Source organism: Vigna unguiculata, chromosome 4, assembly GCF_037176805.1.
Source record: "Vigna unguiculata cultivar grain cowpea cultivar isolate G323 ecotype 2 chromosome 4, ASM3717680v1, whole genome shotgun sequence".
NCBI classification, from domain to species: Eukaryota; Viridiplantae; Streptophyta; class Magnoliopsida; order Fabales; family Fabaceae; genus Vigna; species Vigna unguiculata.
In genome coordinates this window covers 5,059,307-5,131,170 of record NC_140795.1, presented here as the reverse complement: position 1 = coordinate 5,131,170, position 71,864 = coordinate 5,059,307, and the positions used below count along the sequence as shown (strand labels likewise).

Sequence of the window (71,864 nt, the reverse complement as noted above, 5' to 3'; positions counted from 1 at the left end):
ATTTTAGACCTTTCCTACACATTATGAAACTAAATAACCATGAAAGTGAAAAAGTAATTGCCGCCATGATATTCAAGGATCAACCCTTTCCGGAGAACTAGACTAAGCCCATGAAAACATTAACCCAAAAAGTGGTTTATTATATGACTTTTTCTCCATGCACCTCCTCCAATTTTTTTCACACTCCCAACTTCCTAAATGATGATTTTACCTGGATTACCTGTTCTAGAAATTTTTTAGAGCAAGGTTTCTAGAAAATGATTTCAAAACGGAATTTCCGGAATAAAACTTCTAGAATGTGATACACAGATTACAAAAATAGATTTTGGAACAAAGTTTTTAGAACACACTTTTTGGAACAAATATAATGCTTTTAGGAACAAGTTTTTGGGAATGAACTTTCTAAAACACATTTCAGAAAGAACTTTCAAAATAAGCTTTCTTCCACGCTTTCTCTCTTTTGTTCTTCCTCTGCAGTGATGGCAATAGCACACTAGTGATATGATATAGGGAAGATATCTTAATTTTCTTTTTGTTAATAGGAGGGTACATTTAGTAGTGATGGGGTGCATCAAACGAAAACTTTATTATATTGCATAATATTAACATAGTACACGTTTAAAGTTTCGAATCAAAATATCAAATAAACTAAACCAAGTGTGTATTAGTTAAGGTGTCATTACATTAAAAAAGATACAAAAATTGTTAAAGATTGTGTATTGCTCAATATATGTTATGCTATGTAGTCACGAAAGTAAAATTTGTTATACTTTATACTTAATTCATCTGAATAATACTATGGTTTCCATGTGAATAATGAATATTTTGTGGTGTTTGGCCTTCAACAATGGTGGGAAATCAGATTAACTTTTTTTAATCCGTATTGAAAGGCCAAAGTAGCGGGATTATTCGGTTGTTTGTTTGTAATTCACTACTAAAAAACTTATATTTTCATATGTCAATTTTGTTTTAATTTTTTTTTTTAAAAATACTTATAAATTTTATTGTGAAAAAAAAATTGCAAGAAATTTTTACCAATTTTCTTACAAAATATTTTGTATAAAACAATTTTTTCAACAAATTTTGTAGAAAATACTTGTAAATTTTATAATTTTGTAGAAAATGATTATTCACGAAAGAATTACCTGCCAATTAAAATTCTTAGAAAAAATGGCAGAAAAAAAAAATCTTTTCTTGCAAATTCTTTTAACAAATTTGTAAGAAAAATCACATGTAATATAAGAATTTTTAGTAGTGATTTTTGTTACTAATAAATGTTTGTATATAGATTTTTGTTTTTTTTAATGTGTTTTTGTCTATTATTTTTATTTTAAAAATAAGAAAATTTATGTTTATTTTAATAAAAAAATCTTATATGCTTCTAGAAAATAAGTAATTATTTCAAAAATACTTATTTAAATTTAAACAAACCAAACCATTGACATACACAAATACAAATGTGCATAAACCACTAAAGGGAACATATAGATGATGTTAGGGTTTAAACTCAACTATTGCTATATTGCTAGTACAGAACTATTAATTAAAAAGTTATAATTTAAAATTATGACTGATTCATATTTATTTTATTAATAAATATATTTAATTCTATCGTCATTTTCAATAATTATTTTTTAATCAATGCTTCCTTTATTATTTTTTAATTGTAGATTTTTTTTTCAAAAATTTATTTTTATTTACGTATTTTTGTATAGTTTAGGACTACATTAATTGTATTTTGTCAATTATGTAAAGTAAAAGAATGACATTTTTTTTGCAGAAAGAAAATATACGGTATTCTAAGTAATTTTTTGTATAAAAAGTTCTTAAAATAATAAGGTATTATTGAAAAAAAATATTAAAAATTACGAAAAAGTAGTGTTTTTATCTGATTTTGTAGTAAAGTCATATAATCACATATTAATAAATATTTGTAAGTATATTTTACATTTTAAATTGTATAAATGAGCCTAATTGTTTATCATGATAGTATTTGAAAGCTCGCACTTTGTCAAATTGTTTATATATTGAATAGTTATTGAAGTGACCCATGATGTTTGTTTTTTGTTTTTTTCATTGGAACATTACTAAGCAAAGTTTCAAGTGGTGCAAGCTTCTTCAATATTTTGTTATTATCTTTGGCAAGAGAAGATGTTGATTTGATTTTCTATATATAACATAATAATTTGATTAAATTGGAACTTGAATGAGACATATTGTGTAATTGAGGTGATGACAAATATACAAATTTCAATATATACCTTGTAAATATCGACACCCATAAACAATTTCAAGTTATAAGTTAAATATGAAATATGGTAACTTAATTAATCTTGGTATATAATTAAGTTAGCAAGTACTTTGTCTATATTTACAAGATCCTTTTTAATAAAATAATGTTTTTTACAATGGACAAAACTTATATAGCATTGTGGATATTGTTTTTCAATCATATTCATAGTTTTACTTTAATAGTATGAATTTAATAAGATACAAATTATCAATATGAAATTTCAAATTAAATTAGACAACACCAACATATGTTTTATTATAGGTCTTTTTTTGTCATTAAAGGCCCATTTAACTTTTTAATACAAATTATTTTTTCATAAATCATCCTAAATTAATTTATATGTTTTTACTAAAAAATTGATAAATATTATAAATTAATGATATAAAGTTTATTTCTCTTAGAAGATATAAGCAAGACTTAATTATTCATAGTTCCACTATAAAAATAATTGATTTTAGCGAAGGTTATATTTGGCATTTTTGGGGTTTTAACCCCATTAATAGTTTTACCAAGGGTTTGAAATTCTCCCAGAAGAGAAGTGTGACTAACAGATTATCGGGGGTTTTAACAACCCCTAGGAGTAGCACAACTTATCGAGGGTTCCGAAAATCCCTGTTAATGCCCAGGGTTCTGAAAACTCCTGTTAATGCTTGGGGTTCCGAAAACCACCAGTAAGTAATGCATTGGGTTCCGAAAACCCCCAGTAATGCACGGGGTTCCGAAAACCCCCAGTAATGTTTGGGGTTCCAAAAACTCCGTTAATTCCTCGAAAACCCCTACTAATACCAAAAAGTTAGTGCTCATATTATTATGACATTGCTATAATGCGAAAGTTATGCTTTCCTGATAATTGATTTTTTTAGTTAATTATTTGAGTACGAAAAGAACCTTATTCTATAGAATTTCCTATTTATTGCTTAACATTTTGGTACCAATCAATACAAATAAGCAAAAACTTCAAGGCCACTTCAAAATAAGCAATCAATACAAATATTCATTCAAATGGTATCAATACAAATATTCATTCAAATGGTACCAATAATGGACTAGCATTCATAATGCTCTTAATATAATAAATGTTGGAGAGGTAGCATTTGAATGATAGTGACATAATAAGCAGTGCACTATCTACCTACAATAAACCAAAATGTAAAAGGATATTAGAGTTGTTCCCCATTAGCATAATTAACCAAAAGTTTCCTAGAAGCATATTTGTTGACAAATTCCAAAGTCAACGAAAAAATATCATCTAATGCGGTGTTGGATGTTGATCATTTGTTTCTTCGTTAGGAACACTTCCTTGATCAGATACCTAACATATAAAAAATAATGATAATTAATAACTTTCCAAATAATAATATCAAGCATATATTAATTTAATCAAAATTTAAATATTACCTTTGATGCATGATGCATAGTAAAATCACGAGACAACTCTCCTTGATAATTTTGTACCAAAAAATTAACCATTGCCTTCATTTCATTGAGTTGAGATGTCAATGTAGAAACCTATTTTAAAACACAAAAATTAATCAAATAATCAAAATAGAGAAAATAACTCTTATTTTCTACTTTTGAAGAAAAACAATGAAGCTTTTTTGATAATCTTGGTTTACATAACATATTACTTTAAACATATTCAAACGTCAAATTTGATAAAAGTAATGCATCATCACCAGTGCAGAAAGGGGCTTTGGCAGCGGTTGTTTTTAATATTCTTCATTGGTTCCCGAACCGAAGCATATTGGGGCGAGGCCAACTCGGTTGAGAACCGAAGCCATAGAGCCCTCTTCTGCCTTGGTTCAAAGGCACCCAAGGCCATAGAGCCCGACTTTTTGCTTCGGTTTTGGTTCACCCGAGGCCATATGTGCTATTTATTTTCAATTTTTTTTTTTTAAATTTGATCCCCTTTTGGCCTCGGTTTTGGTTCACTCGAGGCCATATGTGTACTTTTTGCTTCGGTTCTGGTATGAACCGAGACCTAATATGGTGCTTTTTTAATGCAGTTTCTGTTTTGGTGTTATTCCCACATTTAAACCTGCAAATTTTGTTCAGCACCCAGCACAGACCAAAATAGACCAGAACATAATATTTTATAACACATCCACAATTCAAATTCATTTAAAAGACAATTACAAATCATTTACAATCAAGATACATGTCCTAATCAATAGTATTGTACATTTCAATTATATATTTGGCACATGCTATCCTACCAAACTTTATGGACTTTGCGGGGATTGCGGCAGAACTCTTGAATGTCTACAGATTAAGTTAACTTAGTATATAAAAAGGAAATATTGCAAAGTATTCGTTTTAATTCAAATATATATTACCGTTTCCCAATTTGTTGTAATACGAGCACACACAATGGTTGTCATCCATTGCATTATATAGTAACCGCACTCATATGAGCTAGTTTGTCTATTACACTACATTATATCAACAACGTTACAATTAATTAAGGAAGAAAATCAAGCAAATAAATATAAAAATATGGATAGAAATATCAAACCTGGAGAGAACACCATACAAGACATTTTGCCTTAGTCGTTGATCTCCCTAGCAACATGTTATGTGCATCAATTGAACTATGATATAGAGAATAAGTTAGGATATTTTTATATAACATGTCATATTCATAAGATTGATATTGAGGTTCTTACCAATCTATCACTTGTCTAAGATGGTTGAGGGGAGGGCGATGCAAAGAGCAAAACCACATAGCAAGGTTCTCCCTTAGGGAAACCACAAGTAACTGCCAATGACGCCTGATAAGAAAATAAATTCATTGTTATGCATTAAAATGTGATTATATTCATAAGTTAACAAAAATGACTTACCCAACAACATAAGGGACAAAATAAATTTCTTTTCCGCATTGAAAGTATTTGGTCACATATGCTTGGATGCCATCAAACTTGTTGTCTTCATGAGTGAGTTGGGGGTCTATAAACCTATATAGATCATTCAGCCCCATAGTTTCAGTGACACCAGAAAGATACCTAAACCAAAAATTGATTTGATATAAGTAAATAGATAAATATATCAAATAACTATATATAATGACTAAAAGACTTACATCATCCATAACTGAATAATGGTAATATTGAGTTCCTCTTGTCCCCGTGCAAGCTCCAAGACATCTTGGGAATGCAAGTAAAGTGGGATGTCAAGATCTCTCCCAAAAATGTTAGCATCCCAAGGAACCTGCATCGGCTTATCAGCTATGATTTCTGCAAGTTGGAGCAATGCACCAAGAGGATCGTCCAAAGAGAGAAGAATCTTCTTTGATTGAGGTTTTTCCTATATTGGTGCAATTTCAGTTAAAATGGAATATAATTTAAGTTTGAATATAAGAAACATGTAAACTTAAAAATGTAGTCTATTTGTGGGTTTAAGAGTCTGTACCGGGGGGTCAGTAACAACCAAATCTCTAGGCCAGGCGAGGAAACACTGGAATACATGTGCCACAGTATACACCTCATCTGTTGGCACAAGAACTAAAGCAAACGGCATGAGAACCTCCTCTACCGTGACCTTAACCTCATCCTCTGATAACTCCATGCCATGAAGAACTGTGGCTGCCTCAAATACTTTTCCATGAGCCACTAGTGTCTTCTCTGTACCATCCCAAATATATAGTTGACATGGATGAGTGTCATCCATGTCATCCCCAGGTGGAGCTGAACAACTCCCCTTTCCGCTTCTACTTGTTAGAGTTAACGATTTATTAATGTTATTCAATTACTTTATTAAATATCATTTATTCAATTCATAACTTATAGAAAACAAATTTACCCGTGGGAGGCACAAATGGGTCTAGTTCTGGCGGATGATCCACTGGCGAACAAATGCCATAATGTTCAAATTGGCGCATAAGTTCTTCTCTCACCTGCGCCGTGATCATTTCCTTCATTCTTTGTTCATAATCAGCACCATGACTGCATAAAGACTGACGAGAGGAGGAACCAAAAAATTGGCGTATGCCGACTCCTGATTCAGCACCACGCACACATCCAGGGTGCTCAGGTCGTCCAATTACAGCAGCAAGTATGTCATGACGACCTTCTGGAATGAATCCTCCTTGGGAGGTCTGCTCATCCAACGAATCCTACAATGTAACAAAAAAATTTATATAAGAAAAAATACAATATAAAACATGAACGAGCTATTTAGATAAGAATTGTATCTTACAATTTTCTCATAGATTTCTCGTGCAGATTCAGAAGTGTAGTTGCCCGATGAGCGTAAACGGGTTAACTTCCACTTTTGATGACGTTATGGTGGTGAAGGAGGCTCAGTATCTTCACCCTCAGAAGGTGGGGGCCTAGATTTTTTCTTTTCTGTCATTATCTTCTCTTCAAGTTTTCTATACCCACCACAAGATAATATGTGCGGGTTTTTATTTTGAGCACTTATGCTTTGAGCCTTTTTTCTCTTTATCTGTAACATATAAAACCCACTTTATGAATTAGTTAAAATTTTGCATAATTATCAATTGTGCTATTGATGATTTCAAATAAACATACCTGCCATCCCTCATATGTCTGAAGCTCAAGAAACTGACGCCATGTGTCTTCATCAATCCAAGTGTATTTCAACAATGGATTTTCATTCTTTTTATGTCCAAAGACATACCTAGACGTCAACTTGGTCTTAAAACCACGAAATTTCTCAGCCACCGATGACAAACATTTTTGTTTTAGCGTCGACACATTTGGAATATCAAATGTTAGCTGGAATATAGAAAATGTCATCAATAATATTGATCATATCATCAACAAAATCAAAGTATAACGTTAATAACATTAATATTAGTTACCAATAAATCCTGCCATATCATTTCCCGATCAACTTCAGTGACATGATCAAAAGATGGCATAAGAATTGATATTCTCTCTCGTGCCAACATTCCTAAATAGCTTTTGAAGACGTCTGCATAACGACCACTAGGCATTCCAGTGTCGACGTTAATATCAACATGTGTTTTCTGACCTTTAGCTCTTCTAATTAAGAGTTGTCTCAACCTAGTGGCTCCTCTGGTGAGTCTCTTAGTAGGTGCTTCATCCTCTGATGAAGTATGATGTTCAGCCATGTATCTATGAAATGAAACATAAAAAAACATTAATAAGCAACATATAAAATAACATATAAAATATTACTTAACAAAACACCTAAATTTTTACAAGAACATGAAATTCATACATAAAGCTATTGATTGGTCATATGTATATTCCTTCATTGTGATCTTCTCGAATTGCATGTACATCATCAACTAGATGGATTTCATCAACATTGATCGTTCTTCTGAATGGGTGGGTGACAACAATATTAAGATCACTCAGATTCTCTTCATTAGGATCAATCTGATTTTTTTTCATGAAGAGCGACAAACCAATGTTCAGACGCATGATCTTTAACATAGAAAACCTGAGATACTTGTTGTGCCATGATAAATGGCTCGTCTCGATAACCCACCTTTCAAAAATCAACTAGAGTCAATCTTGATTCATCTATTTTGACACCACTCTTATTGTCAACCCACTTACATTTGAACAGTGGAATAGTAAACATGGTTTAATCAACCTCCCATATCTCTTGTATTATACCATAGTATGTCATTAATCCTACTACGAGATTTTGATCTTTAGATGTAGAAAATTGTAGCGACTCAGCTTCAAGACTGACTCCACTATTTTGTTCTGTGCTTTTATCATCTAGAGACTTCGTATAGAATGTGCAATTATTGATTTCATAACCTGTAGATGACATCAAATTTCAACCCATTCACTAACCACATCAAAGTCTCAAAACATTGTGAATCTTTCAAAACCTCAGATTTAAACCAAGGCATGAATGTTCTATTATGCTCCATCAAATGTTATTTCTCTGATTGTCTTGGATTGTTCTCTTTCATAATGACTTTGTGTGCAAATAAGTAAGGCATTACCTCATCTGTGTTGTTCAATATGTATAGGTGTGCTTGCATCAATTCTTCACGATCTTTGCTAACCACACTCACACTTTGGACATTTTTTCAAATCTTCAAATTCTTTTCTGTATAATATGCAATCATTAGAACATGCATGTATCCTTTTATACTCCATACCCATCGAACAAAGAATTTTCTTGGCGTCATGGTTTCAAGTGGGTAGAGTATTTCCCTTGGGAAGCATTTCACTCAAGAGCACGAGCAATTCTGTGAAGATTTTATCTGTCCAACCATGGGTGGCTTTCAAATTCATAAGTCTTGAAACCGCTGATAATCGCGTGAACTTTGTTGAACCGACATACAACAGAGTTTCCACATTAGCAGACATCGTCTCATACACATGCGCTTGTGCAAAAGCTTCTACACCAACATCTCGTATCATGTCCTCCATATTGTCTTCTTCTACTCGCTCTTCACATCGCTCTTGTAGTCGCTCTTTCATGGTAGAATGGACAACATGTTCAGTTCGAGAAACAGTTGGAATGTTTATTAATTCGTCGTGCCATGTCCATATTGTATAACTTCTAAGGAAATCATCACAAATAAGATGTTCCCTAACCTGAGTTGCATTCAATTTTCTCTCATTCAAACAGTTGATACAAGGACATCTGAACTTCACCTCATCATCACTTCTCCTCTCATAACGTTGCACAAATTTTATAAATTCTTCTACTCCATTCTCATACTCAGCGTTGATATGTGGTAAATTAATCCAATCTCAATCCACACTGAAATTGCGTGAACAATTTCAATAATTTTTGAATCAATGCTCACGTTGTAATCAAAGTGTGACTGTATCCCATTTAAGAAGATTCACTTTCTTTATTTTATTAATACACATTACTTTTAAAATACATATCTTAAATTTCACGAAATTTTGCCAGCATTTCGCATTGGCCTTCAGGATACACGAAATGAAAGTGATTATAAACCACAATCAAATATGCTCCCGAAGATCAATACAAAACACAATTGACAAATATTCATGAATTTTAAGATATGTATTTTAATATATATATATATATATATATATATATATATATATATATATATATATATATATATATATATATATATATATATATGCACTAATAAACTACTAGAAAGTGATTAATCTTCTTAAACTGTCTAATCGAACAATTCAAGATTCAATACATTTAAATTATTAGTATTGTATCCCCTTATATCTAATTAAAAAAAAAGTAGTTTCTTCAAAATGAAAACTTGGGGACAATACATAATTTTCGTATTGAATCTTAAACGGGAAACTAAGGCTAACTCATAGTATATATAAACAATCCAAACAATTTCAATTCCAATGAAAATTAATACTTGCAATAATCGAAATTGAAAATTAATATATACAAAATGGAAAACGAAACAAAAACGAGTTAGAAACTTACATTGGAGGAATGGCGGTACGACAATTGCCGAAAAAACCGATAAGGAGGTGCACCAGTGGAGGCGACGCCGCGACAATGGCCAAAGGAGGAAGCTGGTGGCAGCGACGAGAGAGAGACGAGAGAGATACGAGAGAGAGAGAGACGCGAAATGGAGGTGCAGCACAAAGGGGGCTCGTTCACGTACGTGGTTGCAGTGGTCGGAGGTGGCCGGTGGGTGTGGTGGCAGTGGGTGCAGCGGAGAGAGAATGGGGTAGTTGTAGAGAGGGGTGTGGGGAATAAGAAGAGAAATGGAGCTCACAAATTTTGTGCCCTAATTAAACCATATGGCCTCGGTTATTAATTGAACTGAGGCATATAACCCTATTTGGCACCAGTTTAGAGCCACCCGAGGCCAAAGAGGTAACGACTAGTGGGTTTTTGGCTTCCGGTCTGGGCAACCGAAGCATATGAGCCACCTTTGGCACCGATTTTTGGCAAACCGAAGCATATACCACTCTTTTGCTTCGGGTTAAGCTGAATCGAGACATAAAAGTTGTTTGAAATTGCAAAAATGCCACCGCACCATTATATGCTGCAGTTCCTAGGCAACCGAGGCATATAAGGCGAGGTAAAAATTAATGTCTGCACTAGTGTGGTATTGTTGGTTCAGATACATGAAATGATTGATATAATGGCTTAGAATTAGATTGAGGCGCAATTGAAGGCTGACTAATTGAAGATATCCTCACTTTCAAGGTTCTTGAAAATAAATTGGCTAGATATTCCTAAAACTGAATATAAAATGAAATTGATATATACAAAATCAAATGTAAAACATATTATATACATAATACTTATTCATGAAATATGATAAAACAAATTATTTGGCTGAGGTGCAGATGGAGGTGGAAGGCAAGCATATTTAGGACCTTGTTGAATAGTTGCTTGAGATGCAGATGGAAATGGAGGGGAAAATGAAAATGCAGAAAGAGGTGGAGGGCAAACATATTTATGACCTTATCATTGTTTATACGAAGCAGAAGCTAACAGAAAAACACATGCATAGATTAGCAATGAAATTACAGTCATAATTGTGATAATGGCAGCCTAATGAAATTAAAAAAGACAAAATTAGCAATTTATAATCATAATTGTGACATAACCATCATCAGTACATGACAAGAAACTACAGTCATAACCATCATCAGAATTCTAACCTTTGTCCTCCACTTCAAGTTACCATAGTTCACCCTCACATAAGGATCACTTGTCCCTCGAAGATCAGCAGCAATAAGGTCTCTTGCTTCAATCACAACAAGTTCTATCCAACCATTGGCTGAACCTTGTGTATATCAAAGGATTAGTACATGCTATAGCTTGAAAAGACCTACTATTAGCTCTGTACATCATTTTGCTATATAACTTGTTCAAAAGAATTGCTAATTTCCTTTTGAAAAAACTTACCCTTGATCCTTCTTGGTCCTCCACCCTAACTACTTCAATTTTAAGTCTTAATCTCAAAAAATTTCTTCACTGAAGCATTTTACATTTAGGTATTCATCACCATCATTCTCATCAAAATCAAATGATTCATTCCAGGAAGTACTGAAAGAGCAAAAAGCCTGATATGAAAAGTGGAGCACGAAAAGAAAGTAGCAATGGCACGATTACTTAGCAGTGGCAAAATAGAACACACTATGATTCAATGGCTATGGCACAGTTACTTGGCGGTGGCAAAATCGCACGCAGTGACAAAATCAAAAAGAGAAACGAAATTAGGGAAAAACCGAAAGCAAAAACCGAACGCAGTAGCAAATGAAATGAAAATGAAACCGAGATTGAAATGTTGTGGAAGACGAAATCGGGAGATCGAAAGAGAAAAATCAAAAGACAAAATAGGGAGATGAAAAATGAAAACGAAATTGGAAGCAAGAGAGAGCAATCTTCGTTACCTCAAGCTTCATTACGTAGAAGTTTCCCTGAGACCGTGAGGAAGAATGGTGGAGAAGGATGTGTAGCGGTGGTGGAGAACGGTGGAGAGTGGAGAATGATCTTCTCCTATGAGACACGACCACACGACAAAGAAAGCATCACTTCATGAGACAGTAGTGTTTCTAAAATATTAAAAATTACAAAAGAAAAAGAAAATGAAAAAATTAATTAAAATTTAAATTTTACGGGGGTTCTTTAAAAAACCATTGGTACTTAACTGGGATTTTTAAAACCTCCGGTACATCATATTTTACTGGAGGTTATTATAACCCAAACTAATTAACTCCTTCTAAAATTAAATATTTTTGTAGTGTTCCCACTTCGATAAGGTGTGTCAATTTAGTCTTTGTTTTTAAAAAAGTTTCAATTGAAGTAAATAACTGAAGTGATAATAGACCTACTATTAGCTTTGTACATCATTTTGCTACATAACTTGTTCAAAAGAATTGCTAATTTCCTTTTGAAAAAACTTACCTTTGATCATTCTTGGCCCTCCACCCTAACTACTTCAATTTTAAATCTTAATCTCGAAAAGTTTCTTCACTGAAGCATTTTACATTTAGGTATTCATCACCATCATTCTCATTAAAATACAATGATTCATTCCAGGAAGTACCGAAAGAGCAAAAAGCATGATATGAAAAGTGGAGCACGAAAAGACAGTAGAAATGGCATGATTACTTGGAAGTGGCAAAATCGAACGCACTCTGATTGCAATTGATATGGCATGGTTACTTTGCGGTGGCAAAATCGCATGCAGTGACAAAATCAAAAAGAGAAACGAAATTAGGGAAAAATTGAATGCAGTAGCAAATGAAATGAAAACGAAACCGAGATTGAAATGTTGTGGAAGACGAAATCGGGAGATCAAAAGAGAAAAATCGAAAGACGAAATAGGGAGATGAAGTATGAAAACGAAATTGGAAGCAAGAGAGAGCAATCTTCGTTACCTCAAGCTTCATTACGTAGAAGTTTCCATGAGACAGTGAGGAAGAACGGTGGAGAAGGATGTGCAGCGGTGCTGGAGGACGGTGGAGAGTGGAGAACGATCTTCTCCTCTGAGACACGACCACGCGACAAAGGAAAGCATCACTGCACGAGACACTAGTGTTTCTAAAACATTAAAAATTACAAAAGAAAAAGAAAATGAAAAAATTAATTAAAATTTAAATTTTACGGGAGTTCTTTAAAAACCCTTGGTACCTAACTGGGGTTTTTAAAACCTCCGGTATATCGTATTTTACTGAGGTTATTATAACCCCAACTAATTAACCCCTTCTAAAATTAAATATTTTTGTAGTGTTCCCACTTCCATAAGGTGTGTCAATTTAGTCTTTGTTTTTAAAAAAGTTTCAATTGTGTTCCAACTTTTGAAAGAGTATCCTAATTAGGTGCCTTTCAGAAAGAAAAAATAAATTACTAACGTCGTTAACGACATGTCACGTGTCAATTTGTGATTTTTTTTATTTTTTTATTTTTGCAAAACTATTATGTTGTCACCTGTCAAGTCTCTTGTGTACTACGTAGCAGGGGGCAATGTCACGTGTTACTCCCAAGTATTTTTGTCTTAATTTAAATTTAGTCCTTATACATGTCTCTTTGATCCAAGTTAGTTGTTATTTATGTCTCTTTTGATTCAATTTTGTCCCAATTTTTTTTTTTTTTGAAAATATAGCAATCTTATCTCTCTTCAATTTGAGACCACATTTATTATTTGTATAAATGTTATACTAATATTTTTTGTTAAAAATTACTTTTTAACATATTACATTATTCTATATTATTAACCTATGTTTTATTGATCATTAATTTTTTTTTTCAAAATAGAACATCATTGTATATCTTTTAAATTAGAGCATTTTTTTTATAGCAAACATCTATAAGGAATAAAGAACGATTGCTCTCTCCATTTCCTTTTAATTGTTGATTTTTTTCAAGTGTTCCTTTTTAATATTTTATTTTTTTAAAATTTTAAAATAACATGTTTTTTTTTTCATTTATGTCTTAATACGTAATTATAATCCTGTCGATTTCATTTTGCAAGAACCCAACCCAACCAATTAATCTTTGTTCGTCATTATATATGCAATTCTTACCAAATTATCATGTTACTCCTTTTGTAATTTATTTTTATTTTGACTTGATTTAAGATAAAGACATTATCCATCGGTATTATTTTTGTGGCACATAGCTTCATCATTCATGGAGGCATCGTTTGAAAAAGTAAAAAACATGAAATTGAGAAAAAAATATTACTTTTCAGAACATCTCCAATTATGATAAAAAAAGATATAGTAACATCTATTTTTGACAACTTATCTCACAACATGAAGTGACATTTGTTGTTTAATTTCCTTCAATTTTCACGTTGACTTTCTTTGGAAGAGAGTGAGAGGCGAAAAAGCAAAAAATTGAGAAAGAGAGAGAGAGAGCAAATTGAAGGAGAGAGAGCAAGGCACAAGTGCAAATTGTTGAACTGAAGAGTATCTCGTTCGTCGTCTTCAACCGGTGATCTTCATCTTCAACTGTTGTTCTTCATCTTGAACCCCTATTTTTTTTAAATCCCATCTTCTTTTTCATCCCAACATTGTGGGTTTTCCCATTGGAGAAAAGTTCTAATGATTCAGTGTCTGCATCTAAGTTGTCTTCTTCTTCCTCACCTCACACTTACCTCTCTGTGTTGCTTACTTCCTCAACTCTTGTCTTCTTCAACCTCTCGACAAAGTGTTGAAATCATTTTCTTTGAGAACCCATTTGGTTCTTCATTTCCCCTTTGTCATTGTTGGTGAAGTTTTTCGTTTGTTTACCCAGTGTACGAAAGGTGTGGAGGTCTGTCGTTGGTATCGATTTTAACGTGGTGACAACAATAGCGTTAGGTCAGACACACATGTACAAAGTAGTGTTGTAATAAGTGCAAACTCACTTCATGTTAATTGCGCCACTACAAACTACCACAGTAAAAATGGGTCCTTTTCGCCAAAATCGATATCAGCAACGAACCACCACACCTTTCGTACACTGGGTAAATGAACAAAAAACTCCACCAACAATGACAAAGGGGAAACGAAGAACCAAATGGATTTTCAAGTAAAGAGGGGTTCAACATTTTGTCGAGAGGTTGAAGAAGACGTAAGTTGGGGAAGTAAACGACGTGGAGAAGTAAGCGCGAGGTGAGGAAGAAGAAGACAACTTGGATACGGACGCCGAATTGTCGGAACTTTTCTCTAATGAAAAAACCCACAACGTTCGACGAAGAAGAATAGGAGTTTTTAGAAAAATAAGGGTTCAAGATGAAGAACAATGGTTGAAGATGAAGATCACCGGTTAAAGACGACGAACAAGATGCTCTTAGTTCAACAATTTGCATTTATGCTCTGCTTTTTCTCCTCCAATTTGCTCTCTCGCTTTTTTGTTTTTTTCTCCTCCAGCTTTCTTCCAACGTGAAGATTAAAGAAAATTAAAAAACAAATGTCACGGTGTGTGATAAGTTGTCAAAAAATAGATATTACCATATCATTTTCCATTATGATATTACTAATTATCTCACTAAATTTACCTAAAGATATATATAACTAATAAATGTTAGTTTGAAATTAATCTTTCATTTCAATTATGTATATAAATATATATTTCATCCTTAACACACTAAAAATATCCTTAGAAATCAATTTAGAGACCAAATTATTTAATAATAAAAACTTAAATAATTAATATTCGTGATCAATTTAGGAACTATTTTAGTTATCAATTTAAAGATAAATTATAACTTTTTAAAATTATTTTAATTATTAATAATTTTTAATTTATAAATTGATATTTAAATTGATTATTATAAAAATTATTATTTTTATTATTAAAATTAATTATTATTCAAAGATTTTCTTATATCGTAAAACTTAAATATTATACCTTTCTAAAAAAAATTAAATTCATATACTTCCGTGTATGTATCGACTTATATTATAGTGAAAACTAATAATTATGCTAGGTAATATCACATAATGAGAGAAAAAGAAAATAAATAACGTTAATTAAGAATTAATTTGCACTTTCTAAAAGTATGCATGTATCATTATTACTTTACAGAAAATATGTTAATAAGACTTCCTTTTACTCTAATTTTAAATTGTTTAGTGACCCTCTTTTCGCTACAAAAATAATCAATTTGTCAAGTTTATGCACTCTAATATATAATATATCTTTGGAAAATATTGTTGTTTTAAGGGAAAAAGGAGAGAAAAGAAAAAAGAAAAAACAAAACCATCATTAAAGTTATTATGAGTGGTTGGAATGATTTTATTAATCATAACTGAATCTTTCTCCTATGATGTTTATCCGAATATGCTTCAACAAATTTATAGAAAGTTAAAAAAAAAAATGTTAATATAATTTGAGAGGGAACTTTATCCAGAAGGACAAACAAAGGCTAATAATGAACATGTTTGAAGTTTTTGTAGAGCTAACAAAGTAATCATGTACAATATCCTAACTCATCATGCATATATTATAATTATATAAAAAATACTTATCCTCTTTGTTAAGTCTTAAAGGATGAAATATTACCAATACTTTTGATATACTTAACTTTTTTTCTCTCTAATGGTATTTATTTTCTTTTTTTAAATTTCCCATCAAAATAAATTAATTAAATCGATGGTACCTACATTATGGAAACTGTCATACAATATATCACATTTAAATATGAGAGAATACAAAGTTGACACGACTAATTTGATTTTTGTTAAAAAATAAACATTAATTACTCCAATTAACTTATTATATTAATTGGGTGCGTTGTGACATCACACATAAATAATATCAAACCATACAAAAATTGTAAGAAAATTTTCTATTAACAACAAATTTTAGTGATAAAATGTTGTTAATCACTATAATGACTAATGTAGATATTAATTTATAAAATAAAAAATTATTTATTGTTAAAATAATCACTATTATAAATAAAAAGAAAAAAGTTGTTTGACACCACTTAACAACCATTTGACAACTTGTATAAGGTTAAATAGTCTTAACAAAAGTTCACTTTTATATTTTTAAAAGAAAGAGAAAGTAAATAGTAGTGAAGGATAGTGTCAAATGGTGTCCTAAATAAAAAATTATAATATTGGTCTCTAGAATTTAATTATCAAGATCTTACCAAAAAAAAATTAATTTATAAATTTGTCACTAAATATTAACTACCAAAAGAATTAGTTTATAAATTAGTTTCTAATTAATTAGTGATTAATTTAGTAATCAATTATAATTTTTTATTTATAATAATAATTATTTTAATAACTAATAATTTTTTATTTTATACATTATTATAATGATTAATAATTTTTTGTCACTAAAATTAGTTATTATTTAATAGTTTTTTTTTGCAGTAAAATAACTTTAATATTTGTTCTTTCATAATCTTTTATAAAAATAATCTCCCGTAGAAAGATGGAAGAAACCTTACGTATTTAGGTAAGGGGACATATTTAATTTAAGGGTTAAATATGTTTTTATTTTTTAACTTTAAGTGAATTTTAGAATGTGTCTATTTTGAAATTTTAGACCAATTTAGTCCTTCATTTTTTGAAATACGTGGATTTAGTCTTTTTAATCAAATTTTGATAGGTTTATTTGATGTTTCGTACACATTTCAGGATTGTATTTGAGTTGTTTATGTTGTTTGACACATTTTTGCTTTAATGTTAAGTCAAATACTATTATGAAATGCGCTTGAAATGTCAAATAAACTTAACAAAATTTGATTAAAATGACTAAATCCACGCATTTTGAAAGATGAAAGACTAAATTGGTCCAAAATTTCAAAATGGACTAATTTCAAAATTCACTGAAAGTTAAGGGATAAAAAATATATTTAACCCTTTCTTGATATAAATATTTAGATAGTCATCGCTATAAGTATATCATAGATTTATTCCTTGAACATTATTAAAATAATTTAGTTAATATCTAGTATGATTACATATATTTTGCATATTAAATTGGATTGTAGTCTATATATTTCAAAATGTTAAAAACAAACTCTCTAATATTGAGAAAATCTATGTAGGAAGTATAATTAAATTAATTCCAACCGGTCAAAAATTATTGCATATAATTTCTCTTGTTTCTTACATATTTCTTAAATATAGTTGTAGTTAAAAAAAAAAACTCAATTTTCAAACTTTATTGTTTCACACACACAAAAAAAAAATATTAATAGAAAAATCATCTTTTTAAAGTACCAATTAATCCACTTTTAATAGTGCAAAACCTTTTTAGTTACCAAAGGGGTTTGATTTATTGTTGTTCCCCGATTCTTTAAAAACTATTTATTTGCATTGTGTAATTCGAGCTCCATTTGAAAACATGTTTTATAATTCATAGCTTTATAATTATTATTGTGATAAACTATTATTGTGTGTTCATTTCAAATTTATTTATGTTGAATCCAAGACACGAAACATGTTACAAAATGAATCGATCTAATTATATATAATATTATATTATAATAATAAAAAAAGAAGAACACACAATTTTATTAAAAAATAGAGCACTGTTATATGATGAAAAGAGAGATAAACAACATTTTTTTTATTGTAATTGACTTACATAAAAAAAAACATATAATTACATCATAAATTTTTGTAGATAATAGTTAACAATGAGAAAAAAAAAAAATCATGGATCTTAGTTCATGTTCATTTGATTTTATAAATCACAACTCCAGGACTTGAATCTATCACTGTCGAATTTGATTCATTTGGTTCGAGTTGAATCAATTGAAAAAATTAACTCATTTAATTTTTTTCAGAATTGGTTGGATTGAATAAAAAACTATGAACACCTCTAAAACTAAATTAGTATACCCTTTCCCAATTAATTTGTATTATTTTCATAGCTTAAAAATGAAACCACCACATAAAAGTAAATCCCATAATTCCCTTCTCACTTTAATTAGGGTTTTTTCTACTTTTAGGGTTTGGAAGGAAACTTCTCATGGTTGTAGCATGCAGGCCAAAGTAGAACCAAATGCATAAATTCCACAGAATAAAGAGTAAAAGAGTGATCTTTGTTTGGCCAGGTCAATCCATGTTGTCCTTTTCTCAGCAAACAAAACTGGAATAATGTTTCCAACAACTAATAAAATCCACTCAGAAAAACATTGTTCTGTGTTCACTTTTATATTAAAGTAGTTTAACTTTAATGCATGAATAAAAGAAAAGAAAAAGGACAAACACTAACTAGTATCCCATGTTGGTTAAAAATTTTATAACTTTTCTGAAGTAAATTCCAATAAAAACTTTATAGATTCTTTAACAAGTATTTTCGAGAGATTTGATCGTAAAATCGAAAAAAGAGACTTGTTGCATATTTTCATGAGATTTGATAGTAATTTAAATTGGTTTAAATGTAGATTTTTTACAATAATAATGGTTAGAACTTTGTTAAAGCAATGATAAGGTAGCAACACATTGTTGTTGATACCATTTGTTTAGTCCTTTCTCAATCTATGCATGGTTAAGTTTTCACTGTCACAGTGTGTGAATTTTCAGTTCCTTACAAATGCATGAAACCTGCAACATTTGTTTGTATCTGCAGAAATTTAGGGTCAATAACAAATTCAAAAATTGACAAAACTTTCGGTTCAACACAATTCCCCCTTTTGTGTGTCTGGTATCAATGGAGCGTATAAAAGAGAATGATGATGTATAGAACAAAATCCCCTCAATTCATGGGGATTTCATGGCTCTAAAGCAACCCAAGAGAGGCTCATAAGTCAAAATCAAGTTGCTCACATGCTCTTTTCTTCCCTTAATCCTTGCTTCCAATATGGTGTAAACCTAGTTTGTTTTTCTCAATGATTAAATCTTGATTTTTACGTACATATCTTAGTCTTTATAGTTACAAGGTCATCAGAAATTACAAATCGAGAGTTTGCATGACCTTCACTGTTTCAATTGTCTGTTTTGGTTTATTAGGAAATTGAGAAATTATGTAGGAAGAAATGGATAAATGAGATTTCCATGAAAAACCCACTTATTTTCCAAAGAAAATACATCATATTTAAAGAGATTTTGCACCAAAGGATGGATCTTTTCTCGTGGTATGCTTGGATTTTCCTCGTACAGCTTGTGGACACTCTGTTCTGGGTTTTCACTAGAATCCTCATGAGGTACTGAAATTGAAGTTTTCATCACATCATAAATTAAGCTACTAGCCACTTGTGGTAATTTTCTTAACTTTATTATTTGTATTGCAGATACTTCAGTCATGAAGCAATCAATTCAGATTGTTCTTCAAGCCTTTTCCATGAAAACTATCACACTGATCTTCACAACTCTGATATTAAAACTGAGGTTGAAGAAGATTGCTCTGAACATTCCAAAGTTGCAGAGTTCAAAAGTGAAAGATTTCAGGAAGGTAATGATGCAAATGGTTCTGAACCAGAAGCGAAGTCCAATGGGGATTGTTCTGAAACAGTTACTATTACTAACTGTATTGGAAACTTTGGCGTTGAAGAAAAGGAGAAAATGATGTTGGTTTTCAAATTCCAATATCAAACTTGGAACTGTAGTGAAACTTCTGATTTTGTGAACACTGACAAGGATAAGGCTCCTGGAATCACCAACAAGCATGAGTTCATCTCAGGTAACAATTTCAGCACCTTCTTCGATGAACCATGTGTTCATTCAAAATATTTTCCTTGGGAAAATGATTTTGCAGTTGAATCTAAAGGGAGCCTTGAACCAGAAAGTTATGTTGATCAAGCAGTGAGGCCCCATACTGAGCCTTCTGTAGAACAGCCGAATGAACATCAAGTGGAGAATCTGAATGCCAATGAGTTTATTGAAGAAATTTCAGTTGTGGATAGTGTCTATTCTGAAGATGATTTCATTTGTGTGAGCTTTGAATTAGATTCTATGACTAGTTCTGTAGGAGGTGGGTTTTTGTTAGACACAGATTTTGGAACCACTGTTAAGCTTGACACTTTGGAAAACCATGATGAAGAAAATGGAGTGCTAGCAAAGGAAAATGTGGACTTTGAGGGAGAAACAAGATCAGAAGGTTTTCATGTTGAACATAGAGAGACAATGGTTGAGATAAGAAACTTGAAGGAAGAGATGAGAGTGCAGAAAGATTCAGATATTCTTGAGATCAAAAATTTGAAAGGCCATTGTTTTGAAGATAGGCATGGCATGAAGTTGCATGGTTCGACAGGTTCAGATCTTGAGGATTCCTACAGATTTGATGCACAATGGGAACACCAAGAATTGATAGAACAGCTCAAGATGGAGCTGAACAAGGTCAAAGCCACTGGTTTGCCTACAACCTTTGAGACACAAACAATAATGAAAGACTTGAAGCCATGGGAAATTGATGAAAATTTCAAGCATGGCAGTACCAGAAATGATCTCACAAAACTCTACAAGAGTTACACAGAAAGAATGAGAAAATTTGATATCTTAAATTACCAGAAACTGTTTGCCATTGGTCAGTAGTTCTAACCTTTCACCTGTTTTCACTCAATGATTCATAATTTATGATTTAGATTTTACACTGTGCTTAGTTTAGTGGTTAAGAATCCAATCATAATATTGTTTTTCTAACTGTGATGGTGTTATAGGTGCCCTTAAGACCACAGACCTTATGCTATCATTTTCAAGTCATGAGAACTCTTCTCCAGCCATCACATCCTCGCTTTCACATCTCTTTCACCATTGTAAACGTAAGAAGTTTGAATCTGATCCATTGAAGAAGTTCAGAAGAGAAATTTACAGTGACTTGGAAATGGTTTATGTGGGACAGTTGTCTCTTTCTTGGGAATTTCTTAGTTGGGAGTATGACAAGGCCTTGCAGTTATGGGAATCTGATCAACACAGGTTTCAAAGTTACAGTGAAGTGGCTGAAGAGTTCCAACAATTTCAAGTGCTTCTATTAAGATTCTTGGAGAATGAACGTTTCCAAGGTCCAAGAGTTGAATACTATGCCAGGAATCGTTGTGCTATGCAAAACCTTCTTCATGTTCCAGTTATAAGAGGTGAGAAAACTTTCAATATACTGTGAATTTTTTCACATCTATCTTTAAACCTTGCTTTGAACTACATGCAGAACAATATAAACATCCATTAGCAAGAAACTAGCATCTAATTTGTAGAATATTAACTGAGCGCAGAGGATAACACCAAGGATGAAGAGAAATATGCAGAAAAAAATGAAATCACAAGTGACATGCTGGTTGAGATTTTGGAAGAATCAATAAGGATATTTTGGCATTTCACTAAAGCTGATAAAGATGCATCTAGCTCAGCTCATAAAGGTTCAAGAGAAACTCAAGTAAAACTCCTAGATCCTGCAGATTCAGAATTTCTAAGGGAGATTCAAGTAGAACTTCAGAAGGTAATTGAGACTTCTGAAACAAAGTTTCCTTTGATCGTACCATACTATGTTAAGAAATAGACTTTAAGCCTAACTCAATCTTATAAAATTGGCTTGTAAAGTAAGATTGCACTTACTTATATATTATAAATTCTCCTTATTTCTAGTCGATATGAGTCTTCCAATATATTTAATATGGATTTTGTGATGTTTCTTCTTTTGTTAACTATTTCTTTTCATTTATGCAGAAGGAAAGAAGACTTGGTGAATTTTTGAAGAGCAGAAGTAGCATACTCAGGATGTTCCAAAAGCATGAGGAAAATAGTAGAGATAATTTTCTTTACATTTTTCCTCAAGTGGAGATAAAGTTGGTTTGGAGAGTGTTAAACATGTCAAAAATAACAAAGGATCAACTAGTATGGTGTCATAATAAACTAAACAATATCAATATTGTAAACAGAAGGATACATATAGAACCACCATCTTTCTCACTTTTTCCTAGCATTTGCTAGTTTTGTACATAATTTGGATGTAGCCAAGGAAATTTTTATTCTTTCCACAACTAAATTGTTGGTGTTTTGTAAATAGATAATGAAATAGAGGTATCACACTAAGAATTACAAGTTAGATCTTCCAATGAAGATGGACACTTTCACCAATAAAGTGATTATAAGAAAAAATGTGACATCAACTATGACTTTTTAGCTTTTTGTTTATAGCTAATGCTTTATATACATTAAAATTGACTAGTGTTTTGATAATTTCTTCACCTTGAAATATATATATATATATATATATATATATATATATATATATATATATATATATATATATATATATATTACTTATAATATATAGCAATGAAAATTAAGTTGTGATTAATGAAAATAAAAATTACATTATAAGATTCAAACTCAATAACTAGTCTAAAAACTTATTATTATACTTTAGCATATTTTGTAAGAAAATTGCGTAATTTTCATTGATTCATTTTATTTTATTATTAAAGAACTGGTTGAGATGATTAAAAAACAAAATTAAAAAGGATTATTATTTTATGGTATGTTTTCTTTTCTTACCTTGTAATACAAAAAATATTAACGTTGTTATAATATATAGTATATTTTAGATTATATACATTGAACATTTAAATAATTTGGAAAGTAATTTTATACTGTATAATCTGAAATAGAATTACATAATCAAGTATAATTTCACATTATATAATTTATAATATATATTGAATAATTTTAGATTGTTTCATATATAATTTAGAATTTCTTTAGTTGTTCAGAATATTTTAGAATACAGTTTCAATTATGAGGTATTATGACATGTAAATGTAATCATTTCTTGTATTATGAGTGTAGGATAAGAAAGTATGAAGGTGCAAAAAGAAATATTTACAAAAAGAATTGCGTTAATGAACCGATTCTAATGTTTGGAAAAGAAAATTACAAGGCTGTTTCTTCCGGTACCTCTCTTTTTCCTTCTTGCATCCCATAATTTGAGAAATGACAACTTTACCCTCATCTTTATCCATGTTCATATTTTTTAATAATCATGTTCCTTCATCAATCCACAAGAATCAAACCCAAACACTTTATTTAAAGAAACCTACACCTTGTTTGATTAGATTTAGAGTGTAAAATACCTTTTTGCATTTTTACTAAATTATTATTTTAGATAAAGACTTTTAACAAATTTAATTAAAAATGTTTAATCTCAAAATCAGTTAATCCATAGAAGCAACTAGTTGATGGATAATCCTGAAATAAAGAAACTTGTAATTCTGTGCTATCTCTGTATGCGGTGACCAGAAAATTGGCTTCTCTGCACAATGAAAGTATTATATCTTTGTAGTGTGTATATCTAATTATCCATACATGTATATTATTTTATATGTTAAATTAAGACATAACCTTTTTTACTATATATTTATTCATTTCACTTCTCATATTCATTCTTGCACGCCACGTTCCTGCACTATCCTCTCATGATATGAATCAATTTGTCAGTATTACTCATTTCTTGTATAAAACAGTGAAAGCTATTTATTATTTATTTTTGTTAGACACTAATATTGAAATATAGAAAACAGAGAAACATAACAGAAGGGAAATGGATAATAAACCAGTAAAAAAAATTAAAGCTATATGCAGAAAATGGAACTATATGTACATCTTGGTAAATATAATACCAAGCACATGAAATATATAAGCATATAAGCAAACCTCCTTGAAACAAGTGATTGCTGCACCCAAAATGAATCATTCCTAGAGAGTTTAGCAAATGTGAGAGAATCACATGAATTAGAAACATAGACACACATAAGAACTAGAATTTTTGTGTATTTTTTTTCCCTTCACATGATCCTGTCATATGAAAAACTAACATGGAAGATCTATTTTCCCAGCACATGCATGACTTGTAAAATTTGGACTCTTTTCTGTGTTTCTTGGTGGAGGTTACCTTCAGGTACATTTAACTACGAACAAGGAAGCAATGGTAACCCTTGTATATTTACAAGTAAAATCAGCACCTAGTGGTATTGATTTTAGTGGTAAATATACCAAAATTGTAGAAGTGGTAAACCTGATCACACACACCATGAATGCACCCAATTTGGTTGATGAATCAAGTGTAGCATTTACTGGTGGAATAGGTAGTGGAGATGTCACTGGGGCAAGAAGGTGACTCCCAAACCACAGAAGAAGACTTCCATGAATCATATGGGGGAAGCAAAGTAAAGGGAAAACCAGTGGTTCTCCCAATTGTTTCCCAATCTTGTTGTTCCTTTGTTACTGTTTCTGTGCTCATGTTTTGTTGTTGGATGAAGTGAGGTAGATTGGTCGAGAAGCCACTATACTGTTGCTGGTTTGGCTCTTCAAATGTTATGTAGTCAGGGTTGGGAGAAAGCATGGAACTGGCATCAAGTGTGCACTTGGTATGTTCTGTGTAGAATAGGAAATCATCTGAAACAGGAATTTGTGGTGAAGGCTTGGGAACTGTGATGCTGTCGATGGGTTTGTAACTGGGAATATCTGAAGCTGTGAAGTTGGTGTTGATTTCATTGTTGGAGACTTGGTTTAAATCTTGCTTATCTTCACAAAATTGAATGGCTGGTGATCCTAGATGATGGTTTGTTGCTGCACCCTGTGTGAACATGTCTGATACCATGCTTCCAGATAACTGAGAGATCCAAGGGTGTGATAAAGCTTTCTGTGCCATGGAAATGGAGTTGGTTTTCTTGAATATCCTACAGATTGCCCATGAATCCTGAAAGCACACACAATATTTTCAACAAATCTGTATCAAGATATAGAATGTGTAAGAAGAATATACTAAATAAATGTTGTCAGAGAATGTGTATGTATGGCATTAACACTCCTCTGTATAGTTTATGAGTATGAAGATGACAAGATTAGTCTCTTTAACCTATGTTATGACTTGAAATTTCATGTAGAAAGAATTGGTTGAATACATACAGTTGGAGGGAGGGTTTTGTCTGAGAGTTTTTTGGAAGGGGAAGAGTCAGAGATGCAAGGAAGCCTAAACTCATGCATCATCCAATCAGTTTTCATTCCTTTGGCAGCTCTTCCTCGGTAGAACACAAGAGACTTCTTCAGACCAATGCACTTTCCTTCAGAGGAATATATAGGTCTGTCAGTTCCAGTGGCCTTCCAAAACCCAGCTCTTGTCACCCTATTTGGCCGTGCACTATTCCTGTATTTTCTGTCCCTTGGACAATAGAAGTACCACTCTTTCTCCCCTGTGCCTGCAAGCTCTTTTGTGCATAAAAACAACAAAAGGAAACCAAGTTAAATATACTCTGAAGTATCAGCATAGCTCAGATGTCAAAGTTCATAGTAATACATAAAAGTATCAGCATAGCTAAGATGTTAATGAGCAAGTTAAATATAGAAAAAAGTTGTCTAGTTTTAAACAGTTAAACCTTTGATGATTTCTCTACAACTTAAGAAGAGTGTAATGTGTTTTAGGTGCCTCAAGATTTAGTCAAAATTAGTTTTAGTTTAGTCTCTACATTCTAAACTGTTAATTTCTTTTATGACAAAACCTATACTTCAGTTTGACTTTAAAATTTACATTAGAAATACAAAGGCCAAACAAAACTAGGAAAACTTTGTTGCAGATTAGTATAAATGTATATGTAACATTTGTGTATCTGGCATAAAGCCAAACAGCAGAAGAAGAGAAAGATGGAAAAAAAAAATGAGGGTGTGTGAGGCATGAGAGTTCTTACTTGGAAGGTCCCATGGATCATGTTTGTAAATATCCACTTGCTTAATCAGTTCAATAGGGAGAGACTTCTGCTGAATTTTTCTCTTGAGATAGAAATCAACAAGCTCTTCATCAGTGGGGTGAAAACGAAATCCTGGCATAACATCATCAATCTTTTCCATCTCATTCCTCTCCTCCATGTTCTTTTGGATCACTTCTCCAAAAGCCAAATGCAAATATATATAGAGAGAGGCTTCTCAAGATGTCACTACTTTTTCAAATATCTGTAAGAAGCTTCAACTCAGTAAGTGACAGTGAAATATAAGATATTTATTATATTATAACTTTTCTCATGGCTATGTATGATATAAGATAATGCAAGTTTGGGAAAACAAAACCCATTATTTATTTGGTGTTCTGAAATATGTATAATGACACAAAAGAAGTTTCAAGTTGTGATAACTCACAGTGTTTGCAAATTTCAAGTTATGTGCCTCCCAATAAGGTTTCTGTTCCCAAAACTTCTGCCTCCCTTTTAGGATATGGCTCCAATGAAAATGATGATGACTTTGGTGTTGAGAAGAGGGTGTGTTTGTATGCTATTTAAGCTCTTTCCAAAGGAATATGTCACCAACCAAGTCAAGAAAAAGTAAAACCCCTTTCAGTGTTATTTGTGTGAATGAATGACAAAAAATTAAGGATCAGAAGAGACTGCAGAATTAGAAGCATTATGAGGTGTTTTTATATTGTGAATCTGTGCTGTGATTGTTTCACTTTCACTGCTGATGCTCACAAACATTTCCTTTTATCTTCAACAAATCAAAGACAAGCACAACATGACAAGGCAACCTTCCAACGTAGTTGTTTTTCGTTTTCTACATGTAAACAATTCTATTTTGAATTGTTCCTTTGTGAAGTATGTGGGAAGGACCCCATTGTTCAATATAATACTGTTAATGTTGCTTTCTGTGTGAGAAATTCTCTGCATCATTCTTCTCAGACTCTTCTGAGACAATTTTTGTCACATTTGTGCTCATTCTTGGATTGCAACATTCCCTTTTCTATGCCAAACTTTTCACATCTTATTCCGATATGAACATGTGACCTGTCACAAATTCTGAAAAAAGCACACGCAAATGAATTTCTCTTCAAATAAATTAAATTTAACCTATTTTTTATTAATGGGAAATGATGATGGTGATGATAAAAGATATATAAAATTTGAAGAGTTGAAGAGATGGTGAAATGACATTGCATAAAATTGCTAACCATGCCCCTTAAGGGTAGGCAGGTATGTAGCAACATAGGAGTCTACTAAATTGGTAAAGATAAAAATCCAAAGATAGTGAATTTACAAGAACTTAGACCTCGTTTGATGCCATTGTTGTCTCTTTCGTGTGTCTTAGGGTTTACAACCCATGTTGGAAAACTGGTCAAAATCCAGCAACCTAAGTCCCTGTCTCTGTGTGGACACCACCCCAAACATAATTAACACTTTAAACTATGCTTTACCATTTTTCCAATTTTTAGGTTCCCATAATAAAAAGGTCGAAAATGTTTTAGATCTCTTAATAAATTTTAGAATCAGTCCATTTCGAAATTTTAGACCAATTTAGTCCTTTATTTTTTAAAATATGTGAATTTAATCATTTTAATCAAATTTTGTTAAATTTATTTGACATTTTAAATATGTTTCATAATAGTATATGATTTAACATTAAAGATAAAATAAAAAATGTGTCTCGCAGTATAAACAACTCAACTATAATCCTGAAATGCATACGAAACATCAGATCAACCTAATCAAATTTGATTAAAATAACTAAATTCACGTATTTCGAACAATAAATGACTAAATTGATTCAAAATTTCGAAATGGACTAATTTTAAAATTCACTTCACCTAATAAAAAATCATGTATTAAAATATAGCCTCACATTTATATATTACTTTGTTTTGAGTGAGTATATATATATATATATATATATATATATATATATATATATATATATATATATATATATATATATATATATATTAGAAACTCTGCTCTGAAACGTTCATTATCAAGTGAATCAGATTATAACGAGTATTAAAAATATACTATTTTGACACTTTAAATATATTTTTAATATGTTTTAAAATTTTAAAATAGTGATCATCATGATAATTTTAAGACACTACAGAAAAGACAATAAAAAATCAAAATCCAAATTTCTCTAAAATGTTACTATAATGAATTTCTGTATTGAGAAAATTAGCAAATAGTAATGGTAAACTAAAGAAAAGTATCCGATTTTTCAGAATCAAATCATCAATTTTAGGTTAAAATAAGTAATTTAATATTGTCATGATAAATGAAAAACTTTTTACTAAAGAATTTTTTTATTTAAATTTGGATTATTTTTTTTTATTTAGTTTAGTGGATTATACGAATCAACTTAGTTTATTGTAGATTTAATTTGAATGGGTCGGATTTTGTTTTATCGTTATTAATTTTTATTTTTATTTTTTTATCCGTCCAGATAAAATATGAGGTGAATTTGATCAACTTATAAGTTTTTATTCACTTTGTCAACTTCATGAAGTTAAGCATGAATAGAAATAAGATTTAAATATGTTTTTATCATTAATTTTTTATGAAAATTGAAATTAGTTTTTTTTTTTAATTTAAAAAATTTGAATCGTTTTTTATTTTTAGAAATACTAAAATTTAGTCCTTTAAATCAGATTTTTGAAGGTTAGTTGACGTTTCAAGCATGTTTCTTAGTTAACATTGAAACAAACATGGGTTAAAGTTAGACGATGTAAACAAACTAAAATATTACACTGATATATATTTGAAACGTCAAATAATCAAATAAATTTAATAAAATTTAGTTAAAAAAACTAAATTCACACATCTACAAAATTAAGGGATTAAATTGATTCAAAATTTCTAAAAAAGACTGATTCTAATTTTTATTAAAAGTTAAAGGATAAAAATACGTTTAATCTTATAAATAATATTTAACTTTTAAATCGAATATCATTATGATGGATAAGTACAACTTTTTTAATTAATAAAATACTTTTAACTTATTTAACATTTTATTTTTAAATTTGTATAATTAACATGTCTTTATTATTGTTTGAAATTAAAAAATATCCAATATTAAATTCTTGATAATATAATTTTTACTTTTATAAAAGAAAGACTTAAATACCTTTTTGATCCTCATTTTCTTAGTATTTGTTGCGGATGGTCCTCATTTTCACATAATGTTTAAAATGATCCTCATTTTTACCGAATGTTTAGAATGGTCCTCATTTTCGCAATTCGTGTTTTATTTGGTCATTTTCTGTAACATCGTTTAAATCATTAACGGAACATTGTGCAGGTGACACGGTTTGTATTAGGGTGTGTTACGTGTACTGTACAGGTGGCTAATTAACGTTAATTTTTTAATTTAGGGGAAATTTTGCAATTAGGGAAATTTCTTTGTCTTCTGTAGACCCATCATAGGTTTGGATGGTTGTTTTTTAAAAGGAAAATACGGAGGTGAGTTGTTGAGTGTTGTGGGTAGAAATGCTAATGATCAGTTACTGCCCTTAGCGTATGCTGTTGTGGAAGTTGAAAATAAAGAAACTTGGACATGATTCTTGGAATTGCTTATTGATGATCTTGGAGGTATTGACGTGTGTAGGACAATGACCTTTATGTCTGACCAACAAAAGGTATGTTTAATATATGTTCAATTTATTAATTTTTGTTTAATGTTGTAAGTACTAATAATCTTATCATTGCACAAGGATTAGTGCCTGCCATTCAGGACCTATTACCCACTACTGAGCACAGGTTTTGCATGAGGCATCTGTATGCAAATTTCAGAAAAAGATTCTCTGGCCAAAAATTAAAGATACTCATGTGGAAGGCTGCTAGGAGCACACACCCAGCAGTTTGGGAAAGAGTGATGTTAACAATTAAAGAGTTAAATATTGATGCTTACAGATACCTTATTGTTATACCTCCAAGGCATCTCTACTGTACAAATACCTAATTTCTATACAAATACCTGATTTCTGTACAAATACCTGATATCAATACTGACGCTATTATTTATGCAGGTTCTGGTCCAAGTCTAGATTTAGTGGTCGAGCCATATGCGACACAATTGTCAACAATATGAGTGAAACTTTTAATAGTGTCATAGTAGATGCAAGAGGCAAACCCATAATCATCATGCTCGAGGAAATCAGAGTTTATTTAATGGAAAGGTGGGTCACTAAGAGAAAAAAGGTTACAACTTTTGAAGGAAACATTTGCCCAAAGGTCCTTGACAAACTCTACATAAGGAAAAGGAGTTAACCAAATATTGGATCCCAAGGTTAGGTTTTTGTCTTTCTTTTAACACAATCAACTTATTCGTGTACTGATATGTTTAATGATATTTGCAACTGGTCAGGAGAAAAGATATTTGAAGTGAGGCACATATCCATGGTTGGAGACAAGTACACAGTGAATGTGGATGCTCAACATTGCAGCTGTAGGAAATGGCTTCTGACTGCTATCTCTTGCTGCCATGCTATTGCAGCAATGAATTTCATCAATGTCAATGCTGAGGATTTCATACCAATCTGTTTCAGGAGATCCACCTATGAAGAAATATATCAATTCATCATCTTTCCAGTTAATGGTGAAGTCTTATGGGAAAGAACTCCCTACCCTGACGTCCATCCACCATATAAGAGAATCTTACCAGGAAGACCCAAGAAAAAAAGAAGGTTGGAAGAGTGGGAGTTGAGAAAGGATAACACACAAATCAGCAAAGGAGGTCATAGAAAAAAATGTAGCATATGTCGTCATATTGGACATAACAGGAACAATTGCCCATATGTGGATAAGCAGACTGCAACACCTGCTGAGACTGCACCAGATGCCCAACCTGCTGAGAATGCACCAACTGCTGAAACTCAAACAACTCAACCACCAAGGAATGAAGTGGAGAGTCAAGCAACACCACTACCAACACCAGAAGAACCATCTCAGCAGCTTAGGATGAAATTACAGATTAGGAGGAGGCCATGATAGCAGCTACAAACCTCTTAGTTATTTTTTAGAATTTCTGATGTAGAATTCATTATTGATGTACTGCATTTTGACTTTCCTTAAACTTCGTTCAGTTTCACTTTTGCCAAACATTGATGTAGTGCATTTTGATGAGGATGAATTAATGTTATGAATTTAACTTCTTCCAGACTTATATCAATTTAATTTTTCCCAAACTTAAATCAATTTCACTTACTTCAATGCTCAGATTAAGATGTCATTTTAAACATGTTGGGACTAATATCAACATAATCAAACTAATTCATTTTTTCATTTAACAATAGTACAAAACAGATTGGACTTTAAAAGATTACACACAATAACAGTACGAATAATACAATAAGAACTCCCTATTACTAATTGCAGCCTCTTCTCAGCAACCTTCAATGACTTCTCTAAATCATTAATCTGCCTCATTTGTGTCATGATGATGACATCCTTTTCATCAACACCATCATTTGAAAAAGTTGCAGTTATTGGAACCACCACTCTGTAAATCAATAAACCAAAAATTAAAACTACTTTATTATTAACACAAAAGTAAAAATAGATTGTACCGAAAATTTTCTACCAATATTCTTTGGAGTTCTTACCATCCTCAAAGCAACCATCTCTCTGCAACTACAAATCGGGGTTAATTCATTTCTTGTTGAACCACCAATAGTGCACGAAGTGATACAACACAGTTGCCTCCAACGATTACAACCAGAGGTAAAGGAAGAAGATTGAGACTGTAACATACCTATATAATGGGATTGCAGAAAGAAGAACATTGCAGCAATACCAATACCAATTGAGAATGGAGGAACAAGATTGCTAAAACTCATCAACTGCCCAAACATTCCCTACCAAAACCCTAGCTCACTTATTTATCCCCAAATATCTAATTAAGCCACATGTGCAGTACACGTAACACACCCTAATACAAAATCGTGCCACATGTACAATGTTCCATTAATGATTTAAACGGCGTTACAGAAAAGGACCAAATAAAACACGAATTGCAAAAATGAGGACCATTTTAAACATTCTGTGAAAATGAGGACCATTCGCAACAAACACTACGAGAATGAGGACCAAAAAGGTATTTAAGCCTAAAAGAAATATTTAATAAACATGTACGCAAATATACGCATTAAACTTTTTTATTTATTAAAAATAGGATGATGACAGTAATATCATGATTACAGATTATGAATTTTACTTGAAAAAAAGTATATATTCAAATCCGTTCTCTTCCTTCCATTGTTTTCTCAAATATCACTTTGTGTATTTCTATTTTTGTTCAATTAAAAAGTGAAAAAGTTAGTGCCGCAAATTCAACCTTATCCATTATAAAGAAGAATCGCTCTAAATCAAATTTAACAACGTTAATTACTGCGAAAAATTGGAGTTAGAATATTGCTTCTATTCAAATAATTTACTTAGTCTTTTAACTGTAAAATAAAAAATAAATAAAAATATTCCCTCTCAATGGATTTAGGAAGCAACAGCATGGAAACAACTTCCAAATTTCCAATGGTGAATTATAAAATTATTTAAATGTCTTTTTAATTCTCATATACCATATAGTTTTATTTAGCTTTTGTAATGTTTTTATTTTAATCCTAATTCTTAGTAAATGATGGAATGTCTCATATAAATTAAAGGGTTAAATATGTTTTTAGTCCCTTAATTTTAAAAGTGAATTTTAGAATTAGTCCATTTTGAAACTTTAGACCAATTTAGTTCATCTTTCGAAATACATGGATTTAGTCCTTTTAATCAAATTTTCTTGAATTTATTTGACATTTTAAATTCATTTCATAATAGTATTTGACTTAACATTGAAGAGAAAATGTGTCAAACACTATAAACAACTCAAATACAACCCTGAAATGTGTACGAAACATCAAATAAATATAACAAAATTTGATTAAAATGACTAAATCCACGTATTTCGGAAGATGAAGGACTAAATTGATTTAAAGTTTCAAAAGAGACTAATTCCAAAATTCATTAAAAGTTAAGGGACTAAAAACATATTTAATCTTAAATTAAGAAATAGATAGATGTTTGCCAATTAATAAAAATTAAAACCAATTTTTTAATATGTGTTAATGATAATAAAGAATTACTTGATGTAATTTTCCATGCCAGAAAAACATGGATTAGAATTTGGAATATTCATGGTTTCAAACACTTTAAACATCTTCCACACGAAATTGATTGGTAGCTCTCAAAATCTGTGTAATGCAGTGTTATTTTCTTTAATCAACATGGAATATCTGTTACAATGTTAATATATTATTGTTAAACCAATCAATAAAGCATAATTTATTTTTTATGTTGGTTTCTGAGTATGTGAACTAGTTGAAAAAAAAGCCAAACACATCACTTTCTTATGTTGTTTCCATTATTTCTTGAGCAGAAATATATGAAACTAGCAACGTTTGACTTTGTTTTTTATCTTACCACTCTTTTCATTTGGAGTATTATATTTGTTACTAATCCAACCAAGTTTTGCACGCAAGGAATCATAGTTTGACTTAAGAAATAACGTATCGAATATTTTGAACTTTTTATGTCGAAATAGATTGAAATGGAAAAAAAAATTAACAATGTTTTATATGAATGCTAAAATAATTAACAATGTTTTGCACACAAGGAATCATATTTTGACTTAAAAAATAACCTATACTCACCTTTTTAGGTATTGTGAAATTATACAAACCGTTCCAACTTTTCATTAGGTATTGTATATTAGGGTATTAAAGACCAATATGCCAACAAAATCCATGCCAAGACGTGTATAAGATCGGTCTATCTTAAAATTCCTTTTATTTTAAGACGTGAAATATAGAAAATGATTTAAATTTTAACATATGACAGACCTAAATTTTGATACATAATACTTTCAGATAATGTTAAAGTCCATTCAACAGAAGAGACCAAATCGAGTTTTTTTTACAAAAATAAAGACTCAATTGAATCGCATCATACTGCTATTATAAGATCCTGATTACACATACGAATTACTTTCTTTTCTATTTTGCTAATTGTACAACAAAATATTGTCTGCAAATATAATACATTTGTGGGTGTATAACAACACATCAATGCACATAAACCAAAAACCATTTCAAGAACTTTGTTCCTCAAGTACCACAGGCAGCTCCAACTTTTCATTACCCCTCTGAACCATCAACACCACTTTATCTCCTACATTATACTCATCCAATGCTTTCAACAACTCTGCTTTGCTCTTCACCTGCCAAAGATGCACCAAACTTATAATCAAATTAATTAACACAAGTTTATTATATGCATTACCTAAGGAAAGTTAACAAAAAAATTCTTCAGAAGAGAACTCACAGGCTTATTGTCAACTGCAACAATGATATCTCCAAGGACTATATTTCCAGCAAATCCCCTTGTGGTGGGATTTAACCCAGCTTTGGCAGCAACACTATTTGCAGGAACCTGAGGAACACAAGTTCAACAGAGTTAAACAATGATTTATAAGTGTAACAAGAGAGAATCTTGTGGATTTACCAGAAGAACAAGAGCTCCATTTCGAACATTAAGTTGGTTTGCAATTAAGTCCGGTGCAATATCCACATCTAAACCAGCTCTAACAACCTTCAATCACAAATTATAAACCTTGTAATGTTAATAAGGATACCACAGCAAAGTTGAAGACTTGCTACATTCTTTTTGCATATTTTGGTTCCATGAAACACTTACTTTTCCAAACTGAATGAGTTGAGGAACAATTCTTAATACAGTTGAAGATGGGATTGCAAATCCTACACCAGCTGATGTTCCTGCAATAGCAAGAAAAGAAACAAAAACATGAAGCATGCAAAACTAGAACTTGCAGCTTAAACAGTCATTTCTCCATGCAAAGTAAAGTGAATGAATCAACAATGTAATGAAGGAAAAAGTGGTAGAATTGTGTTTACAAGTGAACCCAAAAGATTTTCTCAGCTACAATTTTCATATATACATCAATTCCTTCTGATTGTGATGGTAAAATAACTTGCCTGTCTGAGTAAATATTGCAGTATTAATCCCAATTAAGCTTCCTTTGGAATTGAGAAGAGGGCCTCCACTGTAAGCATCACAGGAAAAGTAAGAAATGCAGCATTTTATATAACAACCAGTTAACACTCGATAGCATCATGAAAAAAATAAAAAGAAAACATTTTGACCAAGAAAACATTGTAACCTGTTCCCAGGATTTATTGCTGCATCAGTTTGAACACCACCACCAATTGTTACCCCAGTTTGACTAAAGATATCTCGGTTAAGTCCACTTATAACACCAACTGTGAGGGTGTGATCAAAACCAAATGGATTTCCAATTGCCAAACATTGTTGCCCAACTTTTAGAGACGATGATTGCCCCACCTTGATAGGCCTTAAAATATCTTTAGGGGCATCTACCTGTATTTGTGGATTTGTTAATACTTGTCATGTGTATGCACAATTTTATTAACAAGAAAGCAACTTTTAGTAACATGTAATGAACTAAAGAAAAAGACAAACCTTTAGAATTTCAATGATGAATCAATCATTTGATGGAACAGATTATTATAAAAGTAAAACAGAAGACCTCATATGTTAATAGGAACCTTAGTAACAACAAAAGAATATCCAACTTGGAAGAAAAAATGATATAGAGTGCAACAGAGATGTTATGGAAATCAGACAATTGATTTACAGAAGAAATAAGTTCAGAAAGTAAAATAGAAATCATGCCTTCAAGACAGCAAGATCCTTTAAACGGTCAGCTCCGATGAGTCTACCTTCAAAATTCTTTTGTAACCTTTATAATTGAAAGAGTAGAAATCAGAATTACATATGTTGAAACTGAAATTTGACATTATATGCAAAGAAAAAACAGTCTACATGAGCCTCACCCTTCTGATGCTAGAATATTAACTCTGGCAACCACCTCACCAGCCTTCGGGTTTTTTGAAAGGGCATTGCCAACTACTGAATAATACAAGAATGTAACAATCACATGTCAGCACCTGGTCTTGCAAGCCTACTGAATACACTGAGATTGGGAAAATATGCATACAAATTAACAAGCGCATAGTACAGAGCTTTCCATCAGAGCACAGCAAATACATTAGGCAAGCAGAAAAATGGAGCTAAAGATTTCAAAGAAAGAGCAAAAAGGAGATAAATCAAAAGATCCACATACGAGAAACCTTATCCATTCACACGGAGAGGTCAACAAAATCTTACTGAAGAGATCAAAAGCTAAATGTGTTTGTGTTATTTTAGAGATTGAAGCCAAACATAACATAGAAACTGTTCCCCCTGATTCTCACCATGATAATTTGTCACAATGTGGCCCTCCTCATCCCACACTACTCCCGAACCGTTTCCTTCAGGAATCTGGTAGTATAGATACAAAAAACAAATTAAACTGTTTCATATTCTAGTGTAGGACAATAAAAAAACCTATCATGCTTATTAGATAGAGTACTGAGTTATTATAGATTTAACATGAGATATTATAGATTAAGTACTGAGTTACCTCAACCACACCAGTTATATTAAGCTGAGGACGTAATGTCACATCAAAAATGTTAACAACAGAATATGTGTTTTTTTCAAATAGTTGGACAATTCGATCCTGCCAATCACAATGAATTGGAATTAACTATTGCTGCAACAGTATAAGAAATATGTCATGCAGACACTACAGACAAAATAGGGGCTATAGTTGAAAGCTGACCTCTATGGGAAAGAGTGGCCCAGAAGAAAACACAGGAGGGGTTACTTCTTCAAGTGTTACTGATGGATCCCCCAATGCCAGGGCTGTACATTTACAAGTTATGACATGAAGATAAACTTTTCTGGTAAATACTAAAAGAGACTTGCATAAGAGAATATAATAACAACATGTTTATAATGAAAGAAAATAGAAAAATAGAACACGCTGCTACAATTCGCTGACTGCACTTCACTTGTTATGTATTTATTACAATTGGTGACATGTAACAACTATGAACTCATGACACCATCAAGGACCTAGAATCACTGCACACACATTTCAGACAGTCCAGGGTATAATCACGATCTAATGGCTTTCTTTTTTCTTCTAATATTATATGAATTTTATGAAGGATAAAAAAACATAATTAAAGGTTAAGATTCAAAGTTCTTTCTATCTGACTACAGAATATCTTCCTCCCACCATTGGCAACTCACAGTTCCATGTCCATATTATAAACTACTAGTGAAATACACCAAATCAAAGGTGGTCCATCTCACTAGCATTTACAAAGATATAAATATAAATATTTTAGCAAATTAGCAATACCCTGTTGATGATAGTTTAATTGTCATGCACTATGGGCGTAAAGATTTTTACATGGTCAAATAATTAGAATTGGGTAATATTGTATCTTCCTACAAATCCTCATAACACTTTATAAAGAGAGTATTAGAAAATACGCTTAATGTCCAGAAAATATAAAAAAATTCTATTATTTCATTATCTAGTAAATAGGAGAATCAGTAGGAAGAGAATATAGGAAGTATTAGAACTATTCTTAGAAATCGCTTTAGATATGTTTTCCGAAGTAATCATTATGAAAGTCTAACAATTTTACCATGCCATACATACATAGCAATAGTTATGAACTTACGAAGATATAGTCAATCAAACAAGCTGAACACAAAAGCAGAACCGTGCGGACCTGACATGTACCTTGAAGAACATAAACAGGAAAACACAGTTAAACTCGCCACTAACACACGTCGTGTTGGAGATAGAACAAGCTTCTTCACCATTGCATCAAAATCCAAAGTTTTATCTTGAACTTGAATTGTGCTGCCGCTACATGTGTATTCAATCAAACATGCACACGTCAATCAAAGTTTCAACCCCACAAAAAAAATAAAAAATAAAGAAGCAACACCAACAACGAAAACGCACTCTTGATGCACAAAGACTCAAACTTTGCAAATGCAAACACAAAAGACACACACCCAATTGCAGTTTGTCATGAAAAACTTATGTTTTTTCACAGTCAATTACGAAGGAGAAAAAAAATTACGCACTCCTAATGTAAACTTATATTGTCATTCAATCACCAATTATCATGTATGATAAATTTAACGACTTTTGTTGTAACTACCTTAACACTCATGTCAGTTTTTAATAACACTTTTTTCCCACTGCTTCTTATGCAAACTTTTTGAAAACAGAAAACAGAAAATGCTTTTCCAAACCAAACACCCCCTTAGTTTGAAGATGAAAATGGACTCTAGCATGCACAAAGACTCAAACTTTTGAAATGCAACCACAAAAGGACCACACCCAGTGCAGTCTTTTACGGAAATCTCAATTTGCAAAACCAATGGGGATACATAGCGTAATGGGGGCGAACCTGTTGGATGAAACGGCGTCGTTTGGGGAGTGTCGGGAGTGAGAGCAGACAGAGGACATTCCATCGAAGCAAATCTCACGGCGGCTGAGGACACAGCTTCTTCTTCTTCTGTGGGTTGGCACTCTCACTGACCACAAATTGCATGCTGACAGAACTAGCATTTCTGATTTGAGGTGAAAATTGGAGTGAAAGAAGGTAAATTTGGAAGCTGAATTTTCGGGAGTGGAAGGAAGAGGGATAAGGGGTCAAGGGTGGCTCTATGATTATGGAATTTGAGATATTAATGTCATGTTTTCTGACAGCAGAATCTATGGTTCAATATTTAAAACAAAGAAAAAAATCTTGTGTTCTGTTTGTGATTTTCTCCGATGAAATTGAAATTTTATCTCATAAAATATATGATCGGTTAATACAAATACTTCTTTTGTATATTATAGAAGTAATTTTTTTTTTATGGAAAAAAAAGGTACAAAAGATATTTATAGACTTATACTAAAAAATTATCCTTTATTTTTTATTGAAAAACAGTATAAGCATGGATTTTTTAGATTGAAAAAATGCACTGGAAGAAGTGAATTATCAAATTAAAATTTTGCTCCAACAATAGTATTTAAAAAAAGTGTCAAAATTTTGCTCTGAAATTTAAAAATACAATGAATGAGTGGAATTGAATTAAATTAAATTAATTTAGAGATTAATTTTAGTCATTCACATTATTCTCGGATTAAAGATCTTATATTGCTAGTTAATAAAAAGAAAAATACTTGTATTGAATTTTAAATCAATTATTATAAATCTTACAATTTCATTATACAAACTAGTGTACAATTGGATCATTTAATAAAACTTTTTAATGCTTGTAAATTAAATTTTTAAAAGTATTGTTTAATTGAGAAAACTTTTTTATTATTCAAAAGTTCTATTACAGAAAACAATTTATAAGCAATTGAATCAATTTTCTATGTAAATAGACATTTGAGAATGTATTACATGTACGCTTAGAGAAACTAAATTATGTGCTATGAAAATATTTACTTTGCTTAAAATTGTGCAAGAAATAAATAAAAGCCATCAAAAGATTACATTGATGAAGCCCTAGATTTTCTTCGACGTCTAAATCCCTAACCAGACCCTTCCCTAAAATTCCTCTCATTCATTCTCTCAAAACACACTTCCACGCCCTAATTATCAAATATTAAATTTATCCAACCCCTTCTCTTTCCCTCTAATTTCCGCCATTGAACAGAACAAAATAAAAAAACCCTAATCTGAATGCCCCACTTCTGTGTCCTCTTTCATTCTCTCTGTTGAACCTATTCCAATGGCTAGAGGCCTCTTCCACTTGTGCACACGCAAGAGAACCCTCTCAAAGCTTCAAGCTCTTCTCTTCAACCACTCCCAATTCCACACTTTTCAGAACCCGGTTTCCCCAATTTCGACCCGTTTCTCAAACCCGCTCCTTCGGCCGAGATTCTCCCAAAGTTCGAGACTTCCCGGCGAAAGATTCCTCCCCGCAAGACCTTTTTCCGCCGCCGGAGATGAGGGCGGCGGCGGCGGCGGCGGCGAGACGCCGATAGCTGAGTTCGACGCAGATTGTGGTAAGAACATTGATTTTGAGCTTGAAAATGAAGATAGTAGTAGTATTAATGGTTTTTGTGAACATGGGGTTGTTGCAAACGATGGTAGTAAAGAATGCAATTTAGAAATTGTTGATTCTTTGCAAGAATGTAGTAGTATTAGTAGTGGTAGTGATAATGGCGATGAGTTAGGGAAGAAGAGTGAGGAATTTGACCATGTGGCATCACGTGACCCTGTCGAGTTGTACGGCGAAATGTGCAGTGGGAAACGGGGTGCAAGTCTGGATAGGTCAGAGGTAGAGGTGCTGCGAGAAGTGTGCGTTTGGTTTGCCAAATCAGGTTGGGCATCCAATCAGGCCCTTGCTATTTATATTGGTTTGTCATTTTTTCCCACAGCAGCACACAAGTTCCAGAGCTTTCTCATGAAGAAATGCCCTGTTGATGTTGCCAAGTACTTGGAGTATCTTGGGCCGAGCCAAGAGGCAGTGAGTTTTTTGTTTCCAATATTTGTGGAATTTTGTTTGGAGAAATTTCCTGATGAGATAAAGAGGTTCAGGGGTATGGTTGAGTCGGCTGACCTCACCAAGCCACACACTTGGTTTCCATTTGCAAGAGCGATGAAACGGAAGATTATTTATCATTGTGGACCGACGAATAGCGGCAAGACGTATAATGCATTGCAGCGGTTTATGGAGGCGAAAAAAGGGATTTATTGTAGTCCACTTAGGTTGTTGGCTATGGAAGTTTTTGACAAGGTTAATGCAAAGGGGATCTATTGCAGCTTGTTGACCGGGCAGGAAAATAAGCGTGTACCGTTTTCAAATCATGTTGCATGTACTGTGGAAATGGCATCGACACAGGAATTGTATGATGTGGCAGTTATTGATGAGATTCAGATGATGGCAGATCCTAATAGGGGGTATGCATGGACAAGGGCTCTCCTTGGGTTGAAGGCTGATGAGATACATTTGTGTGGTGATCCTAGTGTTATGGATATTGTCAAGAAGATCTGTCAAGACACTGGGGATGAGTTGTATGAACAGAATTATGAGAGGTTCAAACCGTTGGTGGTTGAAGCTAAGACGCTGCTAGGAAATCTTGAAAATATTCGGTCTGGGGATTGTGTAGTTGCATTCTCTAGAAGAGAGATATTTGAGGCTAAGTTGGCAATTGAGAAGCAGACTAAACACCGTTGTTGTGTGATATATGGTGCTCTTCCACCTGAAACTCGTAGACAGCAGGCTAGTTTGTTCAACGACCAAAGCAATGAATATGATGTTCTGGTGGCCAGTGATGCAGTGGGAATGGGCCTGAACCTTAACATCAGAAGGGTGATTTTTAATAGCCTTACAAAGTACAATGGTGACAAAATGGTTCCTGTTCCGGCATCGCAGGTTAAGCAAATTGCAGGAAGAGCTGGCCGGAGAGGATGCCTATATCCTGATGGACTTGCCACAACCTTGCATTTAGATGATTTGGACTACTTAGTTGAGTGTTTGAAACAACCTTTTGATAATGTGAAAAAGGTAGGCCTGTTTCCATACTATGAACAGATTGAATTGTTTGCAGGGCAACTTCCGGATTTGACATTCAGCCAGATATTAGAAAAATTTGGTGAAAGTTGCCGTTTGGACGGGTCATACTTCTTGTGTCAACATGGTCACGTCAAGAAGATTGCTAATATGTTAGAGAGGGTCCAGGGATTATCTCTAGAAGACCGTTTTCATTTCTGTTTTGCTCCTGTCAATGTTAGAGAACCAAAAGCTATGCACCATTTACTTAGATATGCAACATCTCTTGGTCAGAAGCTCCCTGTAAATGTAGCTATGGGCATGCCAAGAAGTTCTGCTCGAAATGATGCTGAACTCCTAGACCTTGAGACTAGGCATCAAGTATTATCTATGTATTTGTGGTTGTCCAACCAATTTGATGAGGAGACATTTCCTTATGTGAAGAAAGTAGAGGCAATGGCTTCAGAAGTTGCTCACTTACTGGGTGAATCTCTTGTCAAAGCTAACTGGAAACCTGAATCAAGGAATAAAGAGAAACAGAAAACTGGAAAAAATGAAAAGCAACTAGAAACAGGGAGTGCAGTTCAATTACAAACTGTAAAACGGGGAATGGACTATTCAAGGCAACAATCACTGATAAAATTGTACAAGAAGTAAGTATCCCTGGATCTATCTGTCTACCATCTTTATCCAAGTGTTTGTTTAATTTCACCAGATGTGAATGCAAAGATCTCTTTTGCCGCAAAACTTCTTCTGTTTTTACTATCTAAGCATATGGTTTCTTTATCTAAGTGAAAGGCTGGCTATGATGATTATCTTGTGTGATTTTGGCGGCTCATCATTGTGGCATACAAATAATGGTTGTTGTTGAAAACATTATTAGAGGGGGTAACATGCTACGGTTAATGATAAAAAGGGTCTAATTCCAAATGAACAAATATTATATTATATGGACTGGGACGAAAGTAAATATATTAGAAGGATTAAAACAAAATAGCAAGGACAAAAAGCAAAAGAAAAATTATTTTAAGGATCAATAGTCATACAACAATTTTTAGATTCCAAAAGCAAAGTACAACTTCATTTCGAGGATGAAAAACTTGTAAGTTCAAAGTTATTTTCTGGTGCTATGTTTTCTAAATTTTTTACCTTTGGCTGAACTTTTATTTCTATGATAGGAAATCAGAAGGATCCATGGATTGAGAAATAAATTACTGTTGAAGTCTGAAGCTTCTGATTTATCAGAAAGTAGTTATGAATGTATTGAATGCGTTCAAAATCCAATGCTTTTTATATGCTCTATCGTTCCCTTTTTTCTGTCATCTACTTATCTATCCCATGATCGGTGTTACCTGACTACAAGGTTTTTCTTTTTTTCAGGAATCGTCATGAAAATTCTTTACAGCTTGATAAGTCAAAGAAAGTAGCTAGCTAAATTGTCATGACCCTAAGGTAGTTCTAACATTCTCTCTTCTGTTGGGGATGGATCTTCGAGGTTTATTTTCTGCGGGATAATATAGGAATTTTCTGAAATGAATATGAAAAGTTAGCCGTTTGATCCAGAAAAAAACCATATATAATAATAAAAATGTAATAATAGAAATGGGAATTCTTGATAAAACTGAATAGTAATAGAAAATATTTTATTTGGGAGACAACAGACAATATCTATTATCTAAATTTCTTTTTGGTTATCCCTAATAAAATATCAGGCCCATCTCTGTACAAATAGAATCGTATATCAAGTACAATGAAAACGCGGATATAGTCGAATGGTAAAATTTCTCTTTAGAATTGTAATTTTATAATGCAAAATAGTTACTCACTTGTACTTATTTTCGCATTTTAAAAATTTTAAACTCATTTATTTTAACATTTAATTTTAAAATGGTCACACTTCATTTCGGTGACAATCCATTTTACCAGAGTATGAGAACATTAAAGTTAATTCTGCTGAGATGGAGTTGTAATAGAAGAGATTATATATACAAAGATTTACCGATTTTCAAGTTCACCAAATGATGAGGTGTGTGAAAATGTAGTCGAGAAATTTTGATTTGTGCATCTTTACTATACTATGGATAAATAGGTCAATCATAATTCCCGTTCAATGGTGTTTTTGAAAACAAATACATGAATTCTTGACTAATTTCGTTATGCTGCATGTTATGATTTTATCCTTTTTGTGGCATACAAGTATCAGGCAAATGCTTCAAGACATTTTTGTGTAATGACCGAGAAGAAATCCTGTTGTTAGCTATAATGTGGTTATAATTGATCTCGAGTATTTACTAAATCTTAGATTTCATTACTCAACTTATTATAATTAAAGTAACTGATTGACTTAATATTGTTCTAAAGTTATATAATTTTTCATAAATATCTGTCATTAACAATCTCTCTATTTTAACTAACAACATTTTGTACTAAAAGAAAGATAATTGATGTAACGGACATTATAGAAAAACAAATATCTTTCATTTATATATTTTGGCCAAAAGTGTAAGCTATGGAAAATAGTTAACGGCCAGGGAGAAAAAGAGACTGTCAAGCAAAATCTGTTAACAGATTACATTCCAATTACAAAATTGTATACACAATCATTGCTGAGGAAATTCTATTGAAGTTTCAAAATTTGCTAAAAGCTCCCATAAACGACTTTTATGTGAAACTACACCTAGTATACAAATCCTAATAAAGAAGAAAATAAGGGTTAAAACTATCCCAGATAGAGCAATTTCGCATCTCAGGAAGCAAGCCATTAGCAACATCACCGGCCATTTTCTCATGTGATTCTACAACTAACTTAAATAGGTTAGAAATCAAAGGGTTTCTAAGAAATGGATTGATGGCTCTTCCAAGAACAACTACATCAGATAGTAGTAGTTTGGCATCATTATTGCTACATACAAGGAAAATGCAGTTAGAAAGAGCATAGAAACCGAGTAAATTTGCATATAAGGGTAAAAATGCATCTTTATGGTTACCCACGCCTCCTATCCAATCATTCCCTTCCTGTTTCACAATATGGTCTTGAGCATATGACACTAGTTGATGGGAAAATCTAGCTCTCCATTCACGTAAATAGCTCCTGAATTCATCTCTGTCAGCCCAGGACTTCAAAATAGGTAGCTTTTCCATATTGGAGCAACAAATTTGACTGATCAACAGTTTCTCTTCATAATGATTGTCAATCTCCTTGTCGAAAACCCGTCTCACAAGATCTCCTTCGGGTGCTACACAGTTTTCAACACGTAATACCCACTGACAAAGATAATCGAAATAATCAATCCAGTGGCCAAAAATGGAAGAGAGATGGTCAAAACAGAGTCTTATCACTCTATCTACTTGGATTGGACCCAATCCAGGAGTATGGTTGCTCCTAGCTTTTTCTTTAGTAAAACACTTCTGAACATCTGAGGAAAGCCTCAATCTAACAGAGTCATCTTCATCTTCCAAAAGCTTAATGCATGTGAGCCACACCTCTAGTACCTGATGAGCATACGAGTTTATAGCTTCATTTTTCACAAAACAAGATGAAGTGTCCAAAGGAATCTGGTTATTCGAAACAAATGAGCCAAGGAACCCAGCCTGCTCAAGCAAACCAGATGCTATCAAAGATTCAGCTGCTGCATAGCGCATACTCGCCGGCTCAGATGATGAACTGCATTGTTTAATCATGTTACAGAAAAAAACAATGCAATCAAACAAACAAACTACCATTTCCTCCTGATGAATTTCACCACATACTGAAAAATCTATTCCGTCATTTGGTATAATAGAACTTGCAAACAACATTGTAATTCTCTTGATGCATACCCCCAGACAACGAACAAGGGTCTCTTGGGTCTTCGCATGTCTTGCTTGCTTGTACAAGAAAACTAATTCATTCCAAAATTGCAATACGGAGTCAAAGTCCATTTCACCAACATAACTTGTACTGGTGCACTTGTCTTGACCCGCCTTTCCAAACTGCAGCAAATTCCAAGCTACAAGGATCTTCAGAATGTAATTTGTACATCTGTGGTGCTTCTCTGATGCCAAAATGTTCACCAAGGTTCCATGAAGGTTAGTTTTTGCCCAGAGTTGAACAGCCATGATGTCATTACGGAATAGATCATGGACCTTACCAGAAGGCTCCGATGCTTTAAGGAACTTCAGCAACCACTTCAGAGTTGCAAGTCGAACTTCATATAATGAATCTGACAAGCAGCAAATCAACCTATCCAAAAGACCAAAGGATGTGTTTTCCATTTCATCTTCAGGAAAGGACTCTGAACTGGGAAGAGAATGCCTTAGTCTCATATTGATTGTCTCTTCCTCATCCATAGGAGCATGAAAAAAACATCCAAAATATGAAATGGCTGCTTGCTCACGAAGTTTGGCAATGGTAGGATCATAATATGACAGGCTATGTGATTCTAAATCTAAGCATTCTGTTGACAGCTCCAATAGCAGCTTGGAAATGGAACGGAAATGTTTTGAGATCTGGCATGTTCTTGCCATATTGACCATTTGATCCAGAACTCTTAAGAATGTTTCATTAAGGATAGGGCATGGGCAATGAGTGGGCCTTGCAATCCATGACCGCAGTAGAAGATCTTGGATCAACTCACCAATGATATGATCTTTCCTTGAGTTATCAGCGAGATTCCTAAAATTTATATCTAGTAAAGCGCTCAATTGCAACAGAATTCCATGAATGAAGTTGAAGGAAACTGGAAAACTAGTTGATTTGATCAGTTTATCTACACAGGGCAACTCGGATATAATATTGTGAAGGACTGCAGGCAATTTCTCATTTGATACTATACTGGTTAGAGCTCTGGATGCAAGAACACGAACTCGTAAATTGCTTTGGGTTGAGCACCTTCTAATCCAAGGCATGAAAAGGAAAGGGTCTAGCTCGTCTCCTGTCTCACCAGCAATTGATGAAGGCTTGAGTCTAGATAAGAGAATCAGAATTGGATACAAGCTCGGATGCAAATTATTTCCACGGATGGACTCTAAATCTCCTGAAGATGCACAACCCAAAAACTCTGTCGCAACTTCCAGTTCATTAAACAGAAATGAATGCAATGATGGATACCTAGGTCCAAAAAATGGTTTAAAAGTCATCAGTAACTGTTCACACCACCTCTGAATATACTCACTCATAACAGACAGTGCTATCCAGAACTAGTAATGATACATATGAAGTTAAGATTTGGACAGTGAGCCCATGGGCTGCATATAACATATCATAACATGAAAAATTGAAAATGTCTCCAGTTAACAACTTTGAAATTATGCAAACATCATTAGTGGACAGTGTGAAGTGATTATGAGCACAGAAAGGAAAGCCACAAACTGCTATCACATTCCATCTACAGTACAAAAATGGACAAATGCCAAGTGAACCATTTCCAAAAATCATCCGATCATACCAATACTTATCAACATACAATATAAAGATTAAAGCAATGCCAGAAACCAGCGAACGTATCAACATTCAGAAAAAGGTAATATAATAACAAATTTATGATTATGCAGATATATACATATATACCTCCAACGTGGGAGATGTTCCAATCTTAGAAATTCATTAAGACTGTGCCCACTTTATCAGTAAGCATGTTATTATCAATGTGATGATTATAGCCAAAGATCAACTCTATCAAAATCTTCGGCTACAAAGTGAAAGCCCGAGAATAGTTTTATAATCTAGCATTTATCATAAAAAGATTAAGATCCAGCTTACTAGTCTTAAATAGTAATCACCGCCTTTCTATAGAAAGTTCTTATACTTCCTTGGAGTTTATTCTCAGATCAGATCCCTTACCTCCACAATTCAGATCAATGCCTGAATTGTCATCAAAATTATCAGGACCGGGAAGTATTTTAACCTACAGCTCTTTAGCAAATTCATTAATTCCATCCTGATGTAAAAAGGAGAATTTACTTACAATACATGTTTGATCATAAGACTTTGAAGGTATAAAAAGTGATTCCATTTCATCCACTTGTCTACCTTTTACTCTTCCTTCGAAGCTTCAATCTCAATACCTTCTTAATTGAATATACTTTTTCTATGCATGTATATAATATGAATAAACAAACTTCCTTACGCGCTTAACAAAGTAAAAATAAGTTTACATATATATGAAAAAATCAGTGTCATTTCAACTATGGTAGCATAACTGCAGACCTAACATGAATTATTATGTATGATAAAAAGCTTATCATACGGATAATCTAACCAAGTAGTACCCTGAAATTGAAATCACTTGAATTACTAGAACTTAAAGCTTAAAAGGGTTTCCTTTAAAGTTGGCCTGTTCTCAGAAATATGTATAAGGAATAATAATAATCACTTAAATGAAACTTTAAGCAGCACTAGGTGTCGAGGTCAATGCAAGCTCATCTTTGTGTGTTGTAAAGGTAAAAAAAAAACTTGGAGTTGGAGAATAGAAAGAACAGCCTTTAGTCATTTGACAGAAATGGACATGTTTGCTGGAAACCGAGGTGTGCTTCACTAGAACAGCTGTTTGATCTCATGTTCATTCTTAACTTCACATGGCACAGAGTGGGTCTCGTAACAGAAACCCTATCTGTCGAAGACTGAAATACCAAAAAAAAGGACCAGTGTCTCGTAAAACAAGTAACGGGGATTTTCCCTATGTCAACAGAGCGGCCCTGATGGCTGTGAATTATGGGATAGCAATCACGACTGCCACTACATAAAAAATGTTTCACCAGAATCTGAATAGGGGCTACAGGCCATACCAATACAGCACACGATTAAAAACTATAATTGCAAGGCATCTCAATGTTCATGGGTATTGCAAGCAGCACCAATATTAGAAGACCATAAAAACTTCCAGGATACATGCATTAAGCAATAAATCAAATTTTAGCAAAAAATTTCTTGGATTGAAATATGAACGTGTTCTTCTCAAATGACATGTTATGATAGCTAAAAGTAAGTAGATCCAACATTCATACCTATGAAAAAATTCAAGCCCAGTTATTGCCCGTCGTGCTGATTCCCGTTTATGAACATTGAGGAATCCGATCATGCGACGAACCAGGGCAGTGTAAGCCAGACAAGCACTGTTTCTAATCTCCCAATACGGTGAAGAGAAAGAACGAATGGACAGAATCAATGCCTCGGCAGAGAAACCAGATGTATCAGTAGACAAGTTGGAGTCATTGAATGCAGCTCTTAGAACATTAAATGCATGTACTGTAGGAATGACACCTTCATCTCTGATCTTTGACGATGTCAGATTGACATTTCTTTCAGCTGCCCGTGTAGAATTATTTCCATTTGCCGAATCCTCTGACTTGCATGGGTCACCATTGAAGCTATTGTTTTCAATCTGATTCAGCATGGACCCATTACCTACATCTATAAGCCACCTTAAGGCCCGTGGCAGAAGCTTCTTTGGGGTGCCTTCTGGCTCTGAAAGGAATAGAGCAATAAATGCAGCAGGTATTCCAGCACTTCTTCTCAGCAAGTCATCCACTACTTGTCCTTTGGCCACAGTTCTTTGCATAAGTTGTTCCATCCAAGACTCTGTCATTCTATGAAGTCTGAAAAGGAAGATACACAACTAAGAAATAGCAAAAACATATGATTTCCGATATAACGACAAAAACTTCCTTATTTAAATCGAACAAACATATTTCTCTTTGTATTATGTATACGAGAGAACATAACATAGCCAAGAATCTTAGTTTCATAAAGTACATTGTATGTGAGCATGTGACCAGATCGTAACTAAAATTTTACAACTCATTTATCACACGTCATAGTTATCTTATGCCGGTATATGTGAAGAAAATAGGAATTTAAATACCAAATTGTTTTTAACATTTATAAGCAAAACATTGATATATAACACAGATTGCACAATACCTCGAAAATATATAATGCGTATTAAGTCTGGAGTTAGAATTATATGGGTCTTGATTGCAGAGTGAATGCTTTATTTCATTAGTTTTCAATTGCTTCCAATTGTCACTGTTAATTCGGAATTATAATTCTAATTTTAAAAAGAATACCAAAATAAATATTTGAAAATGTAGAGGTTACTCAAGAATGCTTTATTTAATTATTTGTCAGTTGCTTACTATTGTCAATGAGAATTAAAAGTTTAATTTTAGAAAGCCCGCTATACCAAACATGATATGTAGCCTTGCGAGTCCAGTTGCAAGATTCAATTTCAAGCTTAGTACTTTACATTATTTGGAATAGATTACAAAAGAAAACTTAAAATTAAAGAGAAGAAGATTTTAGAGTGAATTTGAGAGTGTATGTTCTCTCCTCTTAGGTTTCAATATTTATAGTACATGAGATACAATGGATGAGAGGAAAGAGGAGAATTCTAGAAGATGCTCCTAGGAACTAGAACTAACTAAAGCATGCTCCTAGGAACTAGGACTAAAGCATGCTCCTAGGAAAATGAATCTCCTTTAAGACTATTTATTCTAACAGAAAAAGACAAAAACTTTCATCAAGAGCATCCCATAGCCTGTAAACTTCCATGAGATAAGGATTATATTTATGGATTCACTTCGGTCATGCATTATTTAGTTAATCATGGTCCTTTGTCAAATGCTTTCTAAGTCTATCAAATGATATTCTATCCTCCCACTAATTGGACTTCTGCTATTTTCACTCCAATAAAAGTTATTTTTTTGTCAAAAGGTATCATCAACAAATAATTCCATTCCCGTGTTCTGAACACAGTTTCCGATATATGAACATGTCTTAATTTTGGGTATTTTTGCTATTCTTAAGTCTTTATTATGTGTAAATAAAGTATTTATCTTGTATCTATAATCTTCAGTAAAACAGTCATCTGCCATCTGTTATTATCTTATGATAACATTTATGGGATCAGCTACTGATAATCCTATCAAGGATAGATGACTGCAATTCCAGTATAAATAGGGTCAATTCTCTGTATTTTTTAATTGACAAATTGTATCTCATAATTTACACAGGATACATTTGTAGCCTTCGTATTGATTAGTCATTTCTTCTCTTTTATCCTTCTCTATTCTTTGTTAATATGCATTATCCATTACTCATTTCACAGAAACAAAAAACAGAAAAACAAAAATCCATACCTTGAGTCATTAGAGCAGAGTAATCGATTGCAAAGAGCTGTGAACCCAGCCCTCGTCTTATCAATTGCACCATTATGCTTCATCTTTAAGAGGACTTCTAAAAAGTGATTCCCTATTGTTTTAAGTTGTTCCAAGTCAAGCACAGAATCAGATGAAAAGTCAACAGAATGTCCCTCTAAATCAGATAAATCCGAAGAAGTATTCCTCGGCAATGGCACCTTTCGTATAATAGTCCCCAAAAGAAGGCTCACCTGAGGAAGAAAACATGGTGAAACATTAGGAACAAGAAAGAAATATGTAGACCTAATACCATTACGTATACTGGACCACTCTGACTCCATTCAACATTGAAATAACTAGTACGCCATAATATATTCTATTGGTATAATTTCTACAATTATAGGCGTGCAAATTTACAGTGAAGGAATAATGAATGATAAACTGAAATCTTTACCCCTTTTAAGAGAAAACACCATACTATATTTCAATGCTTTAACAGTTCTTAGACACTGTTCAGGTTAAGTACCTCTTTCATAGCAAGCCAGCAACCAACCATGACTATCTGTTCTGATGATCGGCCATCATCATGAGAAGGTGTTGAATTATTATTCTCACATTCAGATGAATGCATATGCGCATCATATGGTACCTCCATCACAAGATTATCCTCATCAAGCATCTCATCCATGTCTTCAGGCAAATACCAAGCATCTGCAGAAACCACCCATAGTGCCAATGAAGTTATCCTAACTACAAGATCTAGAAGTCTTTCCAACAAATACCTCAGCTCCAAGATGCTAGACGATAAGACATCAGAATTCCAATCTAGTTCCTCAAAAGTATAGCGCAAAGCAAGTAATACACCATGGACAAAGCTGTTTTTGCATGCTTTAGAAAGATCTTGTTCCCCATCTCTTACAGCAGCATCCAGCCAATCAATCATTGATTTCAAATACGTTATTACAGGATTTCGGGATTTATTGGACTGGCTAACTTCATTTACCAATTCAGACTTTGAGCTTAAATGAACAACATTTAGTGAATCTTCAATCAACCAACCTAGCTCCAGCACGTACTTCTTAAATATAAGTCGTAAGGATAGAGCTCCAGCATCACTTTCCCTTACACGTGGACTGCAAACTAATTTCATTGAGGAAGCAATTAGCTTCTTCAGCGTGTCTTCATTAGAAATTCCAGGTAGTGGACTAGGAAAATGGAGTAATATGTGAAATGAATTTTCTCTCAACCTGTCCCAACTATCAACAATTGACCCAACTAACAATAGAGTTGAATCAGATGAAGTCATCCCCTTGTTGTAAGGATAAAGGTGACTTCCCGACAATGAACTATTAGACTCATCACAAATTGATGACTTAATAGACCAAACATTTATCATAACTAAGATGAGATCCATCGCCATTATTTTTCTCTTGTAAGGAGCAGAAGGATAGCACGAGAAAAATAAGAAGCCACTCAACCACCTCATAAAGTGAAAAAGATCATCGGCTCTTTTGATTGTTGATTCCTTATCATTCCCTTTAGAAGGATAAACTTCATTACCTTTAGCATGCTCAAGAGGGCTCCAGTTTCCTTGCTTGAATTGTCTCTCCAGGGCTGTTCGAACCCTAGAGAAGAACTTACGAAACAAGCTGCTCCACTTCATCTGAAAAGCTGAGAAGCAACACCTCATGTTCAGAGGCACAGCTTCCTTCATTAGAGTGAGCTCTAAATGAGAAGGCAAACTAGCTGTCTTGGGGTTTAAGAAAAGAGACTCAGCAGCATCAACACGCAGTGACTCGTCCACATGAGTCAATGCATTTACTAGCCACTGAACATGGATCCTAACATTTATTCCCTTAATGCAAACAACAGCATGGCTTTCAATTCCCAGCCCAGGCTCCTTTTCATTCGCTGAAGGATCTTCTGCCCAATCAATGTCTCCTTCAACCAAAGCAAGTGACCGAGATACCTTCAGCAATGAAACTAGAATAGCAATTCTCTGTTCGAGATTCACCTTCATGTCCAAGCAAACAAGCTCTGTATATTGTAGTCTGTTTTCGTCCCCATTCGGCCCAACCGAGATGAAACTAAGCATGGGAAATATACTGTCCACATCCACTTCCAGTAAAACTGGCAGGGCATAAGTATTTATATTGGTGCGAAGTTTTGATGATCCAGAACCTAGCCCATACAGAACTGGGGGAAGACAATGCCCTCTATAGAGAGCGTATCCTCCTTCAATACCATCACTCTCCCAGAACTCGTCACGTAAACACTCAAGGAAACACTTCAGAAACGATGTGGCAGCGCAGCAGACATCATCATCAATATATGCCTGTGCTGTCTCAAACAGCAGATCTGGAGTCATTTCCAACATTTTCCTCGCTCCCAATCTCTTCGTCAGCAATGCCAATGGAATATATCTCCCCTTACAACGAGACCCCAAAGAAAGAAGATCCGATCCAATCTTCACCAAAAACTCCTTTATTCTCTCCCCACCCTCACAAAGGGAAGACTGAATGTCGAGAAACAGGTCAAAAATGAGATGCACCTGCTTCACTGTTTGACTCAGAGGATCCTCCAAGTTATTCCAAATAATCCTAAGCACCCGCACCCCCATTTCCTCCGGAATTGGCTCATACTCCCCGGAAATATCAGTTAAACCCGCCAACAACGACGCCTTGATCTGCTGCAAACAAATCTGCATCACCGTCAGCGCATGGAAATTGAAGTGACTATCAAAAGGATTCTCACAGAATCTACACAGCTCGGGCAAAACCCCATCATACAACACAGTCTTTATACCACCCACACCACTAAAATGAGCATTAAGCAAGTCCCTAGAAACCGCAGTGAGAACCCCTCTTATTAAACAAAGCCTACTCAATACAGAAAGGCCAGAAATCCCTAAATACAAATCCCCCTTACAAGGAATCCTCCCAATCACATCCCTGACCTCACCAATGTCACCACCACCACCACTCAAATCCAAACCCTGCAAGCTATTATTAAACACCCCTCGAATCAACACCGAACCAAGCTCTTGTTTACTCACACAAACTTGAAAAGCAGCACACATAGCCACACCAGCCGCCACGAGACAGTCCCTCGAAAACGCAGTTGAACTCAAAACACTCAACACAGCACTCACAATCCCTTCCATGACAACACAGCTCTCACCACCCTCGCTTTCGCGAAACTCGGAAGGAAACTTCTGCAGCAAGTAATACAAACAAGACAGAGCCTCCTGGCACTGTTCCATGACAACAGGCGAAGGCCTCTCCGTCTCGGAAACAACGCCGGTTAGGCCATTAACGGCATCGGAGGCAACAAGGACCGCGCAATTTCCCACTACTGCGGCGAGGTAGTCTAGCTTGGGCATGCCAAGGACGGAGAGCGCGGCGCGAGAGACGGCGAAGCGCGGGAAGGCATGGTTGTTATGGAGGAGAGTGCCGAAGGAGGTGGCGAGGATGGAGCGAAACGGCGTGGTTTTGGCGAGGGGAGAAAGGAAGGTTTTGTGAAGGGGGTTGGAGTTTTCGAGGAAGAGGAGGTGGAGGTAGAGTTCGCAGGCAAGGTTAAGAGAAGTTTGAGGTTCGGAGGGAGGATAGGATTGGAGGAGGTGGAGGAAGGTGGAGGCGAGGTTTTTGGCGTGGGAGAGTTGGGAGAGGGTGGAGGAAAGAGTGGTGAAGTGGAGGAGGGAGGAGTGGAAGGGGGAGACAAGAGGGTCGGAGAGGAGGAGGGAGAGGGAGGAGAGGAACGACGGAGGGAAAACCACGGCGGTGTAGGTGTAGCGGTGGCGATGCTGCAAGGCGCGCCACTTCGCCGACGACATGTTCGATGAAATAAATGCCTCTCACAAAGACACACACAGTGTTACTTTATAGTCTTCGAAGAGAAATGAAGGAGGCGACGCGTCGGTGTTCGACGAAATGCCTCACACAGACAGTGAATGTGTGAGTGTGAGTGTCCGTTTTGGGTGTTTAGAGAGAAAAGAGGTGCCGCTATGATGTTCGATGAAATGCCTCACTCAAATGGAGAGTGATCGCTGGGTTTTGGTGTATGGAGGAGAGGGAGGAGGAGGAGGCGCCGCACTAGGGTACGGTTTTCCTTTTTAATTAGGATTAGTTATATTTTGAAGTCTTTTCTGCTATGACCACCAGGGGACACTGTTGGTCTTCCATATTTCAAGAATTGGTAAATTAAATTTTGAATGAAATTAACTTATGTGGTAAATTAGTAGTTACCTAATGGCATTATTTTATAGTGATCACATTATCCCAACTAATGTGCCCAATTAAGAACTTGTTACATTATTATATTTTATTGATATCAAAACAATATAATTTTATTTTTATTTTATATGATATTTTTATAATTTAAAAAATTAAATTATTTATTATTTATTATAATTATATTTTGTAAAAAAAACAAAAAAAAATAATCACTGTAGCACTTCAAATTATGCTTATTTTAAAATTATAATTCTAACTGTTTTATTATCAAATTATACATGTTTTAAAGTTATAATTTTTTTATAAATTTATAATTCTTAAAAAATTTTTATCTCATTGTCATATACAAACTAAAATTGGAATATTTAATTATTTTTTATAATTATTATTACTTTTATTTTATTTATAATTTAATTTAGTATATTATTTCTAAAAACTACTTCATTTTGTTTATTGATTTTCAGATTTTATCTGAATTTTTAAAATATGAATTTCTAGAAGTTAAGACATGATTTTTTCTAACTTATATTTAAATTAAAGACTAAATATGATTTTTTTCATGTATAAATTTTGGAATTTGTCCATATTCTAAACATAGATAGAATTTAGTCCTTAAATTTTAAAGATAAATGTATATAGCTCTCTTGATAGTTGTAAGTTTTATTTTTTTCAGTTTTATAAGCATTTTGGACTTGGCTTTTTCGTGGATTCAAGGCCAGTCTATTGGGGGACCCCAATACCCCTTTCTTCTCCCTAACCCCTTTCATTCTGTCTCACTTTGCAGAAAACAATTTTCTTTTCCCTCTCTTTTCTCCAGCAAAGAGCTCTGCTAGGACACAAAGATCCTTCCAACTGAGAGCTAACTAAGAGCATTCTACCTCCAAGTAAGTCGAATCTTGAAGCTCCTTGGTCCTTTCTCCCTCCATTTTATCGTGTGGGTACATTGGTCTGGTTAGAGTTTAACCTTTTACGTTCGTTTTGTCCTGGTATTCCTGTTTTCAGCTCACTGTTTAATTCTTGGAGTTGTGGTGCTCCTTGGTTTTGTACCTGTTTGCGTTTGCTAGCATCTAAGCAGGTAAGAGAAGCTAGGGTTTACATTTTCAAAATATTTTCCCTACTTGTTTGGTCTGTTTTTATGGATTTGGTGATTGAATGAGCTTGTGGTTGCATGAAATTGTATGATGTGTATGAGTGCATGGTTGAGCGAGGTGTTGTAGGTGCGAACAGGTGAGAAACTTGTTGATCTCGCCCAAGCGGGTGACCCTCGCCTAAGCGAGAGTAACAGGAACTCACCCCTGGTTCCAACACAAGTTGTTGCTTAGGCGACTAAGTGTGTTTTGGAGCGAAAAGCGGTCTCGCTTAGGCGAGACGCTTTCGCCTGAGTGAGAACTCACTGGAACCCTGCAACACTCACTATCGAGCTCTCGCCTAGGTGAGAAGGGCTCGCTTGAGCGAACAGACTCCTTTTGCTTGAGCGAGAACCTTTAGCTTGGGCGAAGGCTTTGGCGGGAGGTGTTGTGTTGGCTGCTGATTGTTCCCTGATTGTTTTCTTTACTGTTCCTTGCTCGATATAGGTGATCATGCTTGTTATGTATGCTTGGATGGGACTGAAATGATTGTGTTGTTATGTAATGAGCCATGATTTGGTTGGGTTGGACATTGGTATGCATTTATAAAGTATGAGATTGAATGGGATCTTGTTATTTTGTGTATAAATTGGAAAACATGATTGTATGGTTGGTGGTGGTTTAGCCTGAGAATTGGATGCTTGATATGGCATGTGGATTTTGTTAGTAAAAGAGTTTCAAGGGAAACTCTTGGTGATGGTGGTTAGTGCATACCTTGATATAGGAGATGTCTAGATAAAGGAAGGTATCATGAACTCTAATAATTATTCATGCTCATATAAAGTAGAATAATATATGTGGTGAGAGTAGCAGGAAGTGTCTTGGGACGTATTGGGCCCAAGGCATTAAAGGATTTACCATGTGTGTGGTTGGGTGATAACCCCTTGCGTCTAGACTTTGCAGAGTTTAGAAACCAGCACAGGTACATACTTCCTTTAGAATTCTATATCAAGAGTATGATCCGGATATTGAGTCTAAGAGTCTTGAAATTGTTTGCTTTCGCATGATTTGGGTGCCTATTGCTTGCTTATTTATAACATGTTTCATTATTTGCTTGCTCAATAACATGTCAAAATATTTCACTCTAGCTTACCCTTCTATTTGTGTTCTGTGTTGTGTTTGGTTTTTTCTTTTTTCCGATGATCACCAATTAATTGGTGTGAGCAGATGTGGATATCTCAGTGATCGTTCAGGTGATGGAGATGCAGTTGTTTATGCTTGGTCTTGATGTTTTCATGCTTTTCTTGGGGAAACAATTGTGTTTCTTTATTTTGTAAACCCCCCTGCAGCCTTTTGGACAACTGTTCCATTTTAATTTTGTCCTTATGGCATCGTGGTTTGCCTAAACTTTCTTCTCAGTATGCTTATGGATAACTATATCGGTGGATCCTCCATAATTTTTGTCTGATGCTCTATTTTATATTATAATTATATGATGTTTAATTTCAGTAAATTTATTCTATTTAAAAAGGGATGTCACAATAGTTGTGTTAAATTTTTATAACATATCAAATGTGGTATTTCAGACTCATATTTGAACAGTTAAATTATTATATTCATTTTTGAAGTTTGGGACCAAAATGTATTAAAGTGTAGTATAAGGACAAGTTACAATTTCACATTAAAAGTTAAGAACTACAAACATATTTTCCACTAAATTAAAGACAATATATACTTAAATATATACTGAAATTTTATTCCAAAATATTAGCTCTATTCGCATTTAATGTATGTAACGATTAAAATGTGGGTGTTTTGACTCTTTAAATTAATTGTACGATTAAGATGATCTCTCATTGTCAAAAGGTCTCTTCTCGGGAAATGAAGTCTCTTCCTTGGCGGTATTGCAAAACTCCCTTAACTCCTCCATCTGCATGAACTTGGTTACTTTTGTTCTTAATTCGTCAAGAGTTGTTATGAGTTTATTGCATAAGTTGTCCACAAAAGGTCTTGGCCTCAAAGTGATGATAAGATGATGCAATGTTACATTTGGATTAAGGTTGAGTATATTCAACACAACCTTGCCAAAATGTTTCGTAAACATCTGCAACGATTTATCCTTCTCTTGTCAGATTTTAACTAAGGCTAAAGAGGTAAGGTGATGAGGTATGGTGGTGACAAATTGTATACCAAAATGAGTAATCAACGTATCAAAACAATCTATAAAATTGGAATAAAATTAGAAGGGAGACGAGTAAACCAACTTAGAATTGGCCTTTTAAAGATGTCAGGAACACTCGACAAAAGATGGCATCATCGGATGTACAAAACCCTACTTGTGTCACAAAGACGTCGACATGCTCATCTGAATTTGCAGTACCATTATATTGATCCATCATAAGGCCCTTCCAGCTTGGAAGAAGTTCTGCCTCCATGATCCTATTTATGAAAGGATGTCATTGTGACGTTCCCATCCCAACAGAAGTTTAGTTAGTTACGATTCGTCACCCCCCCCCCCCCTTTAGGTAGTATCTTGTTCACCTTTCGTTCTTTGCCATCCTAAAGTATCAAAGTTCTGAGATGTTTCCTTCAGTTGTCTCTACATCCTCTGATTTTCCTCTCTTAATGCATGTACATCCTCTTCATTTTCTTTTCTCATCTCATCTCATCTAGTTGTCTTTGCATATCTAACAAAAATGTCACATTGCGATTTGTATTACTAGGTTTTCCTATTACTTGTGTACGATCTTAAGTAGTCATGTTCCTTGTAGACACCATCTCCTCCAAGTACACTAGATTTTATGGTGGGTATCAAATGTTATCATATGGAACCAAATTATCCTAAGAGATCTCATATACACTTATTGAGACGTCCAGGTACTTCTGTGTAGCTTCTAGGGGGTCGAATGGGACAAGTACTTGCAAGCACTCTAACACTAAAGTTAGCGATATATTTAGACTAATGAACAAATGTATAGAGAAATTAGATACATTTTACCTATAATAAGATCACCTTTATATACTTGGTTATCTTAAGCTATTTTAGGAAGGTTTAAATCCTCTAATAATTGTCAAAAAATACTTTATCGTAACGGAAAATATCTTCTTTACCACTTTGTCGAGGTTGACATGATGTTAGTAATCTTAAAATCGACATAATCCTTACTCTCATATAGTTATTACAATTTTAGTTGGGATGAACCTGGTCCCCCTAGTGTTGATATTGCCTTGACCAAAATTATCATGGTTACACTAGTGTTGATATTAACTTGACCGAACTTGATCAAGATCATCACAATCCTATGTAGCACAATGCCTAGTGGTAGTTGAGATGTTTCGGGCAATGGTGATCAACATAATTTCGGTCCTACATAATACATGTGTGATACATTAATAAACATGATTGAAATGACCTTGCCAATACACAGTACACGAATAAAATCTATTCCATATTGAGTGTCCCGCTATTCATGCATGACACATGAAAAAATTGGTAAGATTTTGTGTTACAAATGGGTATTGTTTATGTCCCGAAATTATGTTACCAGACGTTTGTGCGGACAACTTTTACGAAGGTTATTTTAGTCCAAAGGAGTGAGTATCAGTTAAAACATAATTTTTTGCTGTTAAGAATTTCATGACGAAGCTTCCTTCTCAGGCAGTGTGGTTAAGGAAATAATGTCATATCCGAAATGATTGAAAAGTATACGACAGTCAAGGGCTATAAGCTAAACAAGTTTCAGTTTATTGATATTGAGGAAAGAAAAAGCTAAAAATGATCTAGTAAGTTTTGCAGGCTGAAAGAAGTGAACCTAACAAGTCTAAGTTTTGTCGATATGCAAAGGAGAGTTAAACTACTTGGCAGAAATATTTTATGATGAGCATCTAACTCATGACAGAATCACAAGCTGGAATGCCAAAACAGAAGCAAATACACAGTTCACGCAAGATAGCGATACAGTTTTCTGTCCACTTTATCCCTCTCCAAAAACTCACGCTCAATAAGGGATTCAATTCTTTTCTTAATAACAACAGGATTAGGCAAAAACCGTGACTGCAGCTGCTTAGTGACCTCAGCAACGATATTATTATGATCTAGAGTTCGCCTTGATTTCATTATCCTCACAATTGCTGCCTCGATCTGTGGCTTTCTATCTTCCTCCACTCTTTGCCGAGTTTCTAGGTTTTCTGGTTCAGACTCCCTCTGTGCAACGACAGTGCCTATCTTCACCTTAAAGAACTTGCTTGTGAATTTATCATTAAAGAAGAATGCATCATCCTCTGCTATGTCCTTGCTCATTGGCTCTTTTCGAAGAACATTTTTTCCTTTGACACAGGCAAGAGACTGAAGGCACCTCCTCAAATCAGACATGGGAATGGCTGTGGCTTGCTCTATCTCCTTACAAGTCAACTGCTCAACGTTGTTGAAAAGCATTAGTACACACATTTGGTATGTGGAAACATTCAATTCATGCTTTTGGCCTTTACCAAATGTTGCTTTCAGATCAGCAGTCCCCATATTAGTTTGCCAAGACAATCTCCTACCATTATGTGTGCCCAGATAATATGTTCGAAACCTGTCACATACACCCAATATTTCTGATGGAAGATTACACGGTGGGCTAGGCTGAGTAGGCCATGATCCTGTCGTAAGCACCTGGACAGATAGTGTAGGACCATCCCCCAACTCAGTACCTTGGCCGGCATAGAAACCCTGCATTGTGTCATGAGAAGTCTTCATGTCAGTAAACATACCCTCTAACTTAGAAGTGAATTGATATCCGCATTCTGTTTTGAGCTTAACAATCAAACTCCTTTCTGCATCGTCAGATATAGTCTTCCCTGAAAGAAGCCTTTTTGCCAAGTGTTGCTTGTAATACTTCTCAAACACATCCTTCTCCTGTAGGTACCGGAAGAGCATCATGACTTTGTCTAGTACAATCTCCACATCCTCCTCACCAACCCCTTTCAACCCTCGACGAAGTTTGTCATCCACAAACAAAGAGATGAACTCTGGAGACCGAGCATTCAAATTGATGAAATATTCAAAAGAGGAATTCAAGGCATTCTGAAATGTTTTGTCATTATTAAAAGACATTGTAATAACCTTGTCATATTTATCCTTCAAATCTAACAGGCGTTGAACAAAATCCACAGGATCTCTCAACCTTTCAGGATCCATAATTAGCTGCTTTCCTGTATCCCGTATAAAGGAAGTCATGACTTCTTTAACAATTGTGAGCCCAGCAGTCACCCTGCGAAACAAATTATACATTCTTTGTAAGTCTTCATATTTGTCATCCACAAGCATACTAACTAGACCTGAGTTCTCCATATGAACTAGAGTGTGCATATGGCTTTCAATCATCTCCTTCTCCACCACATTAGTTATCTTTGACTCACTTCTGGGATCCAAGTAATGAGATACTCTCTCCAACTCTTCATTTAAACGTCTCTCAGCTTTTTTCAGATAATCACCACAATCACAAGTTTCAATGAATTTCTGGGACTCACAACAGTAAAAATTTGCAGATACATCAAGAAAATGCTTCTCAAAGTCATGCTGGTAAACAGGCAAACCCAAATCCATAAGCATCTTTATTATATTTCTCATCAATCCTCTGTTTATTACCTCACCGTTCCTTTCCCTAAGCACAAGCTCAAGAAGTGTATCTAGAAGCCTAGCCTGAGTTTTGCTGGAATGGATCACAACATCTCTCCAAAGATTCAATCCAAGCTCATGAACAGGAGTTTTATGGTTGCTAGGTATAAATGTTCGATCCATGTACATCAGTATATCTCGGATCATTTGCAATGCCTTGTTATGATCTACCCACTTCCTATTGAGCTCGTCCAAGAAAATTTCTCCTTGAGCAGATTCAATTGATTGAGAAATTTCTTTTAAATGAGCAGTCATGGTCGTCACAAGTCCTGTGTAAAGTTTCTCCCCAAATTTGTGTAGCACCATATTATAAGCATTCCTGAATGGGTAGATCACAATGATCAGAAATTAATCAAACACATACAAATACACAAAGATGGGTATCTATGGGCAAATTAATTAAGCAAGCTTAGCTGATTAATTAATTTAAACAAAAATAAACTACAGGCAATAACATAACGCTAATTATAAAAAACTACTAATTTTGTTCAATTGAAATTATTTAAAACGACAAATTTAAGGGAGGTATGTGGCATCTGATTATTAAATAACTACATATAGATCGGAGCTTTTTCTTCCAAATAAATGGTATGAAGTAGGCTGAGAGCAAACTACATGCAACGTCCATGTGAATAAGAAGTACAAGCTGGTGAACTGATCACACAAAAGCATAATAATCTACAATGGCCAAACAGCATCACAGGGAACTGGTCAATATAATGTGTCATATAAGAACCTCTGTCAATATTTGCAAGTTGAAAGCCCTGAGGAAACCACAACATCCTTTGTATAAGGTCATAATACCATTTTTTTACAAATAATTACGGATGAATACTATAATGTTTTTCAAACAATTAAGGGGATTAGTGCAGCACTTGAAAAAGAAGAGACATCATGTGCAAAAACATAAGGAGCCAGTGTAATTTACTCAAAACAACACGACACAGAACCACATGAAACACAACAAAACAACAGTATTGAAAAAAAAAAAAAACAAAATCGCATGTCGCACGATTGACACCAAAATTGGAGCACTGAAATCGAAGAAGTGTTAACTGACAGTTAAGCGAATGAATCAACCTGTAAAGCTCTTCAAAGCTAAGGCCACTGGCGTTGTGGTTGTATATCTCGTGGATAGCATGTTCTAGAACCTTCCACGTCTTCTCGGCATACTTGGGATCGACCACCACGCGGTGCTTGAACGCCTCTATCTGGAACGCGCGCTTCTTCTGCGTGCTCATCTTCCCCGGCGAATTGGAACCCTAAAGCGCTACGCGCAAAGTTCAATTCAGAGAGAGAGAGAATAGACGGAGAAGAGGGAAATGGAGAAATCAAGAGAGGAGAGAAGACGAAACCTTGCGACGGGGCGCGAAGGAAGAAGCGATTGGGGAAATTGGGGATTAGGGTTTTTGAGAGAGAAGAGAAGGGATTGAAGGAAGCAAAGAATGAATGGGAGTGAGTGAGTAGTAAGTAACCTTACATAGTTGAGAAGAGGGATTGACAAGGTAGGACTTTCCCAAATACCAAATCACATATATAGTATAATAAATTTTTTCACCACTTTTGAAAAATTTAAGTGTTTTTAGTTAAATATTTGTTTTTATGTTCTTGTCCGGTCTTTTGTATTAATACCATTGTATTATTGTATGACACTTAATGAAATCTTTATTGTCACTGAAATTTTAATTCTTGTTTCTGTTTGTAATAATCTTGGCCCTTCAATTTTGTTAACATTCATAAATCTTTTTTTTTTTTTTAGCTTTCTTTATCTTTAAATTTAATTTTATGAAATTTGTTTATCGTTTAAAAACCTAAAAAAAAAAGTTTAATTTGGTATATAAATTATAGAAACAAAATTTGTTGACCTCCATTACAACTCATTATAAGATAAAATATCTAACAAAAATATTTTTTTTTATATTTATAAAAACAAAGAGAATGAAAAATAATTTAAGGTGATGTCCGATTGATATAAAATATTTTCTAGTATTAAAGTATTGTTGTCTTAAACTATAATTATAGGAGGTGATAAAATGGATTGATCTAATCTATTTTGGTCTGATCTGTCTTGATCTGTCAAAATTAGGTCGAGTTACCGACTATCAAAAAACGGCTACAAATTACAACATATCTCAAGATTGGTTAGTAGGCTGACCTACCATTTCTTTTATTTCTTAAAATTTGATTTTATATGTATCTATAAATAAATATTTAAAGCATATTTAATCATATAAATATTGTTTAAGTTTTTAATTAATTAATTAATATTTTAATTGGATAAATTAAATTAAATAATTCTTATATTTACATATTAAATTATTAAATTATAACTGATAATTAAAATTTAATTTGTAAGTGTTAATAATTTAAATTATAATAATATTGTTTATTTATGTTTTTACAAAAAATATAATATAATTTTTTTAAATTATTTTTATGTTAATTTGTAATGTAAACAAATAAAAAATAGAAAGAAAAAAACAGAAAATATAATATAAAAAGTTATTTTAATTACTTTTATTTTAATTTAATTTTAAATGTAAATAATAAAAAAAACAAAACGAGTCGACGAGTTAAGAATCATGACTTGTCAATTTGACACATCAAACAAATCAGACCAAAACGAACTAATAAATTAAAAATTCTAATATAACATTCTCATTTTAACCGATTGATAGACTAATATGTGAGTCACAACTTATTTGTGACCCTTATTAATTTATAATAATTGTATATATTTTAAAATAATATTATTATCTTTTAAATTTAGTTATCTTTTGCAAAACATATAAATGTAAAGTTGGCTTAAAGTAAACTCATTTAAATCGGAGAGTAAATGAAGGAAATAAAGAAAGTCTCTCATTTAATTTATATTAATTTATTTAAGTCAACTTCATTTTCACAATTATGATTATTATAAAAAAGTCATCCAAACAATAAAATACAAAAATAGAAAAAAAAAGTACGGTTACATGAACTAAAAAAAATCAATAAAGTGCCCTATCATAATAATTAAAAACAACGTTTATCATTTAATAGAAAAATCAAGTAACATTATAAACTAAGTCACACAAAAAAATTATTATTATTACGACGACTTTATAAACAATAAAATTATAAAATAAATTATATTTTAAATTACAAAGAAACAGGAAAAACATTATAAACTAAGTCAAAAAAAAAAATATTATTATTACGACGACGTTATAAACAATAAAATTATAAAATAAATTATATTTTAAATTACAAAGAAACAGGAAAAACAGGATATTAATGTATTTGATTTCCTTTTTTAGGGATTTTCAAAGAATTAAAAAATATTGTAATCGAATAACTGTGTCCCAAAGTTGATGTTGAGCACCAAAATGTAGTTATGTGATTGTCAAATGTTTTTGTGTGAGATCGAGATGTTCCTAGAGACCAAGATGTCCTCACATGACCTTAAATATATTTTGTCTTGTTGTTTGAGATGTTCTCTCCTTGGTTCCTTGCTCGAGATGTTTCTTTCATCGAAGTGAGGTGTCGGTGTCTATAGAGACACTCTGACGCTTCGGTCAACAAGTAGTATGAGATGTTATGTGTATATTAAAGGGATCCCTACTTGAATGAGTCTTATTCAAATACATTCCTTATTTTATGAATGTTTAGGAGGTGGACATTGCATTTATTTTCAATTGTAACATCACTAGTGCAAAAAGAGTATAAGAATGGATGTTTTGGATTGAAAAAATGTTATCAAATTAAAATTTTGCTCTAACAATAGTATTTAAAAAAAGTGTGAAAATTTTGCTATGAAATTTTAAAATATAATGAATGAGTGGAATTGAATTAAATTAAGGATAATGATATTTTGACCAACTTTTTTTTACATACTTTTAACCCATCACTTTAATCACTCTTAGATTATCACATCACACCACTAAAAAAGTTCAAAATAGATTATCTAATGGTCATGGCCCCCTTTAGTCTCTATTAAGGCCCGTTGATGTTGGTAGACACTCCAAGTGTGGCTGAACACATGAACATGTGTATTGGCCAATGGATGATAGATAAAAGGACATGATATGTGATGTTGGAGTACAAACATTACTAAAGTTGTGTATGAAAATATGACTATCCATGCAGAGACCCCGTTATATCATGGTCAACTAACTTCACACGATTATCAACAATGTTAAGGTTGATGAATTTGATGGCATTGAATGGGTGGACTAGTAAAAGTTTCACAAAATGGCTTCAGTTGTTGACGGAAAGACTTTATGAAAGTAATACACCCTTGACCGAATGTATAAGTCAAAGAAGATACCTTGTCTGATGGGTATGAAATATCAAAAGATTCATGCATGTAAGAATGATTGTATTTTATATAGAAAATAGTTTGTAGACTTAAGAAGTTGTTCCAAATGTGGTTTGTCACGTTAAAAGGTCAAATATGGTGATTAGGAGAATACTGATGAGGTTTCCAAACATGGTCCTCCTTCAAAGGCAAATTGGTATCTATCAATAATTCCAAAAGTTCAAACATATGTCTGTGAATCCAACTGATGCTAAAAACCTTAGATGACATGTTGATGAGCGGAAATGTGATGGAAGAACATTGATAAAGAATTTCCTACATTCAAAAAGGAACTAAGGTATTTGAGGGTTGGACTAGCTACAAATGGAATGAATCCTTATGGAAATTTAAGTACCAATAATAGTTCACGGCCTCTATTATTAGCTACAATTTATGTATATGGTGCTACAAAAGGGGAAAGTTCTTGCACCAAGTATAGTTGCATTATTGAAGAAACTTGACAATGATTTGTACAAACTCGAGAAAGCGAGAAACGGGAGGTTAATATCATCACTTATATTTATTTTATTATTTTTTTATTACATACAATGTTAAATACTAAATAAATTTTACTTCAATGTTTACAGGGTGTTCGAAAAAAAGCACAAGACATCGAAGCACATAATGAGTCTCATCACTTACTTTGTTGTGGTGGTTATCAAAAGCTAAAGCTGAAAATGGTTAGAGAAAAGATTAAAACATGTTATGTTTTTGGTGACGATGATGGTAGTGCAAATTCAATTGAACCTCCATTCCCATCATCTAGGCATGAGAAATGGAAGCAAACTCATCTAACAAAATCAAGAACATGGAATTTTGAAGAATCACAATGGATTACAGAGCGGATTATAAGTAAATGTGTTTCAATACTTTAATTAAAAACTTTTTATTCCATATAAAGTGTTCTAATTATATATGTTTCCATGTTGTAGAATTCTCTAGTTGATCAACAAACATAGGGTGGTTTCAATCCTCATGATCGAAAAGATATTCTTAATACTGCTCTTGGACAACCTGAACACTCTGAACGTGTTCGTATTGCTGGATACAATGTGGGGATTCGAGGTTACTTTGGAGGGTCATCACAACACCAATCTCATTCTTCCTTTAATGTGCCTATGGAGGAAGCCTTGCAAAAAATGAAAGATGACTTGACAAAGCAACTACAGGAGGCGATGAGAGAAGAACATGAAAAGATCAAATAAGAACGTTAGAAGATGAGACTAGAGCGACAAATGATGATGGAAGCATTTGACAAGAAGCCAGCGAGCTTACTACTCTCACAAAAGCTCCCTACTATAGTACAACCTGACCTTTCTCTCAGTGTCAGATTCAACACGAAAGGAAGTTGTTCAGTTGCAACTGAAACAAGAGGTCACATTGGCTTTGGTTGCCGATGTGAGTTGCACACATATGTTGATTACATATCTCTCCACCAGTTGGTGGCCTAAAGGAAGTGCTTCGAAGGTTCCACCATGTTTCATTATAAAATTAGGTACATGCATGATTTGTGTTTGGAAGCAGGAAAGGATGACACGTGAATTTTTAAACCACCTTATTTCATGACTCCAATGGGTAATAGGAACCTAGAAACAAAAAAGTAAATCACTAATTCCATAATGCAGTGAAAGAAACAAGTTTACCTTGCTCCATAAATAGATAAGTAAGTATATCTCTGTTTTTATTTCATAACTAGAGATATCAAAATAGGTTCAAACTCGTGAGCCAACCTACCCACCATGAGTTCGAGCTGGGTTGGGTTGAAAAATTTTCATTTTTTCAAAAGTGGGTTAAACTAAACCTAACTCACTTAATCCATTAGTTAAATGGGTTCGAGTTAGGTTGAAGGTGGATTAACCCACCACCAACAATACTATTAATTTTTTTCAATTTTATTTTTTTTCATAATTAGTTTCTACTTCTAATTATATAAGTTCACAATGTGATATTTTTAAATACTAAAATGTTGTTCAATAATATTTGAATAGTTTGAATGTTTAATTTATTTGTTTTCCAAGTTATATACATTGATACTTTAATTTTTAACTACTATCTTTATAATAATATTTCAAGAATTTTGATTCCACTATTATAAAATATTAAATCGGGTCAATTCATTTTTGTTGTAATGCAATAAATATATAAAATAAATTGTAAAAAATACATATTCGTAAGTAAGCTAACCCACCAACCTGTTGTGGGTCGGACCGGATTGCAAAATTTATGGCTCACCAAGGTGAGTTAGGTTGAGCTAACCCATTTTTAGCTCAACCTGTGATAGTCAAATTGGCTCACTTTGACACCCCTATCCATAACGTATACTTTTTTCTTTTTAATTATATTTCAACTAATTTTCAATGCGGTCATCATTAGCAACTGCTAGTTCTATTAGTACCAGAGCGTACCACTTATGGTTTTTCTCTTGTCATAGACCTCATCCTCCTTATTTGAAAAGCATAGTAGATACTTAAGTATATTTTAAGAAACACCTTCTATTACATTCACATTAAATATGCAATGCCATGTTTTTTAACATTGATCGTTTAAATTTTAGTGTTTTTAATGGACATAGCATATTGAGTGGTAGATCGATTGCCAATACTAAAAGGGTCACATGGATTTCCCTCCAGGTATTTATATTGTATCATTCATATACTTTTTGTGGAATTTATCTAAATATTTTTTCTACGAGTGTAGTGCAATAAACAAAATAAGAGTTATCAGTGTGGTTATTACATCATGCAATAGATGACAATAATTATGCAAGTGGAATATCAAAGTGGTTGGGATGAGATAATGTGCTAACTTTCATATATACAAATTTCAATTTCAATTAACTATCGTGTGTACTAATATTAACTTCAACTAACTTTTGCAAAAATTCAATGACCCAAGTCCAATAGATTCAAATGCATTAGCCTATGTTCAATAAGTGTGGGAAAAATATTTTCTGTCTAAATGTTAGTTAGAGTTAGTTTATGATACCTTTATATATAGGTTAAAATACCTTTTTTGTCCCAATTTTCATCAAGTTTTGTCAAATAAGTCCTAATCTTGGTTTTGTGTTCAAATAGGTCTCAATTTTCGTCAATTTTGTTTAATTGGGTCCTTTTTGGTTAACACCGTTTAAATCATTAAGGACGATGAAAAATGATTGTCACGTGTCACTTCGTGATTTTTTTGAAGTTGAAAGTGAAAAAATAAGCATACATGTCAAAGTTCTCTATCCATTAAATTGCTTTTAAAAATTAGTACTTTATATGTAATTTTAATTTAAACTTCTTATAATTTTGTAGTTATTCATCTCCATATGAAGTTATGTCTTTTTTTTTCATGTTATATACTTTTCACAAAGTCATTAATTAAATTGTTAAGTTCTTGAATCAAATAACTGAAAATCAAAAGTTAAATAGCTATAAATAAATATTAAACATTTTGAAATAATTGTAATTAATTATAAAAAAAAGTTAAAAGAACTTTATAAAATATGTTTATTTTAGAAACTAGATTTAATCTTTGAAACATGTTTCCATCTAAATTACAAATGAAAATGTCACTCTCATACAATAAATATTAGCTATTATATAGTTTTTATTAAAATTATATAGCGTAAGCATTAAGTATTAAGTTTTGGAAATAAACGCATTCCAAGATTATTTAACGTAAAGTTTAAATATTAAATATTTAATAAATATGAAAGATCGCATATATTGGAAATCAAAAATTTATCACTACTCAAGAAATACTAGAAACCTCTTCATATTACAAAATCGTTGTGTATTCCAATTCATTAAAACACAACTTCAAATGAAAAGGTTTTTTAATGTATTTGCACAACATCAAAATATTCAATATGAAATCTGAATAAACGTTTCTATAAATTTTTATTATTATTTGCATTGCTTTAGATAATCATCATTGCACCACTGATCTAGATATTTGAATTGCTCCATTTATTGTTTCATCTCCAACCCGTTTTCATGATTCAACTAATTCAGATTAAAATATTTAAAATAATCCATTAATCAATACGAAATTTGAATATGTTGCACGTTTGTCTAAATCTTTTTTATTATTATTTGCACTGATCAAGATAATCATCATTGCACTGGTCAAGATATTTCAATTACTCCATTTATTGTTTCATCTCCAACATGCTTTCATGATTCAACTGATTCAAATTAAAATATTCAAAAATACATTTACGTCTCTTCACATTTCACACTTCATTTACGTCTCTCATCTAAAAACTTTTATTCTTTGTTTGATCATCATTTGTTTGAACATTCATAGTTCTTCTACATTGCATCACCAACGACAGTCAGAGTTCTTCTTCATTACATTCGTAAATCATTCTCGAAATTATCATTTGTAGAAAGGTATGCATTTTTAAATCCTTTAAACACCATTTTTGCAACTACATTATGATCTACTTCAATATCTGTTTGAAAAGTTATATCCATTATTTTGAGATCTCAATGAATCATGATTTCTTTTTCAATGGTTATCAGCTTTTAAATACCATTCATTGAGAGATCGTCACTTTTTTTCTTAAAAAGAAAATTCTATCTTACCAATTTAACAGATGACGACTACACAATTCATACTTGGTGAACAATCCATACTTGCTGCAAAGTTTAAGGGTGGATTCTTTACTATTTTTATTGAAGACCATGTTTGTATGATATATTTCAATTAGTTTACACATTAAATAATTTATCATTATTGTCCATTGTGTTTCTTTAACTGATGTTTCTTTTTGTATGAACTTCGTGCTTTGACAAGGATTTTGGATTCATCAACTGATTGTTTGTGATAAGATTAGGGAATGAATTGGGTCCACGTTGGACTATTGTTGATAAGAAGGGTAATCTTCACCATGTTACATTCAGCATGGATATTTATAATCCCAGGATTACTGAAGGCTGGTGTGATTTAAGAAATTTTTATCAGTTACAACCACCCAAACTTTGTTTCTTAAGATATTCTGGAAATTGATCTTTGGAAATTTACTTTTACAAATAACGTTCAGACTCAACTATTCATGAATTTCTAAGTCATATTCAACCAAATGCTCCTCTAACAAGGTTCAAGTTAATTCATTTTGAGTTCAGGCTTTCTAAATATATTTGCAAAGCAAGCTTTTTGGTGAGGTTTCTTACCTTTTTTCCTTTCATTTCTATAATTTGTAGAAGAAACTTTATGTTTTCTCTTTCACTACTGTTTATTAAAACTTTTTGTATTTTGATTGGAACTTCACAATGAACATGAATAATGAAATATGTTTTGTTTAGTGGTGACAAACAAAAGAAATCAATCTGATAAATTATTGCAAAATGTTATACAGAGGAAGCCATTAACTGAGTTGGAGCTTAGTAAGTCTTCTGTTTATAAGTTAATTCTTCTTATATCAAAGATTGATTTATATGTTGTTTATATGTTGCATTTTTGAAGTCATACAATCATTTCAAAACATGTTCATTCTTTATGATGAAACAACAACACAATGAAATGGTTTAACAACAACAAATCATTCTTCAGCAATAATAACAGATGAAGGTAATATCTCGATAGTTTAACTCGAAAATGAATTAACTT

The 71,864-nt window shown here is 33.1% G+C and overlaps 6 protein-coding genes and 1 long non-coding RNA gene across 11 annotated transcripts; 3 read left to right on the top strand and 4 right to left on the bottom strand.

The window, feature by feature from the left end:
• Positions 1-19,036: 19,036 nt before the first annotated feature.
• LOC114181194 (uncharacterized) lies at positions 19,037-22,730 on the top strand. 2 transcript variants are annotated; one of them, XM_028067566.2, is made up of 5 exons: positions 19,075-19,835; positions 19,923-21,154; positions 21,288-21,701; positions 21,837-22,060; positions 22,288-22,730. In XM_028067566.2, exons 1-5 carry the CDS (start codon positions 19,687-19,689, stop codon positions 22,549-22,551), a joined length of 2,283 nt encoding a protein of 760 aa, XP_027923367.2. In that variant the 5' UTR covers positions 19,075-19,686; the 3' UTR covers positions 22,552-22,730. The 2 variants fall into 2 exon arrangements, with proteins under 2 accessions (XP_027923369.2, XP_027923367.2); XM_028067568.2 differs by lacking the exon at positions 22,288-22,730 and having other exon boundaries at positions 19,037-19,835; positions 21,773-21,910.
• A 1,336-nt stretch (positions 22,731-24,066) lies between these two features.
• Positions 24,067-27,753, bottom strand: NAC094 (NAC domain containing protein 94). Its single transcript, XM_028068216.2, has 5 exons — positions 27,649-27,753; positions 26,749-27,398; positions 26,304-26,565; positions 25,528-25,826; positions 24,067-25,318 (listed from the first exon to the last, which is right to left on the bottom strand). The coding sequence occupies exons 3-5, from the start codon at positions 26,479-26,481 to the stop codon at positions 24,677-24,679; spliced, it is 1,119 nt and encodes a 372-aa protein (XP_027924017.2). The 5' UTR covers positions 26,482-26,565; positions 26,749-27,398; positions 27,649-27,753; the 3' UTR covers positions 24,067-24,676.
• A 6,511-nt stretch (positions 27,754-34,264) lies between these two features.
• DEG8 (Trypsin family protein with PDZ domain-containing protein) lies at positions 34,265-39,096 on the bottom strand. 2 transcript variants are annotated; one of them, XM_028067903.2, is made up of 13 exons: positions 38,765-39,096; positions 38,072-38,205; positions 37,105-37,187; positions 36,904-37,002; positions 36,695-36,761; positions 36,275-36,350; positions 36,114-36,180; positions 35,581-35,798; positions 35,396-35,463; positions 35,097-35,176; positions 34,905-34,991; positions 34,725-34,832; positions 34,265-34,620 (listed from the first exon to the last, which is right to left on the bottom strand). In XM_028067903.2, the coding sequence occupies exons 1-13, from the start codon at positions 38,923-38,925 to the stop codon at positions 34,492-34,494; spliced, it is 1,377 nt and encodes a 458-aa protein (XP_027923704.1). In that variant the 5' UTR covers positions 38,926-39,096; the 3' UTR covers positions 34,265-34,491. The 2 variants fall into 2 exon arrangements, with proteins under 2 accessions (XP_027923704.1, XP_027923703.1); XM_028067902.2 differs by having other exon boundaries at positions 38,072-38,211; positions 38,765-39,094.
• Positions 39,097-39,851: 755 nt separating this feature from the next.
• LOC114182125 (ATP-dependent RNA helicase) lies at positions 39,852-43,715 on the top strand. Its single transcript, XM_028068902.2, has 2 exons — positions 39,852-42,505; positions 43,233-43,715. The coding sequence occupies exons 1-2, from the start codon at positions 40,086-40,088 to the stop codon at positions 43,285-43,287; spliced, it is 2,475 nt and encodes an 824-aa protein (XP_027924703.2). The 5' UTR covers positions 39,852-40,085; the 3' UTR covers positions 43,288-43,715.
• Positions 43,716-44,308: 593 nt separating this feature from the next.
• Positions 44,309-55,042, bottom strand: LOC114181806 (thyroid adenoma-associated-like protein). The gene is made up of 4 exons (XM_028068369.2): positions 51,496-55,042; positions 50,970-51,220; positions 48,837-49,427; positions 44,309-46,941 (listed from the first exon to the last, which is right to left on the bottom strand). Exons 1-4 carry the CDS (start codon positions 54,799-54,801, stop codon positions 44,544-44,546), a joined length of 6,546 nt encoding a protein of 2,181 aa, XP_027924170.2. The 5' UTR covers positions 54,802-55,042; the 3' UTR covers positions 44,309-44,543.
• On the top strand, positions 54,934-57,732 carry LOC146886678 (uncharacterized). Its single transcript, XR_014994676.1, has 4 exons — positions 54,934-55,065; positions 55,986-56,085; positions 56,204-56,276; positions 57,496-57,732. It is a non-coding gene; the product is annotated as an uncharacterized LOC146886678 (long non-coding RNA).
• A 2,385-nt stretch (positions 57,733-60,117) lies between these two features.
• Positions 60,118-63,448, bottom strand: LOC114181618 (cullin-3A-like). 3 transcript variants are annotated; one of them, XM_028068120.2, is made up of 3 exons: positions 63,286-63,448; positions 63,011-63,192; positions 60,118-62,249 (listed from the first exon to the last, which is right to left on the bottom strand). In XM_028068120.2, the coding sequence occupies exons 2-3, from the start codon at positions 63,169-63,171 to the stop codon at positions 60,209-60,211; spliced, it is 2,202 nt and encodes a 733-aa protein (XP_027923921.1). In that variant the 5' UTR covers positions 63,172-63,192; positions 63,286-63,448; the 3' UTR covers positions 60,118-60,208. The 3 variants fall into 3 exon arrangements, with proteins under 3 accessions (XP_027923921.1, XP_027923922.1, XP_027923920.1); XM_028068121.2 differs by having other exon boundaries at positions 63,011-63,200; positions 63,286-63,440; XM_028068119.2 differs by having other exon boundaries at positions 63,011-63,440.
• Positions 63,449-71,864: the final 8,416 nt, after the last annotated feature.

Coding starts and splice junctions, on each gene's coding strand:
- LOC114181194 (XM_028067566.2), top strand. CDS start 19,687: ATGAAAAACCCACTTATTTTCCAAAGAAAATACATCATATTTAAAGAG. Junction 21,155..21,287: donor CCAGAAACTGTTTGCCATTG/GTCAGTAGTTCT, acceptor ATGGTGTTATAG/GTGCCCTTAAGACCACAGAC. Junction 22,061..22,287: donor TTCAAGTAGAACTTCAGAAG/GTAATTGAGACT, acceptor TCATTTATGCAG/AAGGAAAGAAGACTTGGTGA.
- NAC094 (XM_028068216.2), bottom strand. CDS start 26,481: ATGGAGGAGAGGAATGAGATGGAAAAGATTGATGATGTTATGCCAGGA. Junction 25,827..26,303: donor TGATCCATGGGACCTTCCAA/GTAAGAACTCTC, acceptor TATGCACAAAAG/AGCTTGCAGGCACAGGGGAG. Junction 25,319..25,527: donor ACAAAACCCTCCCTCCAACT/GTATGTATTCAA, acceptor GTGTGCTTTCAG/GATTCATGGGCAATCTGTAG.
- DEG8 (XM_028067902.2), bottom strand. CDS start 38,925: ATGCTAGTTCTGTCAGCATGCAATTTGTGGTCAGTGAGAGTGCCAACC. Junction 35,799..36,113: donor AGGATCTTGCTGTCTTGAAG/GCATGATTTCTA, acceptor CCACAAATACAG/GTAGATGCCCCTAAAGATAT. Junction 34,833..34,904: donor ATGGAGCTCTTGTTCTTCTG/GTAAATCCACAA, acceptor TGTGTTCCTCAG/GTTCCTGCAAATAGTGTTGC.
- LOC114182125 (XM_028068902.2), top strand. CDS start 40,086: ATGGCTAGAGGCCTCTTCCACTTGTGCACACGCAAGAGAACCCTCTCA. Junction 42,506..43,232: donor CTGATAAAATTGTACAAGAA/GTAAGTATCCCT, acceptor TCTTTTTTTCAG/GAATCGTCATGAAAATTCTT.
- LOC114181806 (XM_028068369.2), bottom strand. CDS start 54,801: ATGTCGTCGGCGAAGTGGCGCGCCTTGCAGCATCGCCACCGCTACACC. Junction 51,221..51,495: donor GCTGGCTTGCTATGAAAGAG/GTACTTAACCTG, acceptor TTTCTTCCTCAG/GTGAGCCTTCTTTTGGGGAC. Junction 49,428..50,969: donor CTCTGCTCTAATGACTCAAG/GTATGGATTTTT, acceptor CTTCCTTTTCAG/ACTTCATAGAATGACAGAGT.
- LOC114181618 (XM_028068120.2), bottom strand. CDS start 63,171: ATGAGCACGCAGAAGAAGCGCGCGTTCCAGATAGAGGCGTTCAAGCAC. Junction 62,250..63,010: donor AGCTTTGAAGAGCTTTACAG/GTTGATTCATTC, acceptor CTACCCATTCAG/GAATGCTTATAATATGGTGC.